The 64177-nt window shown below is 40.2% G+C and overlaps 3 protein-coding genes across 9 annotated transcripts; 2 read left to right on the top strand and 1 right to left on the bottom strand.

The window, feature by feature from the left end:
* Window positions 1-4623: 4623 nt before the first annotated feature.
* On the bottom strand, window positions 4624-9410 carry LOC141961457 (interferon-induced protein with tetratricopeptide repeats 5-like). Of its 2 annotated transcripts, none has more exons than XM_074908370.1 (2): window positions 9250-9410; window positions 4624-6608 (listed from the first exon to the last, which is right to left on the bottom strand). In XM_074908370.1, the coding sequence occupies exons 1-2, from the start codon at window positions 9252-9254 to the stop codon at window positions 5174-5176; spliced, it is 1440 nt and encodes a 479-aa protein (XP_074764471.1). In that variant the 5' UTR covers window positions 9255-9410; the 3' UTR covers window positions 4624-5173. The 2 variants fall into 2 exon arrangements, with proteins under 2 accessions (XP_074764471.1, XP_074764470.1); XM_074908369.1 differs by lacking the exon at window positions 9250-9410 and adding an exon at window positions 8493-8607.
* A 2836-nt stretch (window positions 9411-12246) lies between these two features.
* Window positions 12247-27969, top strand: LIPA (lipase A, lysosomal acid type). 5 transcript variants are annotated; one of them, XM_074907414.1, is made up of 10 exons: window positions 12252-13146; window positions 14867-14978; window positions 17732-17737; window positions 18762-18960; window positions 19327-19436; window positions 20075-20211; window positions 21662-21808; window positions 24065-24136; window positions 25195-25266; window positions 26028-27969. In XM_074907414.1, the coding sequence occupies exons 1-10, from the start codon at window positions 13039-13041 to the stop codon at window positions 26259-26261; spliced, it is 1197 nt and encodes a 398-aa protein (XP_074763515.1). In that variant the 5' UTR covers window positions 12252-13038; the 3' UTR covers window positions 26262-27969. The 5 variants fall into 5 exon arrangements, with proteins under 5 accessions (XP_074763516.1, XP_074763515.1, XP_074763514.1 ...); XM_074907415.1 differs by lacking the exon at window positions 17732-17737 and having other exon boundaries at window positions 12247-13146; window positions 18861-18960; XM_074907413.1 differs by lacking the exon at window positions 17732-17737.
* A 3034-nt stretch (window positions 27970-31003) lies between these two features.
* On the top strand, window positions 31004-34577 carry CH25H (cholesterol 25-hydroxylase). 2 transcript variants are annotated; one of them, XM_074908367.1, is made up of 3 exons: window positions 31004-31029; window positions 31958-32062; window positions 33063-34577. In XM_074908367.1, exon 3 carries the CDS (start codon window positions 33190-33192, stop codon window positions 34012-34014), a length of 825 nt encoding a protein of 274 aa, XP_074764468.1. In that variant the 5' UTR covers window positions 31004-31029; window positions 31958-32062; window positions 33063-33189; the 3' UTR covers window positions 34015-34577. The 2 variants fall into 2 exon arrangements, with proteins under 2 accessions (XP_074764468.1, XP_074764469.1); XM_074908368.1 differs by lacking the exon at window positions 31004-31029 and having other exon boundaries at window positions 31987-32062; window positions 32990-34577.
* Window positions 34578-64177: the final 29600 nt, after the last annotated feature.

Here is a 64177-nt window from a genome sequence, read left to right as displayed (position 1 = left end):
GAAGAGGTGCTGTGGCTCCTCTACTAACTGAAGAGGACTAGGCATGCTGATAGACAAACCTACTTTAGCTGCGTTAGTTGGAAGAAGCCCAAAGACAGCCCAGGAGACAAGAGGAGAGCCTTGTGTTTTGACAAATACAGAGCCTCTTCCTCCTGTGAAATCAGTAGCTGTTGAAGAAATTTAGAGTCTGTGCAAGCAGATGACTGAGAAACTGCTCACTTGACAGACTATTAGTAAAAAGGATGTTGGCAAACAAAATTGTTTCTGTGTATTCCAGTGGCAAGTCTGTCTCTTCTTGGACCCAGGAGCTGTATCTTCAGATGGTGCAAATTACTTGTTTGTGCCAATTGAAGAGCTGATCAGGTCACTTGTCCTGGATGGCCAGAACACAATGATTTGCTGATGGTTTCCTGCTACTTGTGTGAGGAATAAACTACAGCTGGCTTCTTCACAGGAGCTGTAGCTTATGGGGTAAATTAGTGATTTCATGATTTAATAGATAATGGGATGTTTCTTCCAGAGTGAAACTTGTCAACAATGGAGGAACTTCACATTCTGCAATGCAAATCACTTCTGTGTTTTGATGCTGTATAAAGCTGCATTCTGTTCATTAGCAAATTGCTGAGCATCAAATAATTTTTACCAATGCTGAGTTTTGCTAATCATCTGCAATGTATTCAATCGTTGCTCATAGCGTTCTATTCCAGTTTGTGCCTCAGAAGGGAAATCAAAATAGACTGATGTTCACAAATTCGATTTAGATCAAGAGTACAGCCATAGTGGTATACTGTATTTTTTATATATATATGAATAGTATGTTTATCAAGTATTTCTATTATTAATGCATATTTTAAATATAACATATTAAAATTGTCTGACTTCAGTTGTCTGTGCTCAAACAAAGCATTTCTTGCTGCCCTGCTTCAGAAGTGTGATCAGAGCCAGTAGCGTGATTTACAAGCACAGAACCCAGATTAAGAGATTGGAGTGCAAAAACTGATTAAAACTAATGACATAACCCTTTTTTCAGCTCTGTGTGGTAACTGAGCCCTGGGCCCTAATTTTGATTTTAGCATACATGACAAAAAAAGAAAGAAATTATCCATGAGTATTTTTTAATGAGTTAGGAAAAATATGCACATTTGAGAGGGAAAAAAGGTGGCTTTATTAATTAGTAGTGATGAAGATATTGGTTTAGATCTTAATACAGAAGTTTATATCAAAAAGTAGGGAATGTGTGGTCTACAAAGAAGATAAGCTATTACAAGGAGTTATAGGTTACTGCTGTCATTTACTTTACAAAAATTTTCTTACTTTTTTTACCACATCACAGCATGTCAGCAGTTGTTCATGCTAGAACAGCATATTATAAAAGCCTGTTGGAATAATAGTATATGTATTCTTATCCTAGTAAACAATACTATGTAATAAATTACCAGCTTTTTTTTTTTTTAATTTCAAGGTATGTTTTCATAGGCTTTTCTGTTTTGTGTTTAACTTAGAATTAAAGCAGCATTTCTTGTTTTAAATATTTAATTCAGCAGAAAACATTTGACTGCTTTTATACACAGACCTTTTGTAGAAACTAACAGAATTATTTCAGGGTTTTCTAACACTGTTTCTGCTCTGAATTAAGCCAATGAACAAAAGCTTATATACCAGAATGATGCTTTCTGTGCATAAAACACACTGTGAAATACCAGCCCTGTCATGAATCTCCCCAGCTCTGACACAGAAGGAAGGAAGCATAACAAGAAATGACCTGCAAGTGGAAGAAATGGAAGTACAATACAGGTTCGCAAAGCCTCATGCCAAACTTCTACCCCCTGGTCCACACAACCCAAACTGAACAGCTCTTCTTAATCCTGCCATGTGAAATGTTTCAGGTGGCACATTATAGAAGTCTCTGGATTATACAATTTAAAAAAAAATATTTATTGTATCTGGAATGTTTTCTTCAGAGATTATAATTAATATTCAGGCTGTTCTCCACAGAGGGTATTATTTCCTGGCATGGTACAGTGCAGTGGTAGATGGAGTTACCTGGGCTAGCTGTGAACTATTTCCCTGTTGAGCACTGATGGATACAAGCTTGACTGGAGCACTGCACCTGCTGAGTCTGTCTGACTTCCCGAGACAGCATGGTCTGATTTGGCTGCGGTGACATCTCTCTGAGACAGAAGCAGATGGATCCTACCTCAGATAGATCCTGCCTGGGACAGTATTCGGTGCAGCGAACAGGAATTCAGCGTAAGTGAAACTGCTTACAACTGCTGAAGTTATCCCATCTGTTTCCACTCCATGACATTTGAAATGGGAACTCATAATTCTTTTGAAATTGCTTATGTTCTAGTGATAATTTTTATTGTAACTTTAAAAATTGTGTGAAAAAAGCATTGGAAAAGACAAGTACCATCTGTTGAAAAGCAACCCTGTTTTAAAAAAAAAGAGAAAATTGAGCCTAAAATGTTTCTGCTAACATGGATAATAATTTACCTCCTGAAAAACAAAGGTTGTCTGTGCTACTATATGGTGAATATATTTTATATTGCCACAACAACTCCCTGTTTGCTTTCGAAAATATTACAAGTTTATGTAAGAAGGAAGAGCTTGTTTAAGTGAAGCTGTAACAATATTTCATGGTCAGCACAACAAAGTCCTTAGTCGGGATCACCTCAATAAATAATACCTTCTTCTAAATGACTATTCTCGTGTATTCCAGAAGAGTTTTCTATATAATTTAGAAGGTGCTTTTGATTCATAAATTAATACTTCCTGAAGGGTAGTATTAGTTAATTAATTAATTGTCTTCACTCCTTTTTCCCTGCACTACTAGTGTAGGCTCCAGTGATGTACTCATACTTGGGTGTGAGTTGAGAGGTGTTCAGCTTCTGTGTGGTTCTGGGTTTGCCTGCTGGACTTGGGCACTGCATAATGTGTGTTCCGTTTTGTGCCCTTCCCGAAGCTCAAACCCAGCCTCTTCCCTGAGTTGCCGCGCCAGGCAATGCAGCAGCACCACCCTGTGGGAAATAACATTTCTCCTCATTTACGAGGCACTAGGCAAGAACTGGAAGGCAGTGTTTGCACAGAGCATCCCCGGGTAGTACTGCGGTCCAGTGCAATCCTCCAGAGCCTAAAGAAGGTAAGGCACAATAAATAGATTTCTTGCATCACTGTGCCTCACGGTCTTTTTCTTTGCGGTGGAGAAGATTGAGCTTCTCTGACTCTCCATAAAATAAAATTCAGACCTGTGTTTTTCTCAAAATACTTTATTGCTTCTCCTTATTTCTGCAAGTTCATTTTCCAGGAGAGGCCCTGGTGGCAGAGTGTGGAGGGAACACGAATGGACCACCACGGTTTTGGGAACTTGCACCTCTTCCTTGAATTCTTCCCTGCTGCCTTCATGCCCTCAGGAGGGTTTGGATGGCAATGATGTGGACGTTAGAAGCCTCAAGATTGAGAAAAGCAGTGAGGTTACCTAATGTACCCTTTTGCCCATGTAGCTGAGCATGCCACCACAGATAGTCACCAGTTCCTGACTTCAACTCTACTGTTGTTGCTACCAGCTTTCAGGACCAGGGTGTCAGTCCTGCTCCGTGTCCTTCCTGTTCTCCTCTTTCCCTGCTCTTTCCCTAGGTAGTGCCATGTTTGTAACAGACAAGCTGGCAGGTGGCTGGAAAACAAGGATGAATTTTGTCCTAGCGATTTCTTCAGAAGAAGGTGTGGTTGTATTATGCATGTTGTTAGGCTCCTGATCACTTTTGCTTTTATTATGAAAGATTCTTTGAGGGAGAGCTGAGGGGGGAGAGGTGTCTTTGATGTTTCATGATCTGGCATCATATTTTACACTGCCTCAGGTCTCTCATCCTGTCTGTACATGGAACTGCTATTACAGGGGCGGGAATTCTCCTTCCCGATGGGGTCTGTCACCAGTTTGCTTCATTCTGTGCTAGGGTTCAGAAGTGTTTTGGAAGCAGTACAGCGCTAGTTTTCCCTATACACCATAATCTATTATACCAAGGTACAGAACTGTGGAACTAGGACAGCCTGTTGTAAAGAATACTAGCTTTTAGTTTGCTATCTGAAGACAGTCATCTTCTCCACCTGTTCTCTCTGTCTTTTCAGCTCTTTTTACCATTCACATAGACTCTGTGGGCACCCAACCTTTATCCCACATGCCCCTTGCATTCTGCTGCCCTGTTTCCTGGAGCTCATGCAACCCTCTGCTCTAGCTGAGCTTTGATCTTCATGTCCAGTCCAGTACACTTCTTGTGTGTGTTTTCTACCCCTAGTTTTTTTCACGAGCATAGCTGCACATAGCCGTCTTTTTGACATCCCAAAGACTGCCTTTCCTTCTTCTTTGGCAGTTCCTGAGACTGCAGTTTTGGATAAACTAGATGGATGTTGTTTTGTGGGCAGTTTAATTCTTCGGTGCAACATCTCTGAAGCAAGCTTTGCTGACAGTTTGGGAAAGTAAATGTGACTATCTCCTGACCCTTTCATATCCTGCTAAAACTTTATCCCTGTTACTTTTTTTGAATGGCCATTTCCCTATCTTTCATCAACTAACGTGAGGACTGGTCAGTAGAGAGATACCAGAAGCAACAGTTGATGGATGATTATAATGCTCTTTAATAGTTCACAACAATAATACACATTTTGTAAGCTTTACAGTGAGCCAAACAGTGGTTATTTTTCACAGTTAGACAACATACAAGGTAGTAAACCACACAAGTCTTCAAGAAAAGTTTCTCTAAATAACACTAAAAAACCTCATTTTTTAAATATATGAAAGAGCATTAGAAATTTCATTTGTGTATAAGCATGCTTTTCAAGGGGATAGATGAATTCTCTTATTTTTTTCTCAGTAGAAGGCAAGATCTGATTTCCAGCTTAGAAGTGGTGTTCTACAGATCATGACTTAAACACAACCTAATTTATACCAGTGTTAGTACTGAAGACTAAGATAGCTTAGCTATTATTTCCAAGCATGTTCTCTGTTGGTGAATGAACAACCATCAGCTGCAGTTTCTACATTATCACCAGAAAGTGATTGCCACCAGATGTTTCATCTAGCTATAACTTCAACCTTAAAAAAAAAAATGTTCTGAGAGTCTGTTGAAATGTCCTTGGGTTTGGTCTTTTTGTTTTGTTTTGAACAATTTTTTGAGGTTTAACTTGAGATGGAAAGTCGTAGCTCACATAATGCACTCAGATATTCTTCATTGTCAGGAGACAGTGCAATGGCTTTTTCATAGCACTCAATTGCTTCACATTTCTCACCACTTAGATTATGAATTAATCCAAGTGTACCAAAATCTTTTGCAACTCCTAAACCTCCCTGAATTCTCTGTTCCACCAATTTCTTCAGAGCACTTCTGCACTTATGGAAGAAATAAGAAGATTTTTCCATTTTCAGCCCTTCTATGTAATACCTCATGGCTTCAGATTCTGATTTCATATGAAAATGCTGAAAACGGCCATAATTGTAGTAGAATTCCTGTTTATCATCACGGAACAGAATATTTATCTGACACGCTTTCTGAAATGTCTCTTCTGCTTCTTCATACCTCTTTTCTTGTGCATACATGTTTGCTAGGTCAATATAGGCTGAAAAAAATTTTGGCTTTTGGTCTATTACTGTTTTAAAATGAAAAATGGAAAGTCGGATGAGTTCCTGTACTTGCTCTCGAGGTGGATATCTTGTACTCTTTTTCAATTGAAAAAGCTTTGCTCTGTAGCAGAGTCCTAGCTGGTGATGCAGAAAGGCAGACTTTGGTGTCACTGCTATGGCCTTTTTCAAAATCTCCAGTGCCTTTTCCAGTTCTCCTTTCCTTCTGTAAAATTTAGAAGCATATCGGAGGACATAAGGAATATCAGGGGTTTGCTGCATTGCTTCTTCAATGTATCTCTCCCCTTCATCAACTCGCTTAAAGTCCTGAAGTTTTAATGCTAGTAATGCCATAATGAAAGTATCCTTTGGATTCAGTTCCACTGCACGCTGCAGGGGCTTGAGGGACAGGTTCAAATCTTCTCTTTCAGTGTAAAAAAAACTTTCCAAACGATACATTGTTATTGCATAGCCAGCATTAAATTCTGGGTTGTTGGGTTCATTTTTCAGAGCATTTTCAAAGCAATTCTTTGCTCTCTCGTAGTATTTTCTCCCAAACTTTAATAATGCCCATCCTTGCTCAGCATAGATCTCTGGAAGCTCAATCTTCCATTGAGCAGTACTTGAAAGCTTTTTGCAGCTGTTTTCCACTTTGCTTACATAAGTTTTAGCTTCTTCATATCTCTCCATGTGGTAATAGATCCAGGCATAGTTCCCCCAGGTAACAAGACTTCTGGCAATTTCATCTGGATGGTGTTTTTGAGCTACTTCTTCAGCTTTTTGGAGATTTCTCAGGGCTTCCTCATTTGAATTATTTAGGTGGCATACATAGGAGAGTAGATTATAATTTGCGATGTTGGATTTTATTAAAAACTCTGTCTGGTCATTTATTGTTTCCTCTAGGTCATTGAGATCCACATCCTGCTGCAGCAAACTCCATGTAAAATGACATTCTAGCTGCCGCAGGGAGCTCTCCAAGGAATTATTGGAAATGGTACTAGAAGAAACCAAAGAAAAAACTTACTTATACTCCATTTGCTTTTTGCTACTCCTCTTTATAAACCAGGCATGATGTACTTCAAAAGACGGCAGTACCTCAGCTGGTGCCCACTAGTCAACAATACTTCAAACAAGCCAAAACTGTGGGAATCCATAGGTCTAAAGAGCTGAATAGTTATTTTAGTAATTCTCCTTGTCAGTGTATGAGGCCACCACTTACACAGCAACAGAGCTGGTGGTCTGGATGTCAAAAAGGACATAGTAGTCTCTATGGTAAAGCCAGCACACCTCAGGAACATATTTCCTATGCTGGGAACAATTGCTGAAGCTTACCCAAAAGAGGTAATTAAATAAAACACTTCCTCTAAAATACAGAGAAAGTGATACAGTGCCTTTCCTGTGTCTGTATATTTTAAGGTTTGGATTGTAAATTTAATTTTTAATTTCCTGCATTTGTAAATGCTTGTCTGTTAGATCACTGCAACATTTTTATGTTATGATTATACTGATGTATCCAGTAGCTGGCTCCCAGATCCTACCATTCTCCCCAGCTGCTGGCACCTGGGTGTACAGCCTCCTGAGACTGTAACCCCACTCCACTTGCTGGTACAGACCACACACACGCTCACTAACCCTATGGATCCCTAGAAGCTGGTTTTAGAGATCTAGTAGCTGAACAGGGATCCTCTCTCTACTCAGGTGCCTCACGCATACAGACAGATATACATCACACAAGCATACTGACCAAGAGCCTGTTTAAATACAAGTGGTCCTTAATACTCCTTTATCCCTCTCTATTCTTCAGCATTTGTCAGATCAGAATCACCCAGATCCCTCATTTCCCTGGTTGGTTCCCTCCTCAAACATCCCATAACAAGTCTTGCTCAATCCCCAAATGCTTTTCCCTGTGTCCTATAATGTGTCCCGTATTCCCAGCTTGTTCAGACTGTAAGGCACTCCTGTGGACCCCTGGTGCTGGGTGTCCCCCCAGCACGTGGGGCTGAGGGTTCCCTGGGGCAGCCCTGGGAGGGCAGGGTTGGGGCTTGTGTCCCCCCCACCTGTCCTTGTGCCTCTGTGCTCCTCTATGTGCGTGGGAATGAACCAACGGCTCTTGGGAGGGGGCTGGGACCAGCCAGGGTAGGGTGTTATTTGGGTTTGTCCTCCTGCCATGGCCTGCCTGTACCCCTGTGTGTGTGTGTGCAGGCAACCTATCAAGGACAAACTAAGGCTTTAGTCCACATTATGTCCTCCCTTAAAGAAGAAATTATACACGACTTTATAACCAAGGATTCTCAGTCAAATCCTTCTTTGTTAAAAAGACTTCTCTGCTCTTCCTCCTATAAAACCTAGAGGGTCTAACAGCCTGTGTGGAATAATGTGTGCTGCTGCTGCTCAACTGCAAAATCATGTACAAGAGGAGATGTCTTTTGGGTAAAAAAAAAAAGAAAAAAGAAAGAGGTGTGAGTGGAAAGACTGGGAAATTACAAGGAGGCAAATCAAACAGAAATTGGGAAACAATTCTTACAGGTTCTGGGACAGTGGGAAGGACACTGGGGAGAATGACACCGAATACAAGTTTCCACCCAAACCATCTGACAGAGGTACTGGAGGAAGATCAGGCAAAAAAGGTATTTACAAATGCCGTTAGTGCATAAGTTTGTGTTACAGATGACTTTGCCTTTCTCAAATAATCTCTTCTGCCTAACTGATGTTTTTAATTGGTATTAACAACGTTTCCTAATTAGAAGGCTATGTTAGGTAATTACTGTCCTTTGGGGTTAAGAGGAAGTGAGACCAAGTTCCTGTTATTATCACTATCTTGTTAGAAACATTTGGCTACAGGTGAATGCCACAGAAGAACAGATATTGGCTCCCAAATCACCAAAATATTGCAGGGATAGCTTGAAGCATTTAAGTAGTCCCATTCAATTAAAGATGAAATGTGTTGGTTTTTATTTCCTCCGCTGAGAACGATGAAAACATCTGTGGTTGAAAACTAGAGTGGAGAGTAATTCATTAAAAGGCATTTGTGGAAAATAAATATTCATAAATGTCACAAAACCAGACTTGTGATGCAGATTAAATAGTTTAGCTTAGTTCAACACGTAATTGGTAAATGCAGTTTCTAAAGTTATCATAAACACCTTGGCTTTGCCCTAGTTGAGTGTGTGTGTGTGTGTGCATGTGTGTGTGTGCTTCTGTGTATGTGTGACAGTCTTCAGAAAATGTTAACACCCCTCTTATGCTCCAAGCTGCATCCCAGAATGTGCACTGCTGTTTGCTGGTCATCACAGTGGCAGAGATCAGAAAGTAAATTCTCAAATGCATCAGTGCCAGTCGCCCATTTGGTCAGGCACCAGCTACAGCTGCAGCCTGGATTTCATCCCTGAACTGCATGCACACAGTTTTTCTGACTGTCAGTTATGTTCAGACACTGGCCCTTGGTGGAGAAGCAATAACATTACAATATTCAATAGAATCCTTATTATTTTGATTATTTCAGTAAATAATCTGTAAAATATTTTCTGCTGGTTGGATCCCCAAAGCCCCTCACTCCTTACATTTACGTAAATAACAAGCATTATTTTCCCTGTGGCATAGCAAAAAAGCATCTTTCAGAGACTGGGTTGCTCACATACCTCATGTTTTTCCTTCTCTGCTCACTCGTCTTAAGGTAGCTTCAAAGCCAAAGGAGTGCTGCTCACTGTTGTTATGACTTCCCTTATATCTGCTTCAGCCCTCACGTGATCTGTGAGTAACTGAGCGAGAACCAGAAAGTGAAACTTAAATTTACGTCTCAATCTGCAAAAGAAGCTGGAACAGCCAGCAGTAGGGGAATAGAAACTCACTGCGCTGCCTTTTTCAGCATGGCTGCGTGCCATGGGTTACATTGTGTTGTGGAGAATGCGACAACAGCTCCTAATAGTTCCCAGCGGTTATATTGTTCAAATCCAAGTCAGCTACGATAAAGAGCACTCTTTCAGGGAAGGCTCCCGGCAACTTGGGGAGTTTCAGCTCTTCAGGACAAGGCCCTCCTTTCTCTCTTTTCCCCTTCTTTTAAAAACAAAACAAACAGTCTTACATATGAGGACAACTGGTTTCTACAAGAAGTTGGAGAGCCTTAGCAACACAAACCCCTCTTGTGTCTCATTTAAGTGTTTATGTGTGTGTGTATATGTGATGGGGGTTAATTTTGTTGGAGCTGACTTTCCAGAGCTCAGGGTAAAGGTTAGTACCGCTACTACTCTGAGTAGCATTCAACGTTCTAGCAATGAGGTATTTGATAAGTGGTGAAAAGAGGCAGTGAACTGGGAAGGAAAAATGATTAGGGTATCTTCACAGATTATTTTATGGAAAATAAAAGTTGCAGAAAAATGTATTTAAAAGGTTTCTGTGAGGCCAGAATCAACTGCTGACACTAATGATTTACTATGCTACTAAGTATCTATGGGTTTCTTGTCACTGCTTCTGTCAGGGGTGTTTGTTTTCTTTGGTATGTTGCTTGGTACATACAGGAAAATGCAGGAATTTTCCTTCTGGAATGCAAAAAAAATTTGTCCTAATATCTATATTTTTACAAATGTAGTTGCATCTATATGCTTTGGTTTGACACAAATGCCTATTGAGTAAAATATGTGCAGGAAAGTGCTTAAAATACAGTAAGTGAAAGTAAGAATAGTTATGTGATGCCTTTCTGCAGCCATCTTTCTAACTCGCTTGGCACAGCACAGGAAAATTCAGAAATACTTCTACAGCCCTGCTGCTTTCACTTCCGGGAGAGCTGCAGCCAGGCTGGCTGGTATCAGGGAGAGGTGCATTGAATAGCAGCAAGTGCAAGAGCTTCTTGGAAAACACTTGTCCAGAAATGGGCTGGAAACAACAATTGCATTCATATTTAATACAAAGACTTTGTTTACTTGAGTGTTCTGTACATATACAAGAATAGGGAATGGCTTCAAAAATATGTACGCATTTTAGGGACAAAACTCGTATCTGTACATTCCTTGGAGCTGAAACGGGTACTGATACAGAGAAATGATTACTTGTTTTGAGATTTATTTACTTATTTATAGCAAGTTATAGTATTACTTTTAGTATTTTTTAAAATATTGCTAAGAATCCTGCTTGCCCAGACCATTCTGTGGAATTATACCAAGGACTACTGTGTTAATCAAAACAAAGCAGTTCACTGTGAAAATCTACCAAGGATTACAATGCTCAGCAAAATAGTATGATTTTGTCCTTGAGGAACAGGTGGCTCTAACTAGCTGGAATTTTGCTAATGAGTAAAGGTAGCCACATACGAGTGGTAGAAGTTCTCTTGGTTCTCTTAGATAAGATAGAAAGTAAACCGGCTGAAAAACACTCTTGTTATTCAAGAAATTGGCCAAGAGAATCTGCCCATGCTCCGGGGAAAAAACAAGGTGAGAAAGACTGCGAGCCTTCCTCCCAAAGACCCCTGAAGACACCACCAGGAGGCAATGCGCTGGTGCAAAGATGACATAAACTGCTGACACCATGCTTTCTAACTAACCCAGCCTTACTCATGCATATGTATGTTTGTGTTATGTAATCCAATGAATATGGATATCCACACTCCACCAGTTTTCGGTAAAATGTGCGGTGGGTGTGCAAGCTTTGTGGAGAGATCCCCTTGCACCGTAGCGCCAGAGTAAACATACCTGCTGTATAATTCTATTCGAGTTGTAGAGTCTTTTTTCTGCAAATCAGTACCTGAAACAGGTACCTGCTGATGAAGAATTCTCCCCAGCCAAACAATTGCAGTTTTAAAATGCAGTTTTCATTATTAAAATATGGTATTATAAATTAACTATACCATAGTAAATTACAGGATCACTTTAAATAGCCTATTTTATGTTGGATTCAAGTTAGCCTCATTTAGCATATAATACTATGTTTGACAGCAGCAGCTGTGGCATTTTATAACTTGAGTTTTCCCCTAGGGGGAAGAGTACCCTGTAATTAATTTGACAGAAAACCCAAGTGAAAGACTGAGCAATATTTTTACTATTCAAGTTCTTTAAAACCAAACGACCCTAAGAAACAGGATCCAGGAAGGCAAAGTGTCACATAGTGTCACTTGTGTCAAGTGATGTATCTATATATCAAAACAAGGGGATGCTATGAAAACTTCAATGATTTTTCAATTAAAGTCTTAATGCTTTCTAAATAACACTTCTGTTCTTGACACACTCCTGCTCTACTGCTGTGTATTTTATATCAGGTTTCTGTATTCTTCTGAGGATATTGCTATGGACCTGGACTTAGTAACAAGAATATTTATATTACAGGATTGAATTTGGTCCAAGTTTTTGCAAGCATGGTCACGTGTCCACTGACCATAGGCACGCTTCTCTGGGCAATTATAGATATGCAATTCAGTGCCAATTAGTTGCCTCAGAGCATGAGCATAAAGCAGGTTTGCAAGAAGCTGTAATTATAACCCTGCTGGAACTGTGTGCCTGCAGGTAATTTAAGCCCACTGGTATTAGCTTTCATATATTTAGACTGCGCTCAAAGATGACGGGTGGACGAGCTATTTGTGGACGACTAACCGTGACTGCTGAGAACGCTTGGCCCGGCTCTTCCCGAGGCGCGGGCGGCCCAGCCCGGGGCGCCTCCTGCTGCAGACAGAGGCCGTGGCGGGCGAGGCGAGACCCCCCCCTCGCTGCGGCTGTTCTCCCTGGAGTGCTGCCGGCTCTGCGGCGGCACCAGGCCAGCAGATAAAACGCATCCTCGCAGGGCGGCACTATGAGGGGTCGGGAGCCTGCAGAGGAGCAGATGCAGAAGACGAGGAGGGCTGGGAAGCAAAAATCACAGGCGCCGTTCTTGGGGCTGTAAGATTTCTGGAGTTTGGGCGGGCGGGGACGAACCTACACAAGAATTACTTGAGAAACGCTGCATGACGCCGGCTCGGGCAGCCCGAGGCCGCGCACCCCGGGCCCAGAGGCAGGCGGAGGCGACGGCGGCCGTGGGCTGCGCGGGACCGGGTGGGCCGGGCCGGGCCGGGCGGCCGCCGCCGATAGGCCGCGCCGCATGACCTGAGCGGCGCCGCCGGCCTAGCGCCCTCCTCCCGCCGCGCCGCGGCAGCAGCTCTGCGCGGGGGACGGCCCGTCCCGCCGCCGGGTGGCTCCGCCGGGCCGCAGGCTCCCGGAGCGGGACGCGCGGAGGGGTGCGGGACGCGCTCGGCCCGGCGGCGCCGGCCGCGCTGGCTCAGCCGCTCGGGGCTGGGCAACTCCTCCGGCCCGCGGCCGCCTCCCCGCTCCGGCAGCACCGCGGGCGCCCCCGCCCCCGTCACGCGGTCCCGTGCCGGTCGCCGCGCCCGGCGGAGGCGGCACAAAAGCCTCGGCGGGGCTCCGCTCGCCACCGCCCCAGCGCCGGGTTCTGCTTCCTTGCGGCGGGCCGGGATGCGGGGCCTGGTGGTTGCCGCCGCTTTCCTGCTGCAGAGCATCGCCGGCGCGGGCGCGTTCGCCAGAGGGAGGAGGAATGTGGACCCCGAAACGAACATGAACATCGTGAGTGGCGCGGCGGAGAGGGAGGGCAGCGTGCCCGGGGTTTCTGGCGGGCACGGAGCGGGGTCTGGGCGGCGGGCGGCCCCTGCCCGGCTCCGCGGGCGCAAGCCGGGTGCCTCCCGCCCTCGGCAGCCGCGGGGAAAGCTCCGGGAGGCTGCAGCGGTCACCTCGCGGCTACTTAGACGTGGTCTTTATCTGCTCCTCCTTCCAGGGCCTTCTTGGTCCCCTCTTGCCTGTGCCTTATCGTTCTCTCGCATGTTTTCTGATCCAGACCTGTGATTTTTGTTAGGGTCGGGCCCCTCTTTCTTAACTCCTAAAAAAGCGCGTGTTTATGAAGCGTACTTGGGCTGCTACCACAGCGCTCCCGCCTTCTTACCAACAACTGCTTGTGTTCCTATTTGGTATTTACTCTCTCAACTTTATTCTCCTGCTGCTGCGATAGCCAATTCCAGAAAATATTTACTGTTAGTATCTGGTATTACTTTCTCTTTCCTCTGCCCCATCTAAACTGTGCCATTTTTTCACATGTCCAAGATACTTTAAGCTAGAAATGCTTAAGGTCTATAAGAAAAGAAGTGCTTGAGTTGTCAGTATCATCTAACTATCATTTCGAGGACTGAAAATAGTCATTTATTCTAAGGCTAATAGCATTTGAACGGAATTTAGCCTTAAAAACGTTTTGGAATGTTAATATCACTGTGGGTGATTAAAGATAATTTTTTTTGAAATTGCATGTTTAATTAAATGCTCCTTCTCCTTACGCAGCAGCTTAAGAACATGCTCTGATCATGTCTTCCATTTCGTATCTTTTCTTAAGGCATGGTTGGTGTCATAAAACCGATTAAATAGCAAGTTCTCTGTCCTAATGGAGTTGCATCAAATGAAAATAACAGTGCCTGAGACATAAGAGATGAGAGATAAACCTGTTAATGAAATCTTAGTGTTAAACAAGTGGGGGTTTTTTATTATTTTCTTGTTTGACTTGTCAGCAAAGTCTCTGAAAAGCTCTCCAACAGATGTAGGGTTTGAGGAGAAAGGTGAGTGAGAAATGGCACATGAAACTACGAGCTGAGGTGGCAGTGTCAGCACCTCACACATGTGAGGAGTGGGACCTTAGTGTTTTAAAGCTGCAGTGTTTGTGGTTCATTTCAGCACGTTGCCTAAACATGACCGTGTCTTCTGTATAACAGAGAATTCAGCATGAAGTTCAGATATAAACCTGAAATGTTTTTAAAGAAGCCCTTCCCTTCAGGAGAGGTGAACTCTTCTTCTTCTATATGCCAGTGGATTTTTGCTGTCCTCACTTGTTTGTTACTAGTAGATACTGCTTTCCTTGACAGCAGACAGTTTCAATTTTTGTCTGTCAAATCCATGTTTCAGTGTTTTGCCCTGTTATCATAATCTCCTTCTCAACACTTCAGTCTCCCTTCTCACTGTAAGCAGCAGGTGAGTAACTAATATGACAGTGGATAGGGACAGACTAGGGAGTCCTCCCACATTCGTAGGACAAGGTTTGTGCTCTGGCTAGTTCCTGACTCCATACTGGATTAAGTCTCATAAGAAAACCTGTCTGCATCGAATAGGTGGGTGGTATGGCACATTCCTACCACATCCTTTATTTTCACTTCACTGATTTTGGAAGGAACCCAGAGTACTTTGCACATGTTAATGAACTGAGGAGGCTGGCAGTCTGACTCCAAGGCAGTTCCTTTTCTTCCTTCAGAGTCAAATTATTACCTTCAGGGGATACCCTAGTGAGGAGTATGAAGTGACAACAGAAGATGGGTATATCCTTTCCATTAACAGAATTCCTTATGGACGAAAAGGCCGTGAGAGTAGCAAAGGTAAGATTTATGTCTTGTTTGGAAAAATATAAAGTCATGAAAAGGCTGTCTTTGATTTATAAAACTTTTGCTCCTTTAATAATCCAGAAAAAGATTAAAGTTTATATGACCTGTGCAATTAGAATGTTTTACCGGTAGATGTTACGGCCAAAATAGATTAGGCATTTGTAGAGTGACTTGAGTAGAGGAAGGGAGGAATTAGAAAGCTGTATTTTCCTGTATTTTTGTGGCATTAATACAAGCCCTTCATTGTTGTTTGGTGGTTGTTTTTTTTGAGGGACTGAGAAGCCTGGATTTTCTAGGAAGTGGAAAATGAGAGTTGAGATTTGTTGGGTTTTTTAAAGTAATAACCTCTCTTGAAAAGAGGTTGATTGTAACATTGCTGGGTTATCTCAAACCCCATTTTAAAAATACGTTTCTTTATAACAAGTAAGTTTGTAAGAAACACCCGACCATTTTCAGAAGTAGAGACAGTTCACGTGCTTCTTGGTGAAATACAACTAAACTGTAAGAGTTCCCACTGGAATGTTCACAAAATAATTACGGCCAGATTTCTGCATAAAATAAGAATTCATTTGTTAATTTTTACCTCTCTGAAGATCCCTTTGCAGTAAGGTACAAGCCAGAGCAATATTGCGTACTGCTGGGGTGTCATATTTTACACAGCTGCTTAAATAAGTAAAACAATATAAGATAAAATCCCTTCAGAACATCTTTAGTACAATACATTTAAAAATAGATTGCAAATTAGGATATGTGACAGGTAGTTGACAACAGTCAGCCCAGACCAGTTTTATGGATGTGATTTGATGGTGGACTGGGAGGAGCATGTGCCACCAGAGCAGTGTTACAAGCTGTAAGATTTACTGTGAAAGCTGGTAGAAAACTGTGGAAGGGGTGCAGGGAGTGTACAGGTGAGGAGATGGGGGAGAGGAAGGGTAGAGGGAATGTAGGCTGAAACTTAAGGGAACAGTGTGGTCAGAGGTTTTTGCAAGGACTTGATGGAGTGCTTTAAAAAAAGAGACAAACATCCATGGAAGAGGAGAGACACATAACCTTTAACTTGCTATCCTTGTACGCTGCATGTGGAATTAATAGTGTATTTGAACAACAGTGGCCAAATTTGGTATCAGTCTTGTGGCCACCCCTTATAAAAGATCCTACAGACAATCGCATGCATACAACAGCAGCCTGTTTGCATAGAAATTGTACATATTCTAAGGACTGCCTCAGAACCCTTTGGACTGAGAAAACCTAGGATGAGAGGTAAAAACATGGAGCTCACAAAATAAATCAGTGATTATTCTGTAGCCTTGGGTGTGAACAAGACCTGTGGAAAAACCCTCTCCTCTGCCAAAGGCCAAGCAGCAGTCTTCCTGACCTTATCTGTTGGGTTTGTATGAATTAGGATGTTTACACTGTCCACTGTCACTCACAAGGTGGGTGTGTAAAGAACAGTGCATGGATGAGGCCAGTCAAACCTGGCAGGTGTCTATACTTAAGAATTTCAGAGAAGCCCACAGGAAAAAGACAAGCTGCCTTTCTACCTGTTGACTTTGTCAAATCCTTCATCAGTGACATAAGCAAACAGAAGTTTCCTGACACAGGTCAGGAATTCTCCACATTCCCTTTGCCACACCCTCGACCCCAAGTTCATGTTTTGCAAAGTGCTCTAATTTTAAAAACAAGGATTACTGAGCGCGTTTGGGGGAAGTATGATCTAGAAGAATGAAGATTCCAAAGTTCATGTTGATCTTAAGTTTTTATAGACTTGGTATCTTTTCTCAGAAAGATACCAATGATGTGTTACTGCTGACTTAACGTATATATGCCATAATTCTTTTGCAATACCTGCATAATGTGAATAGGATCCCTTGGAATTATGTATCACATGATGTTTTGGAACAAAATCTACAGTTCTTCAGCTAAAAAAAAAAAGGGGGGGGGGGGGGGGATGTCCAGAGAACCTACAAGGAAAACATCGGTGATTTTTGGCTTTAGTATTAACTAAAATTCTAAAAAAACCCTGCATAACATAGGTAAGAAGGGCGTGGTAATAAGTCTGTCTTCAACTTCTTGGGGGTGCACTGAAGAGAAAAAAAGTGTTTCATAGTGGAAATTGTAGTTTAAGGATGTACCTTTCTTACCTTTCTTATTCCCCCTCTGGGGGGGATCAGAGGTGATACAAAATTATTATTGTCCAAGTCAGTTTGTCATATGATTGTGCAATTCATGTGCAGATCTGGTGACTGCTTGGTAAAGTGAAAAAGGAACTGGCAAAAATTGGAGGCTAATAGTAGAACAGAGTTAAAGCATTAAAGCAGTTAAACCAGAAGTTGTTGATCTGAGTTTAGTAAAAGGGAAGAAGGTATCAAATCTAAAAGTGAACATTACTGAAAACTAATTTAATGTTAGGCTTGAAAATCCTGCACACTGTTCATTTGGCAATGAAGTATTACTGTAGCGGAGTGAATAGTTGTGTTGAACTGTGCTGTCTCCAGTGCCAGTTTGGCACTGCTGGATATTTGCTACGGTTGCAGGGACAGTGTGCCGCAACATGTTTTCTTAACAAAAGGGGAAAAGCAGGCACTGAAAGGGTTCCTTGTCACAGGTATAAAGGTTGACAGGAGGGAGGAATATTGCTAATTTGGATTTGGAACTCACAGCAAACTTTTATGGACATGATCTGGAATGGAGGGTGTAGGTGATTGAAGCAGCTGTGACTTGGCTGTTTCTGCTGAAAGATCCAAGTCTAAATTATCAATGGAGGAAGTATTGCATTAGTACTGTAGTAGAATGATGTGTCATTGGAGGAGGTAAATTCCTGAGTTATCTCTGACATTGAGCTAAAGTTACCACGTTATCGGATTTCAGTTATTAAAGCAGAAAAACCCCAAACACCTGTGCTACTGCAAGATCCAGAGACAGATCTGGATTTTCTGAAGGTCATGTTCTTCCTAAAGGATTATGCTAGTTTATTTTCTTTGTGTAGAAGCAGGAACCTTCAGTTTTTAGAATCTCTATTCCACATAAAGATGTCATTTCCCTTTTCAGGATGGGGAAGTCAGGAGAGAGGCTTCCTCAACTCCACCTGGGTCCTGACTGTGGTTCTTTTAACTACTCAAGTCAAGGGGAGAAGGTCCTTTGAAACACAGGTTCCCTTGTTGGCTACTTGTACTGCTCTGCAGGTTCCGCCACAGCTATGGTAATGGAAGGGAATTGCATAGAGATAGTATTAGTGCCAGTTGCAGAGATTTCTACAGCTCAGCGCCCTAGTTTGGCATTGTTTTAACTAGAAAACAAAGATCTCAGTAGCACATATATGGGAATGCCTTCCCCAGGTTTAGGGGCAGTGCAAGGGTCATAAGTAGTTTAGCAGTCTGTGTTTGGGCCACTCCGCTGAGTATTTGTGAGCTTGAAACAGTTGTAAGGGCTACCTGCATTTTTCTTGTAGCTCCTGCTTTTCTCATGTTTGCTTATTGCACATTTGATGTCTGTTTTGAACCTCAAGGAGTATTTTGCTCTAGCTGGGAAACTAACAAGTTGCTAGTTTAAAATTCTTAATGATAAAAAGTAGCTTTTTGTGAAAATGTGATTTCATGGTACTATGAATATTACAGAAATTGCTGATTTTAGTAGATTAAATATATTTTAATATTTAATCAAATATTCAAAGCGCAAACCTAAAGCAAACTTTCAGTAACTCACTTGAATTATTCTTAGGCATTCAATTCCATATGAGCAGGAAGCAATGATAAATGCTTTATTTTTCAGGTCCAAGGCCTGCTGTGTTTCTGCAGCATGGTTTGCTTGCAGATGCCAGCAATTGGATCACAAACTTGGATTACAACAGCCTCGGCTTTATGCTGGCAGATGCTGGCTATGATGTGTGGCTGGGAAACAGCAGAGGGAACACCTGGTCCAGGAAACACACACACTTCACAGTGAAACAAGAAGAATTCTGGGTTTTCAGGTATCCTTGTCTTGTTAGAGAAACAATACATAATGTTTGCAAGCAGGTTTATGTTCCTCTCTTTGACCATCATCTCAGTTCAGTCACACTGTGAATGTACCAGATCTGGTTTTTTCTGTGCGATCACATATCTGGGCAGTAAAGGGGAGTTTTATGGTCAGTATAGTGACCTGAGACAGCCGTCATACGTGGTCAGTAGAACATTAATTGCTTTCACTGGTGCTTGGCATGAAGACTTAATCACCTGCTTCATCCAAAACAAGGTTTTCTTTATGTCCAAACAACTACTTTGTAGTTCAGTAAAGCTCCACACTAATAATTTTACTTACGTACTTACGTATCTGACTCTCTGTCTTTGCTTTGTAGCTTTGATGAAATGGCTAAGTATGACATTCCAGCCTCAGTGGACTTAATTTTGAAGAAGACTGGCCAGGAACAAGTATTTTACATTGGCCATTCACAGGGCACCACAGTGGGTATGTAAAGAGATGCATTCGTTAGAATATATCGTGTTTGAAATGACACCAAGTTCCACATATGTGGTTTCATGATGAAAAAGTAGGGCCTTTGAAATCTGCTGCTTCTGGCTTCTAGCTGCTTCCTGTAATAGTCACGAACATTAAAAAGAAAAGACTTAACCTTTCTGTATTTACTTAAAATGGGAATCTGTTGAAATAATAAATTGAAGTCACAGGTATCCACCAGTACAATTTCTATTAAAATAAATTGATGAATTGTGCATAATGAAATTAGAGTCATCAGACATGTAGAATAAAGATTCCCATTTCCAGAATATTTTGCTGTAGTAAGGCCTGGCTTGAGTACTTTTAGACTTGCAAATAGAAAGCGCTGGAAGAGTGCTGTGTTAATTAACATGAACTTGTTTTTCAGAAGAAAACAAATCCTTCTGTTTTACCTAATTTAGTTTGTTTTCCATAGTAACTAGATTAATTTAAAACATCTAAACTGATCCTAGAGACAACAATCAAAGTATTAATCTAAAAATACTTGTGCACACTCAACATATCTTAGATTTTTTAGAATCACTGCCAGGTAAAATTCTCATCTAACTTGTGTCAGTGAGGTTGGTTAATTATTCTCATATTATTTACAGCTTTCATTGCTTTTTCAACTTTGCCACAGCTGGCTAAGAAAATCAAAATGTTCTTTGCCTTGGCACCAGTAGCTACAGTCAAGTTTGCCACTAGCCCTCTGGCAAAATTGGGAGTGTTTCCTGACCTGCTACTCAAGGTTTGTATTTGAGTGTAAATGTGTTTGAAACCAAATGAGGTGTCTCCCCTTCTAGCTGAAAACAGCATAGCAAAGAATATTAATCTAATCACAGCTATTTATTAACACATTTGACAAGAATACTGGGCCAGGTTTTCCGTAATAATGGTATGGAAGTAAGCAGTGGCTTCCCTGGCTTTACTGCTATCTGATGAGACAATTTGCATCAGTTTAAAGTAGTATTTTACAATTACAACTTAATAGGTGGAATAAAATTATATTTATCCATTTACGTGTTTCTAGAATTTATGCTACAGAAATCACATGATTAAATATTTCGTCTATTTTAGAAGAGTCATATGATAACTTTACATGGGATACTTTTGAATTGTCATGAACTTTAACAGATTTGTTTTGCAATTAACCATTTATTATTAGAAGAGGATCCTTCAGAGGGTGATTAAGAGCAGCAGCTTTATTTAGGTGCTGTGAATCATCCTCTGGAGGAGTTTACCCTTCCTATTAACATCAAAGGGAATGTAGGCAGACTAGCAGCCTGCAATAAGTGCCTGAAGTCAGACATTGTGAACATCCTGCTATGTGTCATTTTTAACCATCACTTTTCTTTCCACCACCCGTGGAGATTCCCACACAGAGCTGTTTGTTCTGTGAGACAAACCCTTCTCTTAACATATCTTGTGTAGATTTAATGCATGTCTGTTTGCATTATTAGTTCCCTGCTCCAAAGGCAGATACATAAAAGCAATACTAACAGTTGTGATCTCCTGTTCCTTGTGTAATGAATTTTGTCTGATGAGGATAGCAGCTGATCAGTGCCCTGTGCAGATGTTTGTGTTGTGCTGAGGAACTTGATTCTCATGATGACTTGCAAAAAAAGCTGGAGTGCAGAAGTACATGACAGCCACAAATCCAAGGGTCAGTTGTATCTTTAAAGAGCTGTGTCACTTTTCAAGGAAGTCCTCACTGGGCCATTTTCAGATTCTTGGACATTTTAGAAATATTCGTCAGGAGAAAGTGGCCGCCACAGTTCATGCAACTTGTTTTTCTTATGTGGTTTGAGGAGGGGAAGTTGCATGTACAAAGCCATATAATATTATAGATGCAGCTTAAATATTTTAGCCTTAAACAGTTCTGATCACAAGGAACTGTGTAGTACTCCTGTAAAATACTGAATTTAAAACTGATTAGAATTTGAGGTAAGGTTTGGAATTCTTTAATGATCCCAGTTCCCAGTATTTTTTGTGGGGATAATGGACTGCAGCATTTGTGGCAAAAGCACTAACCATGACCTTCACAAATGAGGTTGGTAAGGAGATAAATCACTTCCGTTTGAACTGGTGACAGGTGTGTCATATTAAAGTATTTAATTCAAGACTGTTGTAGCTTAAAAACTGAACCCATGTCATTCTATGCAATTACATGTTTATCCTATGTGTCTGTTATTTTCTAGGACATGTTTGGAAAGAAGGAATTCCTCCCTCAGAATTACTTGCTGAAGTGGCTTGCTACCCATGTTTGCACCCACAGAATACTTGATGACCTTTGTGGCAACATATTCTTTCTTCTGTGTGGTTTTAACGAGAGAAACTTGAATATGGTATGTTTTGGTGTCTTAATAGCTGAGTTATTGTGAAGTCTTAATACAGTATTGACTGTGTATCACTGTTCTGATTGTCATTTACATGTAATTAGAAAAAATCAAATGCCTTCATCATACTAAGTTTGGATGAATAACTTTCTGTGGTATAGATGTAGCTGCCCAGCTTGGATGGATAGAATTAAACTTAAATTGTTACTGGAAAGCTCAAATATGTTATTTTAGATCTGTTGAGGAAATGGGTAAGAGAAGTGATTAATATGATGGTGCAAGTGTTTAATTCCCTTTGCAAGGAAGTGAGGAATAAAGATACAGTTTTCAATAATTTTCAAGTGAACTGTTGAAGTTTTCTGCTCTCGGTGGACATGTGAAATTATTTTATCTGGGACCAATTTCTGACGCTGCTGATGGCTTCATCTGTGGTTCTAGTTCCAAAGGACTTCGTCTAGATTTTCGAAAAGCATTCAACACAGCTCCCCATAGAATTCTCGTAGAAAAACTGGTTGCTCATGGCCTGGATGAGCAAACGGTCTGCTGGGTTGAGCACTGGCTGGATGGACGGTCCCAGAGAGTGGTGGTCAATGGGGTTAAATCCAGCTGGCAGCTGGTCACAAGTGGTGTTCCTCAGGGCTCGGTGTTGGGACCATTTCTGTTCAACATCTTTATTGATGATCTTGATAAGGACATAGAGTGTATCATCAGTAACTCCGCAGATGACACCAAGTTAAGTGGGAGTGTTGATGTGCATGAGGATAGGGAGGCTCTACAGAGAGACTTGGATAGATTGGATCAGTGGCCAACGTTAACAGGATGAGCTTCAACAAGGCCAAGTGCCAGGTTCTGCACTTGGGCCACAACAACACATGCATCGCTACAGGCTTGGGGAGGTGTGGCTGGGGCTGTCTGGAAGAAAAGGATCTGGGGGTTCTAATTGACAAGCAGCTGAACATGAGCCAGCAGAAGTAGGGAGGTGATAGTCCCCCTGTACTCTGCACTGGTGAGGCCACACCTGGAGTATTGTGTCCAGTTTTGGGCACCTCAATATGAGAGAGATATCGAGGTGCTGGAGCGAGTGCAGAGGAGGGCAACGAAGCTGGTGAAGGGCCTGGAGAACAAATCCAGTGAGGAGCGATTGAAGGAGCTGGGACTGTTTAGTTTGAGGAGAAGGCTGAGGGGAGACCTCATCACTCTGTACAACTACCTGAAAGGACATTGTAGAGAGGCTGGTGCTGGTCTCTTCTCACAGGTAATTAGCGATAGAACAAGAGAGAACGGCTTTAAACTGTAACAGGAGAGGTTCAGACTGGACATTAGGAAAAAAATCTTCACAGAAAGAGTGGTCCGTGGAATAGGCTGCCTGGGAAGGTGATGGAGTCACCATCCCTGGATGTGTTTAAGGGTTGTTTGGATAAGATGCTAGGCGATACGGTATAGGGGAAAAGTTTGTAGAGTAGGGCTGATGGTTGGACTTGATGATCCCAAGGGTCTTTTCCAACCTAATGATTCTGTGATTCTGACTTGTTCATCAGACTTCTTTTGTTATCTAAAAGTTAGTTAGCAGCAACTGGTGTGAGACTGCCTTTTTTTTCATAATGCTTCTTAAAGTGTTTCTAACTCCCTGAAATCAGTAGAAGCTGATACCAGTTTACCCATAGGTGGATGAAGGCTGAGGATTTTTTTATTGGCATGAGCTAGAATTAGCATTATTTTTTTTTTTTTTCACCATTCTGTGTGCAAAAATGTACATACTTGTATTTTATATCAAGGTGAAAGTGCATTTTTTTTTTTTTTTACGTTTTAATGGTGCACAAATATTTTTTTTTTCTGCCACGATTTAAGTTTCCTCTGGGTATTTTATACTTCTAAACTCAAAGCGTATGGAATTTTGAATCACTTTGAATTGACAGTTAATAGTTTAGATGTAGAGTAATGCAAAGTTTCTCTGGGGGTCCATCTAAATGTTAGTTAATGTGCTCCCAATTCTTACAATACTAGCACTTTTTAAAAGATATTCTGAATATATAAAAAATGCTTAGGGGATATCATTATCAGGTTAAAAGTCCAGCTTTGAAGTTCTGCAGTTAATTGTAAATAATCCCCCAAACATTTGAACCTTTTACCTCATCTGTATATATGGCTTCAGTTAACTCCTGTTTATAACAGTTTTAAGATGGATGGAAAATTTTCTGTTAGTTGGTCAAGAAACAACAATGGTTGCACTGTGAGGAGTAAACTCCATTAATTATCTTGTTGCAGAGCCGAGTGGATGTGTATTCAACACACTGTCCTGCAGGAACATCTGTACAGAACATGATCCACTGGAGCCAGGTAGAGTTTCTAGAATCTAAAATGTTTGTGACTCTAGCTTGTTTGTAGATTACTGATGACTCCAATATTTAAATGGAATAAAATGTCAAAATATATATCTGTAGCATAGACCAAGTGAAATTCTGGAACTGCTAATTGTGAGAACAGCAACTGTTCACTGCAGCTGCTTTGATACTGACTGATGGTGGCTCACCCCTCTCTCCTATTTCTCTGAAGATAGGCTAACTATAAGTACTTCAGGCCAACAAACAATATAATGGAATAACTTAACTCAGAGATGCTGTAAAAAGTATTTTTTCCCCTTTCAGCAAACCCTGGTTTGATTACAAGTTATATTTTTAGCCAGTAAAAAGCAGCACTCATTCTGTTCTATTCTGTTTGGCTTAATTCTCTATTTTATTGGTGTATTCTGAATTTCATCTCGGTGTACAATTTCATGCCTGTGATGCTGTTGTGCCTGAAGCTCGCTCAGAAGGCTGACAAATACAAGATATTTGCCATGCAAGTAGTGGTCAGTGCTACTTGTGATTTTGTAACTGGACTTAGTCATCTATTCAGAAGCAATGTAGTCTGCTGTATGTAGCTGTTCAAGAGTTGGCTGGGAAAGAAATCTGTGAAGACCTTTTTTTTTTTTCCCCTCAGATCCCTATATAGACTAATGTTTCTGAAAAATAATAGGTGGTAAATCATACACAGTAGACGTTCTAAGAAAGCTTCATGCTGTGTTCATATACAGCAAGATAAATATTTCAGAAGTAGGCATGAAGCTGCTACGTCCTGGCTTTGGATGTACTAAACTGTTTTCCTTAATCTTTCCTACTTTTGCTATGAATTAGTGTAAAATCTTAAGGGACAAAGTCTAATGGTATTGAATGTTAATGTTTCCCTCTCCTGTGACACTGGGCAAAGCAGTGTCCCTTGTCTGTGTTAATACTTGGCATTTCACTGTTTCTTGTGACAGTTGCCTTTGCCAGTTCTCCAGGTGACCTGTATTTTTTTTATTCCTTCAATAAAAGTGCAGTTCTTCTCTGTATGTGTGAATATTTGTTTATTTTTAGGCTGTGAAGACTGGGGAACTCAAAGCTTATGACTGGGGAAGCAAGGCTGCAAATATGGCTCACTACAACCAGGTAAACATCTTCTATTGGGTATGTTATCATTCTTAAGTGTCACAGAAAGAGTCCTTGGGAGCTTCTCTAGCATGCAGCATAAACACAGCACCCAGAGAGCCACTAGTGTTGCCCAGTAACCAACTGGAGATCTGCCTTCTCCAGAAAAAAAAGACAGGACTATAGAGCTCTGAGGTAGTCCTAAGTCAGTATGGAGTCCAAGCTTGGATAAAGTTGTGATGGCATACTGTTTTTTGAGGATGGTCCTACCTCCCGACATCATGAGATCCCACTACACTTCTCACAGTAAGACATAGAGTGTCAGTTTATGTGTATTGCTTATCTTCAACCTGTTTAATCTCCATGCATGTTTGTTTCTAAAATTCTATATGTAATACTAAAAATATTTTGCCCCTTATCACTTTAGTGACTGGGAAAGGTTGCAGTATCATACTTTCAGAGTAGCAATCACTTTTAGTATTTGATTAGGGTTTAGAAATAACTTGGATGGGATGCATTCTCTAAGACTTCTGCTATCCTGCTATCTTGCAAACTCCTCAAACCACATCTTTATGGCCATGTGTGCTATAATACTGCAGGATCTCGAAGTTACATTTTCTGTTTAGTCAAGACTCAGTCTCCATCTCTGCCTGAGAGAGGAAGGGAAAATGAGAATTTGACACATTCTTCTTGCATTTGCTAGTATGTTACATTGCAGTGTAATATCATGCTGAAGACTTCTTGTTTCTAATGCTTTTGTTTTTCACTTTCCACCTCCTCAGTCTTCTCCCCCTTTCTACAAAATAAAAGAAATGACTGTACCAACTGCAGTGTGGTCTGGTGGACAGGACTGGCTGGCAGACCCAAAGGATGTTGCTATGCTGCTCACTCAGATCACAAACTTGGTTTACCACAACAACATTCCAGAATGGGAACATTTGGATTTCATCTGGGGCCTTGATGCACCTTACCGCATGTATAATGAAATAATTAACATGATTAGGAAGTATCTCTAAACCGGCATGGTATTTTAGAGTATTAGTTTACCAGGAATTTGTCTTTTTGGAACATAACGCTTTTCTGGCAATATTGCTACATTGTTTATTTATGATGCACTTTTAAAATGCCAGCAATGACTACTGAATTGGATTCATATTCAGTTTGTTTTTCTCAGTATTATTTCTCTCTCCTGCAGAAATTCTCATTGTATCCTGCTGATTTTGCACACAGTGGCACTCAAAAACCAGCAGTGTGACTTTGCACAAAAAATAGTGTGTCATGCATATAAACTTAGTGACATGTCTGAAAGACAAGTTAGTCCGTTCAGCACCTCAGGTGCTTGACAGTTAAAACCGTAAGTATTTCAGTGTGCATAAACCACTGCCATTTCTCAGTACATTGCCACTTCTGAGTATGTTTCAGAAGTACTCCTTGTACTGCAGAAACCCCTTTGGTGCTGGTACTTTAAAAAGCACTTAGTGATTTTTTTTGCTGCATTATTATTTTAGCCATCACATACAAGCTAGCTACATCAGATGACTTTCTCTTTCAATATTATACAGAAGAACTGTCATGAAGCCAGAGAAGATGAAATCTCTTATTTTAGGACTGATTTCATTGCTGTGTTTTTCTTGATTTAATGGTTTCCCTGAAGCCTTTCATGTTTCATGTACCAGCTATGGTTAAGGATTGTTATTTGCCCTTGCAGATTCCTGGAACAAGAGAAGTGGTTAAAAGAAATACCACTTTCAGTTAGCTTTATCAATAAGTTATGAATTCCAAGGAGAATTACATGTAACATACTCGTGTTTTGTTTTCTTTGCACTGACCACTAGAAAACAAGCTCCCCCAGTATACTACTGATGAGGGAAGAGCCAAAGCATTAATTCTGTAGCTTGAGTGACTTAATTTGCTTGGACTTTTCCCTTTAATCATCTGCTGCTTTGAAGATCTGTTTACTTCTTAGCTGTTTATGTGGTGCTTGCCGCCATTGTATTCAGGAACTGTTCAACACCCTGGTGAAGCCTGGCAGTATTAACGGCAGTTTCCATTTGTCGTAGTTTCCGCTTCAAAATGGGGCTAAGCCCCCATTTAATGGGGGGAGAGGATTCACATCTGCTTCAGAGGTCTGACTTTGGAGCTGTACTTGTCTGTAGTATAGGTGCCTTGCTCTTTGCATTGACTAGGCAGAGGACTTTGGCTCCTCTGAATTGCACAAAAGTTCCAATTGTAGATGTATGAACAATCTCTGGAGTCAGTTGCCTCAGTTCAGATGATAAATTATGTGCCAGGGTTGGATTCAGTCCAGATTTCTGTCGATAATCCCAACAGGATAAAAAGCCTTTTCTACATGGCATAGAAAATAGTGCATTTTAAACTGAGGCAAACTTTTTTTGTTGTTAAAAAAAAATAATGCATAAGCCATAAATAAGGGTTTGCTTGTTTGGTTTGTTTTATTCCTAATTCAGACTCAGGGAATCCTCAGGCCTTGTTTAAGGAAAAAGTCGTTCATGCTATTTCAGTTGCAATTCTTAGCAGGACCTCTGAATTTGCTTTATATTTGTAGTAGCCATGTTTGCTTCACCTTGTTGTGCTGAAAGAAAGTTTCTGTGGGAATCCAAAGTGAGTAACTTAGTGCTTGAGAGGGTATGTGATACAGCAAGAGCCATGTGCATCATGTTTATTAAGCCTGAGATATTTCAATAAACATGAGACCTGCTTGAAGTTTGGAGCAATGTGTTGTGTTTCATTTCTTGTTGTTTCATGAATGCATGTGACAGAATCCAGAAACTTGAGTCTGTTTTTCACTATTCATTTATTGAACAAGCACAATAAAAAAGTAAAATAGCCAAGTAAGCTTCCTTTTATTTTTGTCCTGAAAGAGGCTTTTCCTAAGCCTAAAAGGCCATTCATGTTTTGGGGGACTTCTCTGAGACTTTTAAGTAACCAATTGTAAATAACTGCTCACAAGACAGAGTCATTTTCTAAGCCTCCCGGTGAAGCTCCTTTCAAACCACTGACATGGTGGAAAGCTTCTTAAACCCTGAGTAATTGGATTGCTTAATGGACTGTCCGGTAATCTCATAAATAGTATCTAACAACATAGTAATGCAGGGAACTAATCTTTGCTGCAGTACATTTGACCCAGTTTTTGACCTTTGTCATATTCAATAATAAATGTACCTTTCTGTACATTCTGAATGCAGTAGATGTGCAGTCAAGAGAGCAGGGTTTATTAAACTTTATGTGTTGCCAGCTTTGTTGGCTGATGAACCCTGTGTGTGCCTGGAAATAAAGCTGGAATCTGGAAGCTTTACACAAAAGCCATTATGGAGCTTCTCTGTTTTGCTGGAGTAGGGATGGTTATGGGAATTGTGATCTGCTGTGCTCTCCCTGGCTTGCTAAAGTTACAAGCACTGTGTGATACAAACTTGGAAAGGTGTCAGTAGAAAGAAATGTGCAAAATAAGACACCCTGATCATCAAGGAGAAGAGTGAGAGGCTTGGTCTAATAAGAAGAGCTGTGATGAATGGTACATTTTTCAAAGCAGATCTTACGTACTTAGTGCCTGTTCTATAGACATCTTTATGTTATAGATGTATATAGATGATATTGAAGGTTGGCTGAATGTCAGCTTTGGGTAATATGAAAGTATACTAGCATAACAACGGGTGTTTGATATAATCAGTTTTCTGTAAATTACTCCTTATGGTGCATGTTCCATACAAAAAAAAGGAAACATTGAATACTTTAATATGAAAAGTTACAAATTACTTTAATCAGTAAGATATGAGAAACCCTGATGGCTCAATAGGTTTTCTGATATATAATAAAATGTGGCTCTTGGTGGAAGATTTTCCTTATAGTTAAAGCATTTATGTCTTCTTCCTTTCTTTGATATCTTATAAAATACAAACTCATGCTACAGCATTGTCCATCACGAACATGCTAATAATGGCATCTCTTCTCCAGTAACCTATTTTCAAGGAACTTTATCTGAACAAAACCGTTGAAATCATCAGTGAAATGAAAAATGACAAAGTTTGGGTGGACAGTAGCCACACCTGTAATGTGATTGCCTAAGTCTTATTTTCTGAGGTTACTCAGCTGAAAAGTGTCTGTTGCATTGTGACTCCTCCAGAAATGATGAATGTGTGTAGCTGTAGAGAATGGGAATCAATTTCTCACTACTGAATTATGAATGAAGGAATTTTAGGATCTTTTCCTGATGGTTATTATTTTAAAAACCGATATCGATAAGGTAAAGCTTGAGAATTAACAATTTACTTTGCTGGCAGCTTTCCATCCCCAGCCATTGTTAGGAATTCATTAAAAAGATCTTTGGTTCGGCTTTCTGTGCTGGCTGGAGAGGTTTTTTGGTGAAGCTTGGCTGGGGAGGTGGAGTGTAGTATGAAATAATTTGATTAAGAAAATGTGTTAGTTCTGTTCAGCTTTTTATGTTTAGGCTAAAGTTTTTCCTCAAAACCGAAGAGGAACGTGTGTTCTTCATCCCCAAGTACCCGGCGTGTGTGTGGGCTCGGGGTCCAAGCTGCTTACCGGGGACGCGAGGAGCGGAGGCTCACGGCCCTTTGGATTCAGATCCCGGACTCGAATGTCGGTTCCACCGAAGCAGAAGGAGCCGGGGCCCCGCTCTGCCCGGCGGCAGCAGCCGGCGAAGCGCTGCTGGCGGGGCCTGTCCGCCGGGGGGCGCCGTTGGACGCGTGTCGGCGGCGGGAGCGCCGGGAGCTGGGTCAGCGCCGCGGGCAGCGGCGGGCGGGCGCGGAGCTGCTGAGCGGGTGCTGCGGCACTCGGGCTCGGGGGGCGAGGTGAGTTAGGATGCGAGGACCTCAGATTTATTGTACTTCTGCAGCGTGGTAACAGTTTCTTTCGAAATGCGGGAAGGGACCGCCTCTGCCTGCTTTTGCTCTGGATGTTGTCCTGCTTCCCTGCTGCTGTCCTGAACAAGCTACCAACCCTTTTCCCCAGCACATTTTTTTTGGTAGAAGGCTCAGCATGCACTGGGATGTTGCCTTATCTCTGGTACAACAATAATCCGGCCATCGAGAGGGGGAGAAGAGGAGGAGAAAAAAAAGAAATTTTGCTTCTGCTGCTGTGACATTAGTTTCAGTATGTTGATCCTGGTTTTCCCTCCTGCTAATTTTTCCTCATTTTCCTACCCACTTAGTGTTTTGCTGTTTACCTTATAGCTTGTACCTAACAGAGGAGCCTGGGGTAGGTGCTTGTGTCTTGTGCTCATGTGGAATCTATTTAAGACCCTTTGCAGGGCCTCATTCCAAACTATGTGCCCTTCAACCTAAACTCTGTAGCAGGAGTCTTGTTTTTTTGAGAGACCCGTTTAGAGTCTTGTAACACATGGGAAAGTTTGGCAACATTGCAACTTGAGTGAAAAAAGCTGGGGCTGTATTGCTGAATTAAGTACAGAAAGGATTTGTGTGTACTTTGTCTTTTCTTCGCACTGTACCTTATGCTGACAAAGAAACACAAGTTAGCGGAGTGGAAATATGTGATAAATGCTTTTTTGGTGACTAAGACAAACAGCTTGAACTCTGTTTCTGGAGAATACAGGTTTGCCCTCTCTGATGCATGAGGATTAATTTTTCTGAGCATACTCACTTGCTGTGCCTGACTCAGCACAGCTAGGGTACATCTTGCCAGCAGACCCCATCCTCCGGAGCACCCACAGATGGGGTGCGAAGCGTGGGCAGCAGTGTGGCCGGCACTGTGGTGTGCTGAGCCCAGCTCAGGGCTGCGTCAGGCTCCCAGGTAAGTTCTGCTCACTTTGTGCCTTGCTTGAGCTTCATGTTGCAGGATATACTAGTAATAAGACTGCAGAATTCCGTTATTTTTCATTAAAGGATTTAAGAATATTTTTCTATGACCTAATCTGCAGGCAAAATGCCTATTCTTCAAATTTTAGCTTATAGGCAGCAGAAGTTTTAAAACTGCTTGAGACTCCACATGGCTATTCAGGATTAGTTGGAGGAGTGTCTTTAGGGCAGCTGAGCAGATTCTGTCAATCTCCCTTTAGGCAGATTTGGAATACATTATAGAATAAATTTAATCCCTGCACAATTCTAATAAAATAGAGAATCATATATCCCATCTGGGAGGCTTAATTTCTGATTGTAACTACATAAATCAACAGAAAGCATCTCTCACAAGAATATTTTCAGACCCAGACGATGATTGAGTTACAAATCATTTTTCATGTCCTTATTGTCAAATGGAGGTCAGGATAAAATACAATCAGAAGATTGAAATTAAGTTCTTGGATGTAGATCCTCATCCATTAAATTAGTGTTTCTCCCTGGGTTTTAGTTTCACTACATTCAAAAGTCTGATTTAACTGAGTTCAACACAACAGTCTCACAACAGCAGAGAATTTGAATCTATTTCTAAAATGTATATGCACTGGGCAGAGTCTTTGAAGACTGTACCATACCTGTCTCCAACAAAGAACTTCTGGTTGCCTGGATAATAGCACAGATAATGTTACTGTTCCAATAAACTCCTTGAAGTCTAAGGAAAGAGCAAATCTGCACTTTCTTGGGAGCAGAAACTCTTGGAAACAGTTGAGATTGAAAGCAAAGTTAGGAGAAGTCCATGTATAGTTCAGAAAAGGTCACTGCTGTTTAATCATTCTTAATTATTGAGAAGCAAGGAAATTCCATCTCCCATTTCCCTCCATCAGATTTCTGAACAGCAAAGAACTAAAATGGTCTGAACAAGCTAATAAAGACATCAGGAAGTTGAGCTCATTTCCAGTATTAGAACAAATGCTGTACCCACAAAAGAGGTGAGTTCATAGGAAGCTGATGGCAAGCTCGGTTTCCCTAAATGTTCAAAGCTTTGTCTTTTTCTAAAAGCACAAAAGAAGTGATGTCTCAGTGGTTCAATCAAAACCTCCATCATTTACCCCTAAAATACTTTCAGCAAATTAGAAATGTTGAGAGTCAAGCCTGCTAGCTTCTTTCTGCTGTGTGCTTGCCTATGGCCAAAGGAACATACTTTAAAGGACGTAGGTCTAACCAGTGGATCTTTTAATTGCACACTTAGCTTGATACTTGGGTGAAGGATGATTTTCATATCATATTGTTCAAAGACCTGCTGAGATGTGGAGAAAATGCTGTAATCATGCAATAATACTTGCAATAAGTATCTGTTTGGAAGTGTAACAAGATTTTACCTTATATTCTTTTCAGTAACTTGGGGATATTTTGTTCTCCAAAAGCTGTTGGCTCAGTTTTGCATCTAGTCAAGTCAGGTGGATTTTGCCTTGTCCAGTAGGTATGGGAGCATAAAGGACAACGACCTTAAAAGTAGATGGAGATAAGCCACAGACACCATGTTCAGACTGGAAGCATAGTGTAGGTCTCCTTAAGGTTTTGACTTAGCCTGTTGTATACCCAAGGGATCATTAAGAAAAATGTGTGTTCGAACATATCAGTTGCCCACCAAGCATCCACAGGTCAGACCTGGGGTTTAGGTACACATACATCTTTGGTAGCAGTCACATTAAAAAGTTAATGGTAGGTTGTATTTCCTTACCTATAAAGGCAAAAGGATAACAAAGGATGATACAATTTAAAATTAGTAAGAGACAGCAGTTTTTCAAGTGTGTGCACTAAGTGGAGTGTAAAATGTTCCTACCGTCTTTCTCTGAATTCCAGTGTTAGAGTTTCACATTCCTGCTTATTTTTCCTATCATTCGAGTCTCTTGTAGAGCTCCAGTGATTACCCGGTCCAGCTGATTCTGATCTGAGATTGTAATGCATTATACCACTTCTGTATAACAGGAAAAGGAACTTCCTCTTTAAAGCTACGTATTACTAAGCAAGGAGGATTTCTGATGGGTGGAGTTTTCCCTTGAGCTGGCTCCATAAAGGCTTGCAGGATTTACAGACGGCTCAGACTGCAAGCAGCATGAACTGCAGCCTGGCAGAGAGAGTGCTGCTGAGCTACCCGATGGAGAGACAGCGGGACAGGTTGTGCCTTCAGTCTCTTTGGGACTTTGTCACAGCAGAAGAGCCATTGATCAAGTCACCGTTTTTTCCAGTGCTGTTTTCTTTCACAGCATACATGGCTTTCTGTCTTCCATATATTGCACTGGACTTTTTAAGCATTAGACTACCAAACTTGAGAAAATACAAAATCCAGCCACAGAACTATCCAACTCTCGCAATGATGGTGCCTTGCATTATTCAAAGTGCTTATCACCATGTTGTTTTGATTTTCCCAGTGACATTTCTGCACTGGTACTGGAGACCAATGAATCTCCCAGTGATAGCTCCAGAGCTGCCTGAGGTCCTGCTGGAAGTAGGAGTTTGCCTGCTTCTGTTTGATTTTGAGTACTTCCTGTGGCATTTGCTTCATCACAAGGTGCCTTGGCTCTACAAGACCTTCCACAAGGTCCATCACAAGCATGTGTCAACGTTTGCTCTTACCACACAGTATTCCAGTGTATGGGAACTGCTCTCGCTGGGATTTTTTGCTGCTATCAACCCAGTGCTCCTCAGATGCCATCCTTTGACAGAAATGATTTTCTTCCTTGTAAACATTTGGTTGTCAGTGGAGGACCATTCAGGATATGACCTTCCATGGTCAACTCACCGACTTGTGCCTTTTGGTTTGTATGGAGGAGCCCCACATCATGATCTCCATCATCTGAAATTCAAATCAAACTATGCTCCTTACTTCACCCACTGGGACAAACTCTTTGGGACATTCACAGAGTCACATTCTAATTAAGGATACTTACCTGTGGATGAACTCATCTTTTTATAGACTAAACCTGGACATTAATTTTTCAGAGACATACAGAAGATTGTATATTTGAAGCTGCCTATAAAAGTGATAGCTATTTATCACAAGTCCTCTTAATATATGTGTATTTGTATGTATACTTGGAACTGCCTATATTAAATGACTGCAAGTGGGAGGGTAAATATCTGTTGCTTAAACTTGTTTGAGTCAAAGGTATAAAGGGAAGCATTAAGAGACATTCTCTCTTCTTTCCTTCTTTCCAGCTTTCATAAAGCATGTATTGTATTACTGTATGATGTTTTATACATACGCTAGAACAATTATCTTACTGTTGTAGGATGATTTATGATGTAAACAGAAAAGGTACACATCATGGATTTTGTGGAGTTTAATCTGCCAGAGCATATTATTGAACAATGATGTTGTAAAATTGTTTGATCAACAAAACTAGTTGGCTAACTGTGCAATAATTTTGATATTTATGTTTTAAACCTTGATGTACTGCCTCTTTTTAATAGAAAATAAATATGGTAATTCTTTTATAATTATATTCTGTTTCATTTTATTCATTCCTCAGTTCATATTAGGAACAGGTATGATTCCTTTTGCATAGGTGTCATTTATTTGAGTTTCAGAGTTTCAGACATTTCTTATTAAAATATTGTCACATTATTTCAAAAGTGAACCATTTACTTTTTCTCCAGAATCATGTTATTTTAAAATAGTTTTCAATTCTGTAGAAACAGAATATTGAAGAATGTGGTTTAAAAAGCCATGGTGAAATGTTATCATTACATTTGTGAGAGGCCTGAATAATTTTCATTAAATTTATGGTGTGAGAAGAGAACATTAATCAGCCCCTTAATAAAAGGGAGCATTAGTCCTTCACAGCCACATCAATTAATTGTTACTTACATGCAAAAACCTGGCAAGGAATATAAACAGGGTTTCTACAAAACAGATGATTCTTTCAAGCAGATTTCAGAGGAATAGAATCAAACCTTTCAGGATCCTAAATCATAGAACAAAACAGCTATATGTTGCTAGAACAGTTATGCATAAAACATTGTCATGTAGTCTCACAGAAGTGACACCGAAAAAAAAAAAGCATGAAGAGATAAGCAGGTCTTCCATGCCTCATTCACCAGAGATCCATATAGACTTCTTATGTTTGCTAGATAACATTCTAAAGTTTATAATCTTCTATCCTGTATTACTAATAAACTTCTCAGGAAAGTGATGGGAACAGATAAAGTGCAAATAATTTAGAGAGTGTGTAATGAACATTTAACACATCATCATCCAAAAATGTCTTTGTCATTATGTCTAGGGGGTTGTGTGATCTTACAGAGGCTGTTTGTCCAGGAGAAGAGAGAACTCTTAGTATTTCCAACAATGTGAACTTATAAAGAGAACAGCACTTTTGGACACTGTGTCTTTTTGATAACAGGAAATAATTTTCATAAACATCTTCATAAAAAGTACAAAATGCTGCAGTCTTAATGCTTAACTACTCCCTCTGCTCTCTGGGTATCACAGAAGAGCAACCCTTCTTTTTAGTGGTAAGAACACGACACATCCTGAGAGCAAAAACTGAGGCTTAAAAGAATACAAAACTGGAATTTTTGCCATGCATCTATTCAGCTGAAAGAAAGAAATCCCAATCTTTCTGATGATTATAATCTTAAGTATTTTGGGGTGTGCTACAATGAGAAGGAAGTATTCCATTTTCCTGCCAAATGCAGGAGGCAAAGTACAGTCTTCGATTTCTTTGAGCTGTTTAGCCATTTTGAGGTATCCCAAAGTTACTCTCTCAGTTCTAAAGATCCCACTTAATTCAGCTTGGCAAATACTGAGCATCTGAAGGGGGTGCTCTGTGGTTTCAATGATTTATACCTTATACTATAACTATATATTGTAACTATACACTATAACAGCCTGTTTCACGTACTATTGGCTTTCTAAGTAAGCAAGGTTAAGGTTAACTGGTACTTGGATATGTTGCTATAGAAAGCCTGTGAGCAGATCCCACAAGAAAGGTTGCAGCTGAACCCACAGGGATTATTGCACTTTTTTCAGTGAAGTTTAAGAGTTGATACAACAAATACTTTACTACTGGAGAAGGACAGCTAGCTGCAGGCAAAACTATGCTTGCTCTTGTCAAGTCAAGTAAGATAGTCTCGTTTGGCATCGACAGGGCAGTGTAACAGCGGTGAGGATGATGAAAGTGACAACGGAAGGAGGCAGTGTGCTGCATGATGATCCTGCCTACTCCTCCCTCCCTCACATCCTCAATGTTTGAATGACTTCAGACACACACCGAGAATGCATTTCCTCAAATACGAAATTTCCCCCAGGTTATATCTGTACTGAACCTCATCAGACCTGGAATCTTGGTTTAAAGGCTCATTATTGCATGAACTTGGAATACTAAACCAAAATAAAATTGGCAAATGAAAATTTGACTAGTACATGTCTGGAATGGTTTATTTAAATTATGTGCTAGAAATATCTGTACTTCGTCAACATGATGTAATCCTAGCATACCTTGTCCCTGTTTCTCCAATCCTTTGAAGGTAATTTAGGCTCTAAACCATGAGGGATTGAAATCATTTGCATATTGTGTGGACTTTGAAGCACTTTCTGTAACAGTGTACTATAACTTTAGGTATATGTATGAGAAAGACTCATGAGCAGAAGACCCAGACAAATATGTAACTTCAGGCCTCTGCAATTCAGTGAAAAGCAAAACATAGACAAAACCATACTGAAACTAAAGCAAATAAGAGTTGGTTTTTTTCCTGTTTTCACTGAAAGTTCAGCAAATACTGTACCACTGAGTGTGAGAGCATAGGGAGTTCTGTGTATGGTGCTGAGATTTTAAAGCAAGATTTTACAGATGTTACTTCCTATATTTGCATTTCCCCGTGGTCTTAACCACAAGTTTTTACCAGACAAATGAAATGGCATGATACTCTATTGTAAGGGTTTATGTCAGAAAACAAAAACCAACTTTCTCTCTTCTGTTCCAAAATTCTCCTAGCTTCCTTCCTCATTATAATGTGCCATGATGTGCCACACAGACTTCCGATCTCATCTGCCAAAAGCTATTCTGTTGTCATTTGTGAGTAAATAGAGACTCTTTGCACTGACCTTTGAAGCTATAAAATGAGATTTTTGATGCTTCCATTGTCCACTTTAAAAATACTAATTTAATAAAGGTCAAAGAAGTAAGATTTTATGCATTTCTCTTTGTAACTGTATCTTAGTTCTTAGGCACATGGTTAAATATTGGACACTTAGTTTGATCTTACAAATTGCAGGACTTGCCAAATTCTTACTGACAATTTAGCACTATACTTCTCTTGAAATTTAGACTGAGTCTTTCAAATGATATGCAGTTTGGCAATTTTGAGGTAGTTGTATACAACACTGCAAAGGGACAGGTTTTTGCTTAGTGTGTGTATTCTCGGCACTGATGGAAAGTGTGTTCCTCAGGTGCTTTGGAGAGAGCGTATGAAGTTTAGAGCCATGCTGAGTCAGTATTCACTTCTGGAAAAGGCTTTGTCCTTATTCATCTTAATCAAATGCAAGTACTTTACAGGGGAAAAACAACGCAGTCTACAGCTGCTATTTTTTTATGATTGGAAAAATAATCTATGTCACTAATTGATTTAGTGACTCAGTCAATCTAGTGTGTTATCTGGATTAAATGAAAAACTAGTATCTCTTTGGGCTACCAGATTGTGCTATCTCTAAATTAGTTTTGAAGCAATTTGTAATGACAGAACACTTAATTGTGATCCACTACCCCTCAGTGTTATTGAAAAGAGTGTAGAACTCTTTGATGTGGCTTTATCTTAGTGGACTGAGCAGTCACTTCAGCAGTTTTCCTTATTCTTGCTTTCATGCACAAGTATTAAGCTTCTGCTACATCCTACTGCATACTACTGTCTACATCCAGTTACGGTTCTGTATTTGAAAAGAATCAGTCATCTTGCATTCTCTCAAAATACAAACCCCCCATGGATTTATTCTTTGATTACCTTTGTTGAGAGACTAATCAGTTCAAGCCTACTATCACATTTACATGTAAACTGCATCTAAGACCCTGGCTTTGCATGCTGGGCTTGGCTGATGTACCAGTTTGCTCAAATCTTTAGGCTGGTCTTGCACTGCTCATGTACAATCCAACCTGAAAGGTCTTTGTAGCACAGTCTGGAGTTGTTTGCAGTATGTTTTTCTCGTAAAAAACAACTGCCAAACAGTTGTTTTCCAAAACTTAGATGTGTTTCTAATTTATGGAAATTTGAAGTTGCTTAGGACACAGAAAAAAACTCCACACCCTCAAAACTAACCAACACAAGCATTCCAGACTTCAAAGGGAGCAGAACTAAAGGGCCTTTAGCTGTGGAAAATGATGCTGAGTTTTTTTAATCTTTCTTTTCAGATTTTCTTCTTTTTAAAAAGAAGATTTGAAAATCTTATTAGTCACCAGGTCCCCCAAACTGCAATGACTGCCATGATCAAGGCTGTAGGTGTAGACAGGGAGAGGAGTGAAAGGAGAAAGGGAAAGGCAACCAATGTGTCTGCAGGACTTCCATCACTGTCCTGTGGTGCAGCGCACACTACCCATCAGGTACAGATGGAATTCTGCTCTGATACATTCTTTCCACTGCAGCATAGATGTTGTCAGCCCTCAGGTTCTTACCACTGGAGTGGTACAGATTCCACATCTGCTCACAGCTTTTTCTTTGTGTTATCTAGCTCTTTCTGGAAATTCCCGCAGCAGCAAAACACAGTGACCTGCAAGAGGGAACTGTGCCTTTAGTCAGCATAAATGCAAACATACTTTTATGTCAACAGGTATAAGACTGAGTTAAAAAAAATCTACAGGTACATGGACTGAAGTACCTCTTCCATGCTCAGTTTTGAGATAACAGGTTTTACGTGTGGGAAACCAAAAAGATAACAAAGCTGGATGGTTAGTAGGCCAGTCAGGCAGAAACATGACTACTTTGGTTTCAGTCTATTGAGAGAAACTTCATACTAGAGACAAGTGATTTGGAGGACTGTGGAAGGATGTGTTACCTATACCTCCAGGGAGAGTTTAGATGGCCGGTACTTTTATTTGTCCTCAGAACTAAGCAGCAAACAATTCAGGGGATTAAGTGGCCTTAAGTCTAGGGTGAGCTATAGAAAATCTGTTTTTAAGATGATCAAGATGTACCTTCTTTATCAAAAGGACATGAAAAAGCACTGCTAGAAACTGTATTGATGTAAGGTTGTTTACACACCTCTTCAGACATTCATGGAAGCTGTGGAAGATAACACCCCTAAGAAACAACACACTTGGGTAATTACAAAGCCCCTTTAAGTGATTTGTTTACAAAACTTTCAGAGCTAGTCTAAATAGCTGACACAATGGAATTTGACAAGCTATCCAGAAAAATGAACATGGGAAATACATGTGTGCTAAGGGTGGAACGATTTAATACCATGTAAGCATGCTCCCCCAATGCTTGCAAGCTCAGACCCAGCCTAGTCAACTGAGCTTACAGAAAGAACTAATGCCTACCAGCTGCCGTCTCTCTTTTTTTGTCCTAGAGATATTCTCCACTGGTATTCTCTTTTTCTGATAACACCCAGATACTTTCTTTGAGGAGCTACTGACAGCCTCCCCTCCTCCCCTAAGAAAACTGGCTGAGTACCACCAGCTGCTTTGCCAGGTTTGCAGTGTTTTTTCACTTAGGCAGTCAGATGATCACTCCCTTGTGCTTGCATCAGTTGAGAACCTGTAATACATTACATGTACATGTCTTGCTGCAAACAGAGACTTATTCCTCACAACCTGTCCTGGAAAACTATGTCCAGGAGGCCAAGCGCTTGCAATCTGTCCTTTTTTTCTCTCCTACTCAGCTCCATGCAGGCTGGCTTGCATTTCAGGTGTTTTCTCTCTAGGTCTTTCCCCCAGTGGGAGAGCCTCCTGTTACCTTTCCACTTGTACCTCTAGAGTTTACTTCAGTCCAGCTCATCCCAGATCAAAGGCACAGGAGAGTAGGCTTTCCCCTCCTGAACCCAATTCCAGGGAGGTCTTTGTTTGGCTCACTGGGCTCACTGAGGTGACCTTAACTCACCTGACTTCTCTGCTGTGTTGTGTGTTTGTGGGTGGTGGGGTAGCTCAAATGCTCCCATGTGTGGCTTCTTCCCTGGATGCAAAGCAAGTGTCAGGTCCTGTGGTGAGGAAGCTGAGCAGACTGATGATGTGTGAGGGGAAGGGGCTCTGGTGGGGCCGTGCCTATTGGGTCATCAGGGCCATGCTGATGTAGAGCTGCAGGATGAAGCATTTGAGGGCGTCAATGTTTCTCGCCAGTAACAATTCCAGTGTGATCAGGCCTACTAATGTGGTGAGGAAAGCAAAAGAATATTTAATCACTTGTTCTGTGGGGTTGATTGTTTCCAGCTAGTGTCTTTCTTCTGCTCCTGCAGCCATGGCTCATCCTAGATTCAGCACCATTTGATGCTTCTTGTGACTTGCCTGTGGGAATTTCAGTTTATGACATCTCCGTTTTGTATCATGTAGTGTGCATGTATCCTAAACCAGAAAGCTGAAGCAAAATCACTAGCCTGCAACTAGCTGGAAGACAATCTGTGTAGCAACACTCTTTTGTAAGTACAATGACTAATAGTTTACTATTTTATCTGCTTTCTAGCAAATCCTGATGCTGTGTTCATAACTAAACCCCCCTCCATACCACCACTGTTAAACCTAGGCCCTAAGCCTACTGTTCTGCATGCTTTTCTTTCTGGAAATTAATTATACAGTTTAGCCAATATGCTGTATGCATTTTTAAGATTTTTTTCCTCTCTTTTTGCAATTCAGATTTGTATCTCTTGTAATTGAAGCATTTTTTAGAAGAAGGAATTTAATTTCCCTCCACACTTGGCCAGAGCTAGCAGAAGAGCAGTGTTCTACTCTGAAAGCTATGAACAGATAACAAAAGAGGAGAGCACGGTACATGTGGAAAGGCACATGCACTCAGCTGTATCAGCACAACAAGCTGATTCTGTATTTTGCTTCCTTTGTCTGTTCAACTTCAGCCTACTGATTACTTGCTCTTTTCTCAGACCTCTTAATCATAGGATAATGGGATAATTTAGTGCTCGTGTACTAGCATCAGTATTGTTTCTAGAAGTTAGACATCCTTATAGATCCTAATAATTTGCAGTTAGCACTATTTAAAATACTTTTATGTATAGTATAATTTTGAAACCCTGGCCAAACTCTAGGTGCCAGGAGCTCTACAAACACAGAAGAAAAAGCTATCTGGCTAGAGGCATTGTACGGAACTTCTGCATTCAGAAATGACTTAAAGCACCTGCTTCTTACTGCCAAACTTTTTTCCAAGACCTAAGCATTCCCTGAGGATAAATTATGTTTCTAATTGTGACAGCTGAAGAAAAGCAAAATGAAGAATAAAGTCCATCAATATACATTTTCTTCATCCACTGTGACCTGATGTATTTCTAGGTCTAGGAGTAAGAAATAAGAACTAAACTTATAACTGTAGGAGGTTTTTAAGTCAAAAAATATGATGATAGCCATGGAAAGTAAATATTCACTCTTTCCCTCCTAAGAATTTTAGCAGAAAAGTTCAGTTGTATGCTTTACTCTGCTATGCCAAACAGCTTTCTTTGTGCCTACACCTTCTTGGAGGCTACAGTGAAGTTGTGAAATAAAAATGAAGAAATCTATGATACATATTTTGTGAAAGCTGTATTCACTTCTTTGTTATAAGAATTTAATCAAAACTTTCTCAATATAGACATCTACATTTGACTTGGCATTAACTGGTCATTTCAGATACTTGAAAAGCTGATGGGTATGTGTTATCTACAAAGTACGAATACCCAAACAAAACAAGTAATGGGGCTTGCTTTATTTCCCAGTGCTGTTATTACAAATATTGGTTATTTAATGTAGATGTAGCACCTACTAAGCTTCTAGATGGCTGTGGCGAGGAGAAGGATTTAGAAGCTCATTTTGCTTGTTGCAATACATGTGACCAAAGGTGTAAAATCCAGTGTTGTAAGGGTTCTCTAATAATTACGCCGTTAAAGTTGTGTACTTAACAGTAATTCTGCCTTTTAATGTAAAAATTCCTGACAACAGCACATTAAAAACAGCATAGGATACAAAGCAAGCTTTGGACTCAAGTCAGAAAAAGGTAACTGGTGTTTAGTCTCACTACCTTTGCCAGTGCCTTTCAGAGAACTGCATTTGCATTCTGCTTGGGTGGGAATTCCAGGATGAGATTATTAGAAATGGATGTGTAGCACTTCTGGTAATTGTTCAACAATCTGTGAGATAGGTCACGATAGTGCATATCTCCATTTTATTTATATATCTATTAAAAATATATAAATATATAAAAAGATAAAGCCCCATTGCTTGTTTTGTTTAGGTATTTACATATATATATATATACACACACACATATAAAAACCCCTGTGGTATATAAGGTGTAAGAAACCAGAGTTGCAACTGGTAGTTTGATAGAGGTAAAACTTCTTCACAAAGGACTGTGAGGGAGCACTGATGGGGACATGTGGGGCACACATGCTCAGTCTCAGGAGGAACCTAAGGGTTTTTCCCCAAGTCAAGACATGCTGACAGAGAAGATGACAGTTGAAATTGTGTGTTGGTGATAGCATAATTTTTTGCTCAGTTTCAGAAGGAAACAACAGTTACACAACTGCAGTGTCTGTCAGGGCCTTCCAGTAATTTGTGGACTTGTTATACAACTTGGCAGTATAAGGCAGAGCAGGAGATGTCCCAAAATATTAATTTCTCTCACATTTTATGAAAATCACTATCTGGGCAGAGGTGAGAGATACTTACCATTTTACCCATTTATGAAGAGGCAGGGAGGAACCAACCCTGATTCTCTCTGTGTGACAGCAGCCTGTCGGCCCCTGCACATATGCATAACTCCAGATTAATTGCAGCCTGTACCGTCTGTTCTTTAGCTAAAGGCCAAATGCAATGCAAGTGTGATGTTGCAGTGTGTGTTGGGGGAAGGTGAACTTTGAGGACATGGGAGAGGACTAAGGATTTTGTAGGACAGTAGGTAGCTGCAGATACTGCTGTGCCAGGGAGGACCTGGCAGAGGTTCTGTGGTTTTTGTGGTTGTAGTGTGTAACTCATAAAGACAATAATTCACAGGAAACAAGGATTTGTAACTCTCAAGCAGTTTCTTTGATTTGAACTATGCCCCTCTTTTTTTCCATTGAGGGCATAGAAGAAGAGGGAGCCAACTTGTGATCCAAATAGTTCTGCAGAAAAGACCTAATGATGAGCTCAGCAGTGTCATGCTTCTTCACAAGAAGGTGGACTGCAGAGCTGTGACCCCTACTTGCAAAAGGGGAGAGAAGCTCTTGCAAGAGATGCTGATCAGTGCTGTAGGAGAGGGAATGGTGGCAGACTGGCCACATGGAAAAGTGGGTGGTGGGAAGCATGGAGTGAATTCTAGGAGGTAGCTCGTATGACACACATTCTGTGCATACTAAATGCCTATTTGTGTTTTTTTCTTGAAGTCTTTTTGATGTGTGCCAGTAGTCTTTTATGACAGGAATCTTCTTATCTTTAGCTTTTATTACAACAAGAAGACTGATGGCGAAATTGCGCTGCTGTGCTTCTTATTTTGGTTCTCACTGCATGCTAAGCTATTTGAATTAGCTAACTCAAATAGTACCATGCATTATAGATACAGTGCCCTTGAATGATTTAATGTATTTGCTGTTGATCTCCAAAAAGTCTGATATATTTACAGTAAGAATATGCTACCTAAAAAGAAGCTAAACCAGTGAAGTTTAATAACAAATACAGGGCTGATTTAAGAAAAGAGAAGGAAAAAATAAAGAATAAAAGAAAAAAAAGAAGGAAAAAAAGAAAAATAGAAGAGAAGCAGTATGCCTAGGGATGCTCAACTTGTGAAAACACACCAAGACAGAAATATGACCACAAGCCAAGTTCCAAAGTCTATTGAAGTTAATGAAGGGAAGGAAGGACTTCTGTGAATGTCAGAGCCCACATTATTTTAAGAGTGATAATTGTAGCCAGTGAAGTTTTGCTATAAAATGGCAGCAGTTCTAAGTGAAGGCACAGAAATGTGATTTAATTCATTAATTTGGAATTTTCTGTATTTTTAATCTTCACTGTCCACCAAAAAATGTTTGTAGTATCATTATTGTAAACTTTTTTCCTAGGTCAATCACTTCTTTTTAATTTATCTAGTTCAGATGAGTTTAGGACCCAAGACTGCATGATAGCAATATGAACCACTCTAAATTCTGTGAGTAGAGACATAAATCACCAACTGAAGTGTCTTTTTCTGAGAAGGAAGGTATTTCACATTAAGTGGAGATGAAATCACTATGAAGAATTTTCATAGAAATTGCAAATTGCTTTTATTTGTCTCTAAAACTGTAAGGTCTTTGAAAACTGAGTAGACTAGTCAGGAAGCAATGTATAGATTCAGCTTATCTGGCTTTTTTTTTCCTTATATGTGACTGTCCCATAGATCCAAACAGATTGGTCTGTCCCAGACTGTGTACTCTGGCCTCCAGTCTCCAGACTGTAGCAATCCATGCTGTCCACTCCCTTCCACACCTAATCTTACAAATATCTGTGAATCCCACACCCTAACAAAAGCAGCCCCAGCCTCATCCAGCTCAGCTATCCCCACCTCCAGAAAGCCTCCTGGCACAGGGTAGCTCCAGCTCTTTCCCTCTATTTCCCTGCTCCTGCTCCTAAGGTGGCTTAGTACATCCCTGCACCCATCAGAAAGAGAAAAAGCCCTGAATTATATCTGAAAATGAAAACACTCCAGCTTTTTTTTTTTTTCCTTTTTTTTCTTAATTGAGTTTCTCTTTAACATTTTGCTGTCAGCTTGAGCAAGAAACAGCTGGCTAAAACATCATGTTGCCAGTTTCAGAAATGCTTCCTCTTCTTGAGATCGGTTGAAACTAGCTGCACTGACTTTGCTTGAGCAATACTCTGAGAGCATTTCCCCTTGCCTGCAGGTATTGCATTGATCTGAGTTGTGTCAGCCTGGCCAATGTAAATGGTTTTGCCTCTGGAATGGAAAAAATAATAAAAACCCCACCTGAGTGGGCCCTAATCCTTTCTCTCAGGTAGAAGCTTCCTTTTTGCTTGCGGCATGTCAAGATGAAGATTAACCCTCCCATCTGTAAAAAAGGAAGTGCTGATGAAGACTTCAGCAATGTTTCCTATGAGCCAAAACTAACATCTGAATCTGGAAGGGGTGGAGGAGAAGCTTACTCAAAAGTATAAGGATCTGAGATATTTTCTGGGGTTTTCTCAACTTTGTAATTCAAAAGGGGAATAACAGTCTTTAAGAACAGAGAGAGTGGAATTTTTCTTGTGTTAAAGGGGGAGTTTTCTATCTACGTGAAATCCTGTGTTAGTGCTTAAGCAGCATTCTGACGGTAGTAGAACAAAATCTGTGGAAATGACTAGTCTAAACACTGGCTAAGGTTAACTATCTCTGTCTTTGCAGCCAGGAAGATTGTGCTGTGTTCAATACTGTTATTTTTGTACTTACAGTTTTCATTTATCCTCTCATTCTCTTGGGTGATTTTTTTCCTCCCACCTCCTTTTTTGTGACATCATACTACTCTGCAATGCTAGTTTTGCCTCCAGAACCTTTCTGATTCTCACTCAACTTTATTACTGGACCTCATTTTAAAGGAATGAGAACTGAGAGACCATCAACAGTCAGAAGTGATACTAGTTCACAACTCTTCAAATCACACACTGAGGACAGTATGATAATATGTGTTAAAGCCTTTCATCTATCAGAATTTTGGGAGTCTTATTTTATCCATTGTCAGACTTGTTTAAAAAAGAAGTCTCACTCATGAATGTATACTTTTAAAATGAAAGGATAGGTTATATCTTTTTGGAACATTTTTCTGGAAATTGGGATAATTGAGATTTTCTTGGAGATCTGCGCAACTGAAGAAAATTCCAAACTGTACTGAGGCTGTTAGGTGACTGGACTTCATTTGATTGAAAAATTCCTAATCCCTTAGGAATTAATGAACAACATAGATGCTAAATCTTAGTTGGATACACCCTGCATAGATTTATGACTGGTATTGCCTACATGGGTTTTACTTTAAAAGATGCAAGCTGTCCACCGGTGGAAGGGAAAGGGTTTGTGGAATGCTGATCATGTGAGGGTCCAGAATTGTAAGGAAGACGGTGTGATTTTCCTAGGATTGTGTAGGAAAACTAACCAGTCTGAATAAAAGATTGAGAAGAAAGAAACTCACAAATGGTCAGCTTCTAGTGATGGATCTGCTTTCTGTCTATACACTGAAGCTGCAGCTTGAGCACAAATGTGCCTAGCCTCCAGCCTGAGCTCTTTTTCTAAGGGTTGCAGAAACAGAGAGCCTGTCTCTCTGCTCCTTTCCTAGTCAGGTGAGCTGAAGGCTAAGAGAACAAAGCTGGCCAATACTGGGACATATCATCTTAATTACATGAAATACTCTACAAAAAACTCGAATTAGATAAATTACATTTATCTAATGTAAGAATTTAGATACATTTCATTCATGTAAAACTCATTCTGAAGTGAAAACAGAGACTTAACATTATGACCTCATTGGGATGCAAAGCTCAAGCATTTTATTTCAGAAGTACTTGCTAAAAATGTCTTTTGGGGTTCTGTTTTGTTTGTTTTGTTTTGTTTTGTTTTTTTTCCTGCCTTCGTTTCACCTTATCCCATCCTGTACCGTTTTGCCGTACCAACACCACATTGATCCTAACAACCAGTTCCACAGACGGACTCCTCTTCCCTCAAACTCTTTTTCTCCTCTTTAACATCTGCTGTTTCTAATCCCAAACTCCCGTGTCCTCCCAGGACCCATAGTGCAATGTAGCCGTAGCTCATGGCGGCTCTGCAAGATACAGCTTGGTAGTAGCAGAGGAAGTTATAAGGGGGACAGGTTCAAGTCTGGAACAGTGCGCAGTGCTCTGGTGTTTGAACCTGCCTCCTCAGGGGCAGAGCCTTGGTCTCCCTCCTCTGGGGGCCACATGGGAAGGGGTACACAGATGTGCAGAGCTGTCTAGAAACAGCTGCATGCATCACATCAAAACTAGAGCTTTCTGTGACGTTAATCGCCTCACTTGGAAAAACAGTCATTTGGAATCAAATCAAGTGGGGTATTTTTCTTTTCATTTTTAGAAGGAAAGTTACATTATCCGTTTCGTGGTATTTTTAAGTTTTATATTAATCCAAAATTATTTGTTTAATTTGGAAACAAAACTAAAAGCATTTAATTTTGAAAAATGGAGATTAATCATATAGATATGTTACTTTAAAAAATTGATATTTAGCCCCAGGAAAAATAATACATATTTCCTAGTTGGTTTTAGTAATCCAAATATGGGTCTTTTGCAGCAAATAAAAGTTTCGGTTTATTCTGAAAAAACCTCACCTAACTGCAATGTGAGTATTTGATGCATGACGTCATCTCTGGAGGATACGTTTTCGTATTTCAACTCTGACACCAAAAGGCAGTGTGTTTTCCTTTCTTTACATTGCTTTACTCTGGCTTATCCTTCTGGTATTGTGTAGCAACTAGGAATGTATGCAAGATATTTATTTTCTGCCTATTATTATGTATATTCCATTTAATAATCTCATTAATGAAAAACTTTCTCTAGTTGAGCTCCTGACAGTGTGTATTATGGTTTACTGGATATTTTAATCCTTTAACTTATTTGGAGGATGATTTGTTGTCATGAGGGAATGAAAAATTCAGACTATTTTGAAGGGGCTGTACACAGTTTGTACATTGAATTTACATAAACCAATAATGACATTCCTACCACTGGACTTTGATTTTGCTTGAGACTTAGTTTGGGTTTGGAGATTATCTAGAAGTAAAACCTGTAAATACTGCTTGTGTTTTCTAATGGTGAGAGCACCACTTCTAAAAGCAGTTGATCATTCTGCATTTTGCAGCTGAATCATCCCTGTGTGCTTATTTTACATACACTGAGGTTTTTTTACCCTAATTGCTGTGGTTTTTTATACCCAAGAATTATTTTGCCACATACAAAGCAAATTCATTCCTACTTGCTTAATCTGTTCTGATGGCGTCTTCTAACGTGACAGGAGTCATAACCACAGGTGCTAGATCCCATAGAAATTATGACATGTAATTCAGAATTTAAACTAATCACTAGTTCTTTACTGAAGAGGTCACTAAAGCTTGTACAAGTTTGGTCTACAAAGCTCTTTTGTTGAACTCAGTTCTCTTCTGAAGGCCAGTGTGATCTCTAACTGTATATCGCATGAATGAGGGTGAGACTGAGCAAAGAAACTCCCAGTAACATGCTGGGCAGAGCTGGATTAAAGAGATGTAGACACTCAGCCTGTTGGAAATGGGCTGAAGGGGAAGGTGGCCTGTATTTCAAAGAACTTAAAAGTGACATAGAGTTCAGGAGCCTGGGACACCACTTTCTGCAAAAAGTGTGGTCAGAATCAGAGCTGAGATCTCTAGCAATGCCCCGCAACTTTTAAAGATATTTTGAATGTGAGACTGAAGGAAGACACTGTGTCCTGGCATCATTGTTTTTTATTTTCTTTATAAACAAAAAACCCACCAAAACCAAACACAAAACAAGAAGAAGAAAAAAAAAAAAAAGGTAAATTTCTGTGAAGGAAAGTTTAGTAGCTTTAGATACTACCATTTTTCTTGGAGAGGAGACAAAATCCTGATGGATTACTTTAATTGGGAATCCAGCTGAGCCACGGGGGATGTGGAGCCACAGGGGAATCGTGAACAGGGAGTGGAACTGAGCGTGGTGCAGAAGGAAAGGAGGCTGGAATAGCAGGGCTGTAGGATGTGATTTATGGAGGAGGAGAGAGATGGTTTAAGGTGAGCTACTGGATCACCAGTGAGACTGGAGAGGAGACTTGTAACAGTTACAATCACTTACTGCTAGATTGCCTAAGATAACTTGACATTATGACACAGACACCCACATGAAGAAAAATTAGACTGCAATGGTAATTTTTGAGTGCTCATAGAAGCATTTTCTCACTTAGAGGTTAGGCATGTGTTCTCTATTAACTCAGTTTAATTAGAAACATTCCTCTTGCATATTTAAAACTTAGAAGGCGATACTAAAAATTATCGAAGAAAATAGATCAGCACCATGATCTCGCTTGTCCTGTCCGCTAAAAATTGTAAGTTCCTTGCCACCGTAACACTCTGACTTAATACTTCTTGGAGAAAACTTTTGATACTTTTCAGTCTTCATGTTATGAGAAATATGGCTTTTTATGACTCCTCACTAATGTACTATTACACAGATCATGGTAAGATGATAGCAGATCTTTGATGGTACCTAGCATGTGGCCCATGTCTGCCAGGTAAATTCCCAAAAGAGGCAACAGAAGATTCCCATGAGGTTCCCCGTGTAATCTGGTTTCCAGGCGAACTTAGAAATATTGACAAGGGAAAATGACATATTACTGATAATAAGTATGAGGTCACTCATTGTCCAAACCCCACTTGACACTGGCTAATAACAAATACAGCAGCAGAACCAGGAAATTAACTGACTTTGTTGGATCAATCTGCTTACAACATTCCTGCCGATACTCAAACAGTGATACAAGACATAAATTCCCAGACTTTTCTGGGGAGAAAAAATTCTACTGTTCCCACTACTTAAGATAATTTGCATCCTCACCCAAAATCCAAACCTCAACCCACTGTCTGTATAATCTGATTTTTTAAATTGTTTTTATTTTACTTTTCAACAAATAGAACAGTGAATACTAACTGAATCAGTACATATCTGTGAAAGTGGATTGGGACAACCATCTTCTTTATAGGCTTCTGAAAATCTAGGTCAGAGTGTATTCAAATTCTGACTGATGTAATCACTTCTGGTGGCAGAAAGTCTAATAGAGCAAAGCTGTTTGTACTTGAATGTCAACTCAAATGCTTCCCATACCAAGGGTTTTGATGTCCTCCCAGCTCTGAGTTCCTTCACGAGCAGCACAGATTTTGCAGTCTGTGGCACAATATCTTCATTGTGCAAATGACTCTTGGCTCTTTGCTCTTTTATTCTTGCACACAGATGAAGAGGCTGATTGGCCTTCCAGCAGATGATAGTGAAGTGCAATCTGGTCAAAGATACAGAGAAAGCAGAAGGGCAGAAAAAGAAATCCGTGAATATGGTGGAGGTAGCCCCAGTCCCTTTCGTTATGGTGCTATGGGCATTCACATGGTATGTTCTGCCTGGTTTAAGCCACCTTCTGTTTCTGTTACTACAAACATTTGACTTCAGTTCAGGTCCTGAAACCCATCAGCTGTCTGAGGTTGTCACAGAGACAAGAGCTCCCTGAGGCCTATCTAAGGGTGCTGTTGGAAGCGAGCTCTGCTGTGAGCAGGGGGTTGAATGAGGTGATCTCCAGAAGTCCCTGCCAGCCTCCAGAATTATGTGGTTTCCTTTGTTTGCAGATGGGCCTGAATGCACCAGTTTAGTGCTGCTCTGTGCCAGGCACTGCCGCTCCCTGGCATATGATAGGTGGCTTCTGAAATTTCTCCAGTTCTCTGCTGCCCACCCAGTATTTTTCATCTGTACCAGTGCTCAGTTTTCACAGTTGGAAGAAGAGCAATGAACCCCAGCAGGATGCCCTCCCAAGTGCAGAGACTTCTACATGACTGTTAGCAAGTAGATTAACTTTTTTTTTTTTTTTTTTTTTTTTAACCTTGACGGTGTTGTTCACAGTTACAAAACTGGCTGGTGATGCTTTCAAGAGGATTCCTGACCCACTTCTCTCCACTCCTGTTGTGATGTGATGCAGTGGCACTACCCTTTCTCCTTTTTGGTGATGTAGCTGAAGCAGCTCTTCCAGTTGCCTTCCCCGTGTCTGCTGCAGGATTTTTGACCCTTTGCACTTGTTTGCAGTCTGTGAGCAGAGCATGTGTAACGCAGGGAGTGGAGTAATCTCAATAGGAAAATGCTTGCTGGGGAGCTGTTACTCACTGTGGGGCTGCCATCATTCTTTCCCTTCTTTACCACAAGCGCTGGAGCTCCTGACACCCACTCAGCCAGGAAGGGCCCTGCCAGAAGCCGGGGCACGTCAGTGCAGGGGTCTGCTCCAAGTCCCCAGCTGCCTGGGGAGCTTTGTCATGGCTTTGGCTGCTCCTGTGCGGCCGGGGGGAGTGGGGCGGAGTGCTGGGGACACCGGAGATGGCTTCTTGGGGCCAAGCAAGCTGGAAGGAGCGCAGCTAGGAACTGCGTGAGATCTGCACCGTGCTGCAGGGGGATCCGGCGCTTGCAGCCTGGGCTGAGAAGCCTGTGTCTGCAGGGCATGCTGTTACAGTATGTTTATTATCATAGTGTCTAGGAGCTGTGCTTATGGATGAAGACCTCTATTGTGACTGGAACTGTGTAAACATATAGCACCTACAACATCCTCCCTTCCCTTTCTCACACCCCCTCCAATACAGTGTATGAAATAAGTGTGAAGTATGGGGTAACGGGAAGGTCCAAACAGTTGGAAGGAGATCAGGAGGCAAATTTGATCACCACTCTCATCTTCATGCCATGGCAAAAGGGACTGCATATTCTTGGAAAAGCATAGCAAAATATTTTTGCTTTTATTTAATGGGAGCTCCGTACAAGTGTGAGTTTTTGCAGGAGGTGCCTTGCTGGGATGAACGGTGGTGATGAATAGGCTGACTGGTGCTGGGAGCTAATCTTTCTGTTTGGATAGATAGATAGGCAGAAAATGGAAAGACCTTGAAAGGGAAGATAAAGAGCTTCAATTTCATGTGGGCGCCAACAGTGGAAGGATGTGATGGAGAAAAAATGAGTGAACTGATCTTTTCATCTGCTTTATAGGTGGGTCAGAGCAGGATAAGACTGTGATTGGTAACTCCTGAGAAAAGGATGCAGCAATACTCGACATGATGAGAACGTTGATAGGATTTTCAGTTAGTTGGCTGGGGTAGGAAATGTCTTAGACAGAAAGAATGGCTGTAACAGCTGTGGGCTGAACCTGAAGACTCAAAGAGAAGTCAGTCTCCAAGTGTCTTCCCTTGGTTTTGGGTAGAAAAAAGGCATAGCTTCAAGTGGGAAGACAGGCAAATAAAAGGAATTAAAAGCTTTATTGAGGAATGTATAGTAATATTCTTTTTGCTTTTTTGGGAACACTTTGCAACAGACATCTGAACTTTATTATTCTTTTCACAATAGCCCCTTCATTAATTTTGAGCCTAAATCAGACATTTAGTGAGCTACTTTGTTGTCAAAACCAGAAATCCATTATTTAATGTACTTGCTCTAGTTAGTTTTACTGAAGCTGCCAGTTTGTAGTGTGGAAACAAACACTTTCTGTGACATCTAATGTATGACTGATGAGTTGGAGTGTTTACTTGGGCTTAGTTGGGGAAGTGGTTGCTAGCTCTGAAAAGGACACAGGGGAAAAATAGGGGATTGATTTAGATTAAAAGTTAAGCATGTCTGGATAAAAGTAAACAGTTGGATTGCTGCTCTTATTTTACAGGAGTTTTTGATAGCTCTTTATTGAATAGCCTTGCCCATGATCTGCATTAGAGTTCATTGGCACTCTAGCATAGCACATTCTTAGGGGGTTTTATTAGGAGCTTGCCTTTTTACTCATTTCCCTTTTCCATTATACATTAACTGCCTCTTCAGTTTTATGTACATTAGATTGCAGCTTGTCAACAAACTTCTGTTATCTTTCTAAGTTGTCTGGTAAAATTGTGAGGCCAGATAACAACACTTAGAGGTGGAGGATAGGAACTGGCTATCAGGGTGTGCCTTCTACATAAAGAAAAAAGAATGAGGGATGGAAGGGAAGGTATATAAAAGTTCAGATCTGCTGAAAGTAGTCTGTGGTTGAAATACTGCCTCATAGGCATACAGAAAATGACAAGGACTTAGTATATAGGTGGATTGAGCAGGCTAATTTTGTTACAAGTTTCAGGTGTTTTCACCAATGAAGTGAAAAGCACAGGGAAGTGATAGGCAGAGATCATGGAATGTGAGACGAGAGTTTAGAGACAGCAGTGGAAGCCATAACACACAGAAAGATTGTTCTGACCTACACTGGAACACCTGGTCCCCAGAACAAAAACAAAATTAAATGTATTTTTGTATACCCCCAAAATTCTTAAAAAAGAGGTGTGTAGTTGTTTGCAGTGCTGCGGTACCACTTGCAAGACTAAAGAAGGTGATTTTTTAAAGGATTAGTTTTATCACGTTTTGTTTCCCTATGTTTGATCTGGACAAATATAACAAAAGTGAACGTGATTAGAACGTTAAAAATGTACCTTTGGCTCTTTGTAGTTTGTCAGGTACCAGTCAAATCTAAGATGAATCAGTGCTGAATGATGCAGTGATCCTCTCGCTATCTTTGCAGCTGGGCTCAGTTTTTCTTTAGCAAGGGTTTGTCTTTGTCAGACACACTGCTGAGGAGATGATAGCTTCTCACAGATAAACACACTGTCACAGGAAACTCTGTCTGTTCTGCGGGAAACTTGGAGGGAATTCTCTTGCATTAAGCAGACTGTCTGCACCTCATGTATTGGAACACCCAGCATCATCCCCACCACATACATCAGAGGGGAATACATCAATCCCTGGTTTTCATTTAAAGCCAATTACTGTGATTTTAATAAGCAATTTAAAATATTTTTCCATGTTTTAGAACCTAAGTGTTACATTTTAAGAAGGTTTGGTTTGGTGAAAACATAGAAGTAGGTCTTGTACCCCTGGAAGCTTTTTGACTTTTACAATGGATTTATATATTTGTTTGTTTGTTTGTTTGCCAGATGCATTAGAAACTTCTAGAGTTCCGACAGATGGAAATGCAGCCAGGGGCCTGTACTGCTGGGGTGTTTACACTGCAGTTTGCAAATCCTCCCATACAAGAAAATCCTTTCCGTGCCTCATGAGAAAGTTGCAAATGAAATAAGTGCTGGTGTCATAGGTAGATTGACTCATGAGCTAGCAGCACATGTGAGTTGCAGTGGGATAAAGCCAAAAATATCTACTCCCCCACAGGTGTGTTTAGACTTTTTTTTTCCCCCTCATCTGGCATGTAGATGCCAGGCAGACAATTAATTTCTCATGGCTGTGAATTCAGCAGCCACAGGAGGTGGGTCCCCTCTCTGGATGGCATATGTGTTAGTCCAGTCACAATACAAGGAAGGACAATGACATGAGGGAATAAAATAAGGCAGTTATTTCCTCCTTTGCTGTGCTGGAGACCAGTTCACCAGAGCACACTTCAGACAGTTCTGCCATTTCTGAGTGGCTAGTAAGTAGAGAGGGATGGATTCCCTCCCTACAGCTGGGGGATGCAGTTTAATTTAACCTTCTGAGTCTGACCCTGATTTCACAGTTGGAAATTTTTTACTGATCAGAATTAGACACAGTGTGTATAGTTTTAGCTTAATGATGATGAAGGAGTCCTATTTAGGGCAAAACACATAACAAATGTCGAATTTTGATCAGACCAGATTTTTGTGAGAGTTCAGTTCCCATGCAGAACAATGCACAGAAATACAAAACTACAAAATTAAAAATGTAAATGAGAAGCAGCTCACAATGGTAAAAGCTATCATTAAAGTATAAAAATCAAAGTACATGTTTAGACATATTTAGACATGTTTAATGCTGATACCTGAATGATTCATACAAAGGTTGTAGTTAAAGCCATTTGCCATAGAGATTGGCAAATTCTCAAGTAGAGACTCTAACCTTTATCAGCTCAGCAACCACAAGGAACAATGGAACTTTGCATTACCTGTTTTTATTATTAGTTAAATGGGAGAAATTACAGAGCCAAACTATCAGTATAATTTTTTTCAGTTTGACTTTAGGGTGAGCTTGACTATAAAGTACTCTGTCTAGTTTGTTTCCTCTGATGACAGTGTAGCTTCTTTTACAGTGAAAGGAGAAAATACCTTTTAAAGGAAAATATGAGCATAAACCCATGAAACCTGTTGTGGGAACTTTGGCAGGTATAGCACATAAAACATCTAAGCCGTTTCTTCTCTTTTGGTTTTACCCTGACTAGAGTACTTACGGACTGTACTGCTTTTATGTTACGTTTCCTGATATGGTTTTCAGTGTACAAGATGTAGGAGGTTATTTCACAAAAATTTCCCAGTAGTAAATTTGTGTCAAAAATTTCTTCTGACCTACCCTTGTAGATAGAGTATGTGGTATGAAACAGCAAGAAACGGCTATTTCATGAGTGGGATTTCACAGCCAGGTGCCTCTCTGTGGTAAGCACAGCTCTGTGTTTTTTGTATTTGTGTTTTGGCATCAGAGCACCTTGGGCAGCATAGTGTATGAAATGAGCTGCCTTGGCAATCTAAGTGTTCTCTGCTTCCTTGTCCTGCATTGTGAAAGGCATGTTTTGTAACCAAGCTCATTTTTTCCCCGTTATTTTTTAGTGTTAATAGGTTCTGGGTTCATTGTTTAGTAGGTTAGTGCAGCGTTAATAGGTTCTGGGAGGGGAGGTCAGAACTGTCTTTGCGATGAGGACAATGCTGTGGGGAGATCTGTGATCATTTTTAGTGTGGGGAGTGAACTTTCCAATCTCAGGCAAGTAGCCAAAAAAGGCCTTAGCTCCTATGTACACAGTAATGTACACAGCTCTTGCAGAGTTCCTGGTAGCCCAGGGAACCTGAGATCACAAGGTCAGTGCAGTTCTTCAGACCCTGAATTTGAATGAATCACCTGCAAAGTGCCTGAGCTTTAACCTTGATTTGTGTATACTTTAATCCTGATGTGTATACTGTTAAGTTTCCTTTTTGCCTTTCATTGTCCAAAATTGCCATCCACTTGTCTCAAAATAAAGGCTCTGCTTATGGAAGACAGGACTATATCTTGGAGAAGTGACCAACCAGTACTTGGTACACCTCCATGCTTTTCTGATCTTAGGCCACTGGTGTGCAGTGGACCATTAATAAGATGAGTCAAGTAGAGCATTACATATAGGTAGTTAACCCTAGAGATTACAAGTCAAAAGTGTCCTCTGTTCCTCCCTTGTCCCCATTTGCTCCAGCTCACCCTATGCCTGCTTGTTCCAGGTAACATCCTCCTCCTTTTGCGGGACCACTGGCCATAGGCTGTATGAAGTTTATTGCAGGTCATCTGCATTGGTCGTGATGGGGTAAGACCCAGGCCCTTCCCAGCTGGTAGCAACAGAGGGGCAAGGGGCCATGAATAGGGAGCCCTTGGCAGACCAAAAATTGAAAATGCCAGACCCCACTTCTCATATCAAAAGCTGATTCTTTCAAGGGAAGGTGATTTAACATCGCAAGGGTCAGCTTTGAAGTTAACAAAGGCATTTGAATGCTGTCATAAAACTCAGTATATAGTCTTTTAGCTAGATTAATATATTTTGTAGGGTTTTATTATATGAAAATCCTGTGTCAGTGAAGAATCTAATAAAAATTGTTGGTCTGCAGTCTGTAGTTTTTAACAGCATTCACAGCCAAAAACTAGGTCAAATTGGCAGGAAAAGTGACCTGCACAGGCATAGCTACAGACTTCCTTGACTGAATGAAGCATTCCATGGTAACAAGTTTATTCTAACTTTCCCTTTCATTAAATCAAACTTCTTCCTGCTGTTATTTGGACCCTCTTATGCATGCAAATAGGGATAGGTGGAGGATGCTTGTGTTTCTGTTTGAAAATAAAGTGTATGCTTCAGTTACCCATTGATAGCAAGATGCCCAAAGTGAAGTCAGACCCAAGCAGGCCAAAAGAGATAGGACGCAGGAAGCCAAGCCCTGCTAGAAGAGGGAAGTGCAGGATTTTGCATTAGTGTAAGCAGTGAGAAAAGCCTGAGGGGAATCTCAGAGGGGACACCACAGATTCATAAGAAGGAACCTTTAAAAGTCATCTAGTCCAACCCCCCTGTAAGGAGCAGGGACATCTTCAGCTAGATCAGGTTGCTCAGAGCCTCATCCAACCTGGCCTTGAATGTTTCCAAGGATGGGGCATCTGCCACCTCTCTGCCACCTGTTCCAGTCCCAGTGTTTCACCACCCTCATTGTAAAAAACCTCTTCCTTATATCTAGTCTGAATATATCCTCTTTCAGTTTAAAACCATTGGCCCTTGTTCTGTTATTACAGGCCCTACTAAAAAGTTTGTCCCCATCTGTCTTATAAGTCCCCTTTGAGTATTGAAAGGCTGCAATAATATCTCCCTGGAACCTTCTCTTCTCCAGGCTGAACAACCCCAACTCTCTCAGCCTGTCCTCATAGGAGAGGTGCTCCAGCCCCTGATCATCCTCTTGGCCTCCTCTGGACTCGCTCCAACAAGTCCATGTCCTCCTTATGTTGGGTGCCCCAGAGCTGGACACAGAACTCCAGGTGGGGTCTCACAAGAGCAGAATAGAGGGCAAGAATCCCCTCCCTTGACCTGCTGGCCACACTTCTCTTGATGCAGCCCAGGGTACATTTGGCTTTCTGGGCTGTGAGTTCAAATTGCTGGCTCATGTCCAGCTTTTCATCCACCACTTAATTACCACTGGGTAATTAGGAGAGCAGCTTGGGAAATGGAAGTGAAGCCTGAGGGCAGGAAATTTGGAAGAATTCCTGTGGGAAACAGTGTTTATGTATCTCATGGCTGCAACCCTAATCTATCTCCTGGGGTTTATAACCTTCTATCTTGTAGGAGGACACCACAGGTAAACTGTTGCACCCAGAAGCAGATGTGACTGGTGTAATTGCACCAGTTCCCAACCTCAGAGGGGTGTCACCAATTCCAGAGGTCCCTTGTTTTTCAGTCTTTGTTACGTATAGCATATAAAAATGTAACCGAAGCTGCCTTTTTCCCTTTCCATTCTGTTTTTCCTGTTTTGACCTGGTGCGTATCAGATGATTCTAGCTTTTGGAAACACATTTATTTAAAAAAAAAAAAGTGCACATTTTTATTTCACGAATAGTTCTGCTTAGTAATCTTTTTTTCCCAAATTAAGCATTCACTTCCAAAATCTACAGGAGGCAAAATCAAGCTTTATTTGCTATTTGTTGCAATACTTAGCTACTATAGAATCCAAATTCATGATACAGTAAATAATTCTATTTTTTTGTCAGATATGTTTTTTTTCCTTTATTATGTTGTCTTCCTTCAGTCTTGCATTAGTATTTAAGATACACCATAACACTTCTTAATACTAAATTTTTTACGAGTGTGTCTTTCATATACACTCATTTCCAATCTTGAAATTATTGATTTGGAAAACTTGCCCTTAGTGTATGAACAAAGATCTTAATTATCTCTCTTATCTTCACAGGTTTTGGGAAAAATAAAATTATTGCAGAAATAACGCTTTCAGACTAAAGATTTTAAAATTTCCAGAACAGATTAGCAATATTGTAGTTGGCAAAACCACAGTGTCTCACAGGTAAGGTCATAGCTAAAAAATGTAAACCAAACAAGTCTTACTCCCCAAAGACTGTTTGCATTTAAGAGAAAATTCTCACTTGCATATCAGATTTCAGATATGTATAAGAGAAAGGAAATTACACTCTACAACTAAGATAGAGCATGTAGGGCAGTAATGATCACTAAGAGGGAGTGTGGTTATTGCATGACAATTCTTTTCAAGATTCTGTAAGTATCACAGCAAGGGAAGGTTTTTAAGCAGGTACTTGAAAGAGAATACTAATTATCATTTTGCAAATATCAACAGAGAGATCCTCCAAGTTTCGAGTGTGAAGTGGATATAAGCACAAAGGCAGAAGTTTAAAAATGTAAAATGTAATGGTTAGGCAACAAGCATCACTGGCAGTGAAAGTTTAAATGTGACCTTGATATTGTATGAGATATGGTGAATACAAATGGATTGTGTAATGAAAGATCTTGAAGGTGAAGACGAAGTCTGTGACTGATGTACTACAGCAAAGGAAAGATGCAAAGAGGACTGAGAAGTTCAAACAAAGGAAAGAAATTAACTTTGAAATAGCATATAAGCTACATATGAAAAGGTCAAGAATGTTCTTCTTAAGGAGAAATACATTACAGTGATGAGATGACTACCTGAAGAGCAAGTCTTAGATATGTAAAGTTTAAGGGAGGATATATCTTGGTGATGTTGTACAAAAAGAATTGGCAAGACTGAGACATAGCCTCAATATAAGGATTTACGGACAAGCCAATGTCAGAAATAGTGTCGTGAATGTTTTAGTGATGGCAATGTATCTTATCCATTGCACCTGAGAAAAAGGATGACAGATACTTGAAAGGGAATTATGAGCCCTTTTTAGATCCTGATGGGCTTGAGATGTCATCTTAACAACTGTAAGATGCTTGACACATGGAAGAAAGTTTTTTGTTGGAATAAAAGTACCTGGTGTTCAGTGGTAGATCTGTAAACTGTCAGACTCGAGATGGGAGCTGAGTTTGTAAATCTTACAATTAACTAGACATTAGGTATAAATAGAGAAACAGGAAGGATTGTATATTTATGAGCTTGCAAAACGGCTGACACTCAAGAAGGGTAAGGATTAAATATTGGTTCCCAGGTTGCTTACAACCTGGGAGGAGCTTCTTTTTGAGTGCCAGGTTTGGAGAAGCAGTAGGATGGTGAGGGAAGAAGCTGCTTCCAGGTGGTGGTTGCAAAGAATGTGCTCAATTAATTTGGAGGTGAAAGGCAGAAGGAAGCCAGGGACATGCTTGGACATTGTAGATACTGTAGAAGTGAAGGCATCTTGCAGTCTTTCAATGAAATATCCAGAAATAATTAGGAGGAAATGGAAGTGACATGACTACGCATTAAACAGATCAGCAGACATGCTTAGAAGGGAATGGTGGGGAACAACTGAAGTAAGTAGAGGGAGAGATCAAATGAGAGACTTTGGTGGCTCTTTCTTTTGCATGTAAATTAGAGGGTTTTATGTCCTAAGATATTAATTTCATTTTTTAGTTTAAACTTCGTATTTGTGAATGTAAGTACATGTAACTAAGATCTGTCTGGGTTGATTTACCTGGGTTTAGCAGTTAAAACTTCCTGCCTGCAATTGTTTCGTGTGCAACATGGACATCTTAAATATGTTTCTGGACCTGAAAAAAAGTCTTGCCTGTTACTTTCACAGGAATATGGCTGTAAGGAGTTAGTTGCAAAGACCAGTTTCTACACATTGAAGTTTGGTTCCCAATCCTCCTGCTACAGGCAAGGAGATACTTCAGATTACCTACAAGGCTTCTGCTCTCAATGAACCTCTTTAGAGAAAACTACGAAGGCAACCTTGTGAGGTTGCTCATCAGACTTCAAAAATACTTTCCAAAATTCCCCCTTGTATACTCAGGGAAAAAAAAAAAAAAAGATTTAAACTCTGTCTGAATATAGCAGCACCAATACATAGTTTACTGAGAGAGGTTCATGTTATATTTGAAACTTCAACAATTTGGCTTGAACTGACCCAATCCTGAACTCAGAATGAAAAACTAATCTTAAAAGAAAAATGAAAGAGAAAAATTAAAATCCAAACTTGCTTTCACTGTTGGGTTCAAGAAGGATGGAGGTGACAGACTGAGGCATGAACAACTAATTTTAGCAAGGAAGAAGGGAAGGAAGCCAAGCAGACTACAAATTACTGTAACTTATAAAAATGAGTAACAGAGTTTGTAGGAAGTTGTATTATCTTTTGCTATGTTGTTGGAAAATAACACATCTACAATCTTTTTTTTTTTTTTTTCCCAGCAATATTGAATTGCCTAATATAATACCTGACATGGCTTTTTCAATCTCATAGCTTGTTCAAAACCCAAATATGCACTGTGCTGTTGAGATGAAATAAATCTTTTTTCCTTCAAGCATAGAAATAAACATTGCTTCAGAGTAACTTTTTAATAGCTTTGGGACTCTTAACAGCTTTTTTTTGACCTCCAAAAAGCATTCTTGCTGGTTGTCTTCTTTGGCTGAAATGATCAATGTTTTTAGTTAAATTGGTTATTGGTTTCAGTTGCCACAAAAATGCTTTTTATTTTTAGGTCTGGAACTATAAAGAAATGTTAATACTCCAAAATATATAAGAAACAAAGGCACCTTTGTGACATTCCTAGATCAGGCATAGGATGGATTTCATAGTCAGATTGAATATTTAAATTAAAATTATTTATAGTTTTTCTATTTTATTTAGAATAAAATCAGATTTATATAGTATATTAAAAAATTAATGTAGTAAATATACTAATACAAACATAGTTATGTTATAGTGATATTATAGATTAATATTGTACTTTATAATATTAACTTCATATTTAAATTTATTTTAATGTAATTATTAACATACTGAGAATTAACTTACTGGCAGCTAAACTTAGTGAGAGCAGAAAACATCAGAGAGATGTTTTACAGCTTAACTCCTGAAAAACATCAGGAGAGATTTATAAAATTCTTGTTGCTGCCCCAGCTATGACAAGTAAAGAAATAAAAAGTAGTGCAAATTCCCTTAAAAAAAAAAAAAAAATTCTCAGATTTTTTTTTTTCATTAATGACTTGACATGAAGTTTCCTAGCGTGCATATTCTTTCATTCAATCATTTTCTTTCAAGTACAGTACAAAAACTTGGCTCACCAAAAATAATGGGAAAATGTAATCAGCAATGTGAACCTTAACGAGGAAGTGAAATTATTGTCATACAATTTCTGAATAGCATTTCTTTCTCCATCTTTCCATGAACAGAAGGACACTGTGCTTATATCATTTGACTAAAGTTAACATGACATCTTCATATGAGCTAGCCCCTTTCCTGTCCCATCTCTTATCTCTCAAAGTGCACTCTTGAAAGTTGGATCTGCTGCCATTACATATGTGTTCCTAGAACATCCTGCCCAGTTCATACTGGTGTAGCTTGCCCCCCGTCTAGTCTGTCTTGCTTGCATGAAGAGGAAGCCTGTACTGCCTGTAAAGGTAGGCTTTGTACCTTGTACCAGTGGTAAAGAATGGTTTATGCTAAGTTCAACGGCCAGCTGGGATACCTATGTGTCATGGCTCTACCCCAGCCCAAACCAGCACACTATGTTAGAACTAGGGGTAGTGCATTATTTGGAATTAGGCTTAGTATTGGAGGCAGCTGGAGATGGTGAGGAAGGCTTACTGGTGGAAACTATAGAAACAAAGAGCTGACTGACTGCTTCAGAAAGTAGTTTATTTAGGTCTGGTAATGACTGAAGTGCTTAACCTCTGTTTATGGGAATAGGCAAATTAGGGTTGTGGTTAGAGAGAGGGTTAAAGAAACCCAGGCCCAGAGAGTTTGCTAGATATACTGCTAGATACTGTCAGGTAGAGTGGGATCCTAAGCACCTGGGAACAAATACTTTATGCTTGTTTCTTGGATATGTTGAAATATCTGCAGTGTATATATAAAGCTGAGTTCAGGAACAACATTTGAGAAAGTAGAGTTGGGAGAGAAAAGTTTGTTATTGGATCCTGTAACATCTAAGATAAAAGGGAAACCGGGATCTCTGAAAGCAAATGGCTCTCATTGCTTTCTCAAACACTGTCCAACCCCAAAACTCAAGGAAGCAATTAGCACCATATGGTACCTCAAACAACTGCAGAAAACAAAGTCTAGAAAGGGGGCTTGTTGTTTCATCATGAAATATTTATGGTAATGCAGCAAGAGAGAGCTTCTATGGCTAGTAAAGATTATGTTGAATTCAGGGTTTGTTGAGAAAGTGTTAGGGTGGGGTTTTATCTTAGAAACAGGCTTCAAGCAAGCAGAGCCTAGCAAATTATATTAACTGTTAGAAATTGTAGTGTCTAGGGAGATGAACTGAGAGCCAGTGTTCTCTGCCTTACTTGAGGTACTGTGGAGATTGCTGCAGCAGGCATAAAGGTAGGGTTTTGGAGGATCTGTTAACCTTGTGGATTTGGTTGGGATGATAGCTGGTCATTCTTTATTAATTGCATGCACCTGATGTGACTCTTTTCATTTGAGCTTTCAATGTCCTTAGATCTCCAGGAGTTTCTGGAGGATCCAGACAACATGTGAGAGAACCATGACATGTTTAAATGCAGATCAAGCCAATCTGCTTCATACTGAAGGTCAACCTTACTGCCTTAGTTAATTCTGGAGTATTGAGTTGCCTTACCTTATACAGATGAACTGATATCTATACAGATGAAATTGATGTCTATAACTCACTTCTGCGGATTTTTAAAGTGCAGCGCTTTTTTTTTTTTTTCCACAAGGACATTTTAAGCTCTAGCTTCTTCTTACTGTGAAGTTTTTTTCTATCAGCCTTGCCATTACTTGGACTTTACAATTTCACCAACACAAAGAGTGTCCATATATTTGTGTGATATGGTTAGTAGGAATATTTTTTCACTTGTAGGAGTATGCAGGTGGCGCTGATCCAATGATTATATGCCTGTGTGGGAGGGAAGGAAGAGATGGTTAGTGTATGGGAGCTGACCTAATTCCTTCATCACAAGGGTAGTTTCCTAATTTATGCAAGTCATCGGGGATGATGATATTTATAATTGTAATCTCCATAGCCAAGACTCTTTGATGAACATCTAATAGATGTTTTTACTTCCACATTGGAGGAACAGCATTTCTGATGCTCAAGTGGGGCTCCAAGGGATTTTTTCAGTACTTTTGAGGATTTTCACAAATAATTTTAAATAATTTGAATAAAGATCTGAACTAGACTGACTAGATATAATATGGTAGAATCTATCTCTAATTCCAAATTCATTCTCGCCATATGTAATTTGTTACTTTGATAAATAAGTGCAGTGTTAATTATATATGAAAAGGAATGAGTTAGGTTACAAACATATTTGCAAAATATATTTTTTCCAGTTCATACAATAAAGCACAGATTCATTTCTGCACAGGTTAGAGGAGCCTCCTTCTGTCAATAGATTTCTTTCTGTTGGAGAGTTTGTACTAACTTTGCTTGTGGTCAGGTTCAGTCTTTGCTGATATGAACAGGGAATAGGCTGAGCAGCAATGTCTCTTCTTTCTGCATTCCAGAAAATGCTAATTTTCAATATATAAACTTGATATTACTATGTAAAAATT

This window comes from Athene noctua, chromosome 5 (genome assembly GCF_965140245.1).
Source record: "Athene noctua chromosome 5, bAthNoc1.hap1.1, whole genome shotgun sequence".
Lineage (NCBI taxonomy): Eukaryota > Metazoa > Chordata > Aves > Strigiformes > Strigidae > Athene > Athene noctua.
Note: the sequence above shows the minus strand (reverse complement) of the source record. Positions and strands in the feature narration are given on the sequence as shown.

Coding starts and splice junctions, on each gene's coding strand:
- CH25H (XM_074908367.1), top strand. CDS start 33,190: ATGAACTGCAGCCTGGCAGAGAGAGTGCTGCTGAGCTACCCGATGGAG.
- LOC141961457 (XM_074908369.1), bottom strand. CDS start 8,521: ATGCTTCAAGCTATCCCTGCAATATTTTG. Junction 6,609..8,492: donor GCTATCCCTGCAATATTTTG/GTGATTTGGGAG, acceptor GGTTTCTTCTAG/TACCATTTCCAATAATTCCT.
- LIPA (XM_074907411.1), top strand. CDS start 13,039: ATGCGGGGCCTGGTGGTTGCCGCCGCTTTCCTGCTGCAGAGCATCGCC. Junction 14,988..18,761: donor AGGCCGTGAGAGTAGCAAAG/GTAAGATTTATG, acceptor TTTATTTTTCAG/GTCCAAGGCCTGCTGTGTTT. Junction 25,267..26,027: donor ATATGGCTCACTACAACCAG/GTAAACATCTTC, acceptor CCACCTCCTCAG/TCTTCTCCCCCTTTCTACAA.